Source organism: Antechinus flavipes, chromosome 3, assembly GCF_016432865.1.
Source record: "Antechinus flavipes isolate AdamAnt ecotype Samford, QLD, Australia chromosome 3, AdamAnt_v2, whole genome shotgun sequence".
Classification (NCBI taxonomy): Eukaryota; Metazoa; Chordata; class Mammalia; order Dasyuromorphia; family Dasyuridae; genus Antechinus; species Antechinus flavipes.
In genome coordinates this window covers 449501140-449573228 of record NC_067400.1, presented here as the reverse complement: position 1 = coordinate 449573228, position 72089 = coordinate 449501140, and positions in this window count along the sequence as shown.

Sequence of the window (72089 nt, the reverse complement as noted above, 5' to 3'; positions counted from 1 at the left end):
TACAATGTGGGGCAGGAGAAGGAAGGAATACTATAGTTCAAGGAGCCTACAGCACTATGCAGTACCATAGACAGGCAACTGGGACTCAGATTAATAACATACTTTTTAGATTTAGCTGAATTGCATAGGGACAGAAAGTGAAAGCCACGTGCCTGAGACATAGGATGATGTCAGTGGTGTTTATCTAGGTCAAAGTTAATAAACAGCAATAAATTACATATAGATATCCATATTATCTTTTTACTGGAAAAATATTAGAAAATTTGTTGTAATTGATGAAGGAAATCTATTTTTGCTTTATAGGATGGAAAAATGAATAAGGTACTGAACTTTAAATGCAGAACATCTATACAGAAGATTATGTTGCCTTAACAATGCATTCTTGCCCTAACAGTATTTATTTTGTGCACTTACACCAGACACTCACAGGGTAAATGTCTGAATGGCATCTAGCAGCATACAAGGTACTCTCTAAACTACAGTTAAAGAGCAAGAACTTTGAAAATCTTTGTTGTTAATACATTCACCCTTTCCTTTTATGAAAGAAAAATTGCCCAACTCATTATCAGTTAATGTTGTTAAATAACTAGTAAATGAGCCACAGCCTTCCAATGCTTAAACTTCAGCCTACTAATAATAAGAAAGACAATTGTGTTTATGTTTCAAGCAACAGACTATGACTAGACACTATGATTTAGTAATTCACTTTATCAGAATATAGTGATTGACTTAGGCTCTGGGATAACTCTAGAGGATCTCAACGTGCTGATTGTCCTCGGTCCATATTGAGTTGGTGGGTTATAGTGGTTGTAATAGTGGTAGAAAATTGTAGTGGGAACTTACTGGTGGTAACCATTTCTGAGGACAATTCCTAGCAAAATGACTTGGCCCTCCTCATTAACATACTCTTTATAGTAGCAGGAAATCTCAACTCTGTTTCTACAGCTTGTGGGACTTTTCGGTTAAATTATGTGACTATCCTGGAATTATTATTGTCCTTTTGCAACTGGAGGCTGCTATGTGGAATCAAGCTCTTCAGAGCTTCCTGCAGTCCTATAATGACGGAATAGAACTACAGTAGGCTGGTATGGAAATTCCCCAGATTTATTTCTAAAGTAAAAAATTTACACACATAATCCTTTATAAGTAGTATAGGCAGTGTTAAGTAGTATTGGAAGCATGATTGAAGTAAAAAGATCATGGTATTGTGGGAAAGGGTACTGAATTTGGCGCTAGAGGCCTCGAGTGAACCTGGAACTGCTATTTACTTCCTTTATGGCTTTAGACAAACTTACTATGGTGTTTTTTGTACCTCAGTTTCTTTAGCTATCAAATGAAGTATTCAGGCTAGATATTCTCTAAGTCTCCTTAAAATTCAAGATCCTAGGAATAGTTTCTCCATGCCTCATCATCTTACCCCACAAGCAATAGTTTTAGCTCCATATGACTTTTTTTCCTCTCTGATCTTGTCCAATTTCCATTTCAGTGGTTGAAAGGCAGAAATCAGTCATAAGTATACCCATCTTATCAGTCATAACTTTCTCAAAACAGTTCAAAGATGCTTAAGCTACAGATATTCAGAAAAAAGCAAGCATCCCACTTCTATTTTCAAAGGCAGAATAGTTTTAGTCGCTACCAGACCAGATACACAGGGAACCCAGGAGGGGAGACAGACAGTTAGACACATACACACAGAGAAAAACAGAGAAGAAGGGAGACAGAGATAGAGACAGAATCACACACACACACACACACACACACACACACACACACAACTCTCCCATAAGATGATACCTAGAGTTATAAGGAGAACACAATTAAAAGCAATGAAAATATTTAGTTTCCTGCTAGGAGCATTTTGCCCAGTTAACATACTATACTCAGATGCCTGTAGCACTCTCCTGAACACAGTAGGCTTGCTGCTGCACAGCTGGGTAACTCACTAATTGCTTTTAATAATGAAGAAAGCATCCTTTCCTCCACTGATAGATCTTGAACTTATATTTCCTGCTTAGAAGACAAAATATGAATTCTATAAGCCAAGCTATAGTCATATTTTAATATTCCTAGTGAAAAAAATAACACAGGATATAAGCATGAATATAATATAAATGAGTATGAGTATGCACACACACACACATATATATACATATATATATGTATATATATATTCAAGAGAAAAAGAGGGAGCGAGAAAGAAATATTTCAATACCAATGACTTATGCCAAATCAAAGAGATTCAGATTTACCAATTACAAACAGAATTTATATCTCCTTTCCTCCAGTACCCAAGTTTCTGTTGGTAAAATAAGTCATTAGAAAACTCACAGCTTCAGAACAAAAGGCTAGGAAAGAGCTTGTTAGGAAACACCTCACCTTTATACACTAATGTGATCCCACCACCAAGCATTGTGCATTAATTCATTTCAGTTCAACAAACATTCATAAAATAGCTGCTCTGTGCCAGACCTGGCTTTAGGTACTGGGAATACAAAGATAAAAGTAATAGTCTCTCACTTCAAGTAGCTTAAGAAATTAATGAATACTTCCCATATACCCATCATTGTCTGGGATGGTGAGGAATAGTGTTGTAAGATATTACTTCCAAGAGTTTGTAGTGATATATGCTAATAACACATATGACAAGTGGAAAATAATAACACAGAGAAAGGGGAAGAGGTAGTTTACAGACCAATAAATCATAATATGGCTGCTAAGTGTGAATTTGCATCTTCAACTAGTTATTTTTCTAAAATTCAGGATTCACATGTTACACACGCACACATTCTTTATTATTTTTAAGATCAAATCTCAGCACTTAGCACAATGTCTGGCAAATAGACTCTTAATAAGTATTTATCAACTGAGTTGTTGCCCTTTTTGGCTTTCAGCTTTGTTCCTGTTTTCTTTATGAGAACTTTCCAACTCAAATCCTCTTGTTCCTATTCTACCTATCTTTCACACTTTTTTCAACACCTCCAGATTTCATTGGTGTAAGAACTAAAAATTAGGATTTTTATCATTTAGTAAATTTTTGCTAGACTAATGTTTTGTGCCTGAAAATAGCTAATGTGCTATTTAGTAAGATGCAATGCACTCATTTTTGATAGTTATGATAAACCCTTGAGAATCAGCTGGGGCAATGGATAGAAAATAGATTTCAGAATTAAGATGATCTGAGTTAAGGTCTTGCCTCTCATGTTACTATTTGATCCTGGGTAGGCCACTTAATCTCTCAATATTCTACCCAACACTTAGACTCAAGTATTGGAGAGAATTTCCTTATTTAGGAGTTCTCTTTTTCAATGAGATCATAGGTCTAGTTCTATCCTTATGATAAAATCTAACAATGATAGTTTATGTTTATTCAACATTTTATATGCGCTATCTCATTTTGAATAAGTCTGGCTTAATGGAAAGAGCCCTGACCATAGACTCAGGAAGCCCTCTTTCACATATCATCTTACTATCTGTGTGACCCCTACCTATACAAACCCAACTCCCTAGGACTTAGTTACTGGAAAAATTCCAAGCAGATTTGTAACTTACCCAAGTCCCAAAGGTGTAAAGTGCAAAAGGCAGAATTTGAATTCAGATCCTCTGACTTTACTAAAATATGAGTTGTTTTTTTTTCCTGTTGTTGTTTCATTTTTTACTTGTTTTATCTTTTGTTTTGTTTTTGCCAACATATTTCCTTTGGTGCTTACACTCCTGGAAGACATTAGCCCCATTGTACAGATAAACAACTGAAACTGAGAAAGCTTTTGGTTTCCTGTGCAAAGTCATTGTGGGAGCTAGAATTCAAATCCAGGTTGCTACTGAGTTACAATCCAGTGCTCTCTATACTATATCACATAATCTAGCCATTCATAAATGGCAATTCTACTGAAATGACTTCTGTATATAATGAAGGATGACAGGTGAGATAGCATCATTGCCATCCATATAAGTGACTCTGAGCTAGACAGACATCAGTTCCTTTGGTGGGAAGTCAGAAACTTTGACTTTTGACATGTTGGATGTGATGTCTCACTTTGTTTCATTTATATCTAGTTGGAGGACTTCTATTATTTCCTAGTCATTATACACCTTCTATTCTGGTCACCTTGATATTTTAGAATTAAAAAACTAATAAAATTTACTTTTCATTGACTAGAATAATGATAAAATGGAGAAGATAAAGGAAAGGGTTGTCTTTTATTAGATTCAATGAGAAATTAATTTGCCAGAAGAACTGAAAAGTCAGAAGCTGTTCATCTTTTTTTCTAAGACTACTTAGCTAGGCAATTAGAGTAAGAAATATTTCAGATGGGAGGGCAAACATGTACCATTATAATAAAGTATGTATATGCATAATACTTAAATGAATAGGACATACATCTGGAGGCTCTAATGGATTATAATTTGGACTACTAGAAGAATTAACTTTCATCCCAGAGTTTAATTTCAGTAAATCAGAGGAGGTTTAATGATGAGATACCTGAAGAATAGAAAAAGAGAAATATAGAGTTTAAAAAAGAAAACAAAGGTCAATATTGGAAAATGTAGACCTTTAATTAAAAAAAAACTTTACCTTCCATAACAAGAAAAAAAATCAACCCATTCATATTATGAAAACACAATATGAAATTGGATTCAGGTTGACATAATTATGAATAAATCCTGTCCTACTGACACATTTTTGTCATACAAAAAAGTGAAGGATTTGTTTGATACAGAAAAAGTTCAAATTATATAGCTAAAAATTTTTAATGGATTTTGAGTGGTTCATCTTTCTTCTTTCCATCTGTATTTTGGCTTGTTTACACTTCTTTCCTTCTATACCTCTTGTATGTCCATCTGCCTTAATATCTATATATGATTGTCTTTCTGTATATGAAAACATCCATCTCTGCCCTAAAATGAATTCTGCTTTCCAAATAAAGGTCCTCCTGAGCATGTCCTCTCCATTATTTCCTCCCTTAAATCTAGTTTCCCACTCTCTGGTCCTATACTAAATATCCATTCTTCTACCTTGCTCCATATGCCTCTCTTCTCCCCTCATATTTCTACATGCCACTTTTCAATTCTTGATTATACTGTCAGAGAAATGAATGGATTCCTGATAACAAGCCCAACTTAGGAATAAAAAAGAGGTGGAGAATTATCAATAAATCTTGAATTAGTAATATAAGGCAAAAGATGAAGAGGTAGACCAGGTTTGAAGCAGGAGAAAAAAAGAAGGAAATGTATATCTTGGAAATTTTCAAGACAATGGCAAATGTTTTCCAGGCCTTGTTATACATTTTTGGAATAATACCATGTGATTTGTGCCATTGCATAGAAATGAATCATTAGGCATCTTTTCATTTGGACATTTATGTTCTTTATATGAGTTTTGATTCATATTTCTTCCTCCATCAGATAGAGGTCATTCATTCAAAGAAAGCCTGTGTATCCTTCATTTTTATATTGTTTGGAACATCTTAAAAATAAGAATTATCTAAGTAAGTGAAATATGTGCATGCAATGGAGAGTTATTTGAAACTAAAACAACAACAACAACCAAATCAAGATTAAGCCAAAAAAAGTGAAAAATGCATTTTAAGTCACCATGTAAATTGATGATGATCAATTAATATTTAAGAGGTGGAATTATGAAATATTCTACAATTCAATGTAGCACAACACACTGGATAAAGTCAGCTTTGAATTCAGTGAGACCTGGGTCTTCCTGAGAAGACCTTCTCTGACAAAGAATGTCTGTGTGATCCTGGGCAAGTACTTAATATCTCAGTGCTTAACAGGGACATATGTTTTTCATGATTGCACATGTATATCCTATGTCAAATTGCTTACTGTCAGGTAATGGGAAGAAGAAGGAGGAAGAAAACTTGGACCTCAAAAAAGTTAAAAAAAAACAAATGTTAAAAATTGTTTTTATGTGCAATTGGGAAAATGAAATATTATTTTTTAAAATATCTTAGTGCTCTAGGCTGTTCTCTAAGATTATAAATTACAGAGCAAGTACTAATCTGCATTTAGTAGAGGGACTTTTCTTTCAGAAGTTGGTTTTCTTATTTTTAAGATGTTTCAAATAATATAAAAATCAAGGAAACACAGCTTTCTTTGAATGAATGACCTCTATCTGATGGAGGAAGAAATATGAATTAAAACTCATATAAATAACATAAATATCCAAATGAAAAGATGCCTATGGATTCATTTCTTCACCAAATTAAATTATAAGTCCAATTTCTAGTTATATTGCTACTATTGCTTTTATATAACTAAGTAGAAGTGTTAGAAAATAAATAAAAGGAGGAGACAATGTTAGAAAATAATTGACATTAAGATTTTTCAAACCATAATTCAAGATGAGCCTTTTAACATCAATCTAAGAGAGGGAATATAAAGATTTTTCTCCTCTTATAATAGCTGAGGAAACTGAGGCTTATTAAAGTTAGTAACTTCCTCGTGGTTACAGAGTACTAGACCAAATCTAGTTTTTCTTGAGTCAAGCACTCTATTCACCCCATTATGCTTCATTTTATTTCTTGCCTAATGGTTTCTTTTACAGACCTAAAAGAATTACTAGACATTTTCACCTTCATCTATTAAGATATATTTTGTGCAATATAGAAAAGGTTCTCAGTGTCAGATATCTTAAGCAATGAGCTTATTATTTATTATATTAATAACCTTCATGCAAGTTCTTCTTTCACAAAGGAAGATTCCCTTTAAAATGAATATAAGTAGAAATACAGATTCTCAGATGAAAGACTTTAGGAGTAGAGACAGGGACATGAAGTTACGGAGTCTGCTCTTTAAAAGTAAACCACAGAGGCAACTATGTGGTGCAACAGATAGAGCATCAGCCCTGAAATCAGAAGGACCCAAGTTCAAATTTGACTTCATTCTCTTAACACTTCCTAGCTGTGTGACCCGTGGTCAAGTCATTTAATCTCAATTGCCTCAGTAAAAATAAATCAATAAATAAAGATAAAAAAATAAATAAAAGCAAAGCACAGTTTAAATTTCAAAGATATCAAAGAAAGGGAAGAATGCCCCCCCAAAAAATCTATAGTTGCTTGTTATTGTGGTGGCAAAGGCATGGAAATCACGGGGGTATTTATCAGTGGGCAAACAGCTAAACAAATTATAGTGTATAAATATTCAGTATAAATATATAATAAATAATATAAAGTGTAAAATTCTATTGTAATACTATATGTCATAATGAAGGGGAGTATTCCAGAGAAATCTGGTAAGACTTTTATGAACTGCTGGAGAGCAAAAAGAGTAGAATGAGGACAATCCATCCTGCAATAATATGACAAAATTTAACAATTTTGAAAGACTTAACTCTTAGCAATGTAGTGATCAACCATAATTCCAGAGAACAGATGAAAAATAATGTCACAACTTCTAGACAAAGAGCTAATGAATTAAATGGGCATAGTAAGATCTTTTGGGAAATACCCAATATAGGAATCTATTTTATTTGATCATGCATATCTGTTAAATGGGTTCTCTCTCTCCCTCTCCCTTCCCCTCCACCTTTCCTTCTCCTTCCCTTCCTGTCTCTGTCTCTCTGTCTCTTTGTCTGTCTGTCTGTCTCTCTCTCTCTCTCTCTCTCTCTCTCTCTCTCTCTCTCTCTCCTTCCTCTCTCATATCTGTGTTTGTGTGATGGGGTGTGAAATAGAAGAGAGATAAAATGTATATTTCTTAATTGAAAAATATTTTAATATAAAAAATAAAGCACAAGTTATTTGTTTTAAATCTTCCAGTTCTATGATTATAAGAACAAAATGCATTATATTATTTCACCATTCCCTTCATTCAAGAAATTCAAAATCTATATTGTCTTGTTTTTCTCTCTCTCCATAAGAAAATCAAGGTGACTCTGAATCTTTCAAGGTCTAGCACAGTGCCTGTTATATGGAAGCACTCAATAAATAGTTATTTATTTACTATCGCTTGCATGAAGGAAAGAAACCAAAGAGAATCATTCTCTAACACCTACATGCCATTATGTTCTGGTAAAGGCTATTATATTACATGAATGGGTTGTCCCTCATCTGTTATCAGAATAAAAACAACACCTTGAATGAGATAATTTATCAGGACCTGGAATTGCTGGATTCTAGGGGGATTTTTATGGCCAAAGATTTACTGCTTTAGAATCCAACTTGAGCAGAGAGAGGTTGGGGAGGTAGGGAAATGGAGGAAGAGAAAAAGGAGAAATATGGAGAGGGAGGAAAAGAGTAAGAAAGAAGAGAGAGGAAGGGAGAACTAGGTAGAGAATGAAAGAGATCAGTGGTCTGTATCTCTGGAGAATGTCTTTGGGTAAACATGGTCTCTAGGGCCCTGGGTCACTGGAATGTCGTTTCTGACTGTAAGTAAAGCATACACAAGAAAATAGGCCATATAATATTAATGCATATTTTGTTCAAGGAAAGAAGGAAAAAAAATGTTCAAGTATGCAGCATTCCCATGACCCCTTGACATAATAATATATGCTCTAAAATATTCACTCGGATTTACTCTTTGAATACAATCCTCAGGTCTCTCTATGCCACAGTTCACTGCATTAAAACCTTGTGGTATGACTTCCAAACAATTACACTGCAGTTGTCCTTCCCTTTCATATATTTTTATTCCCTAAATTATTAATATTGCCTTTCCCTAAGGAGATGAGGCAGCAAGAAGCAGGTATCTCACATCATCAAAGTGATGCAGGAGGGGAAGAAAAAAGAGAAAGCAGAAAGAGAAGAGGGAAGAGAGAGAAAGACAGACAGAGACACAGAGACAGAGGCACAGAGAGCACTTCCTTCAAAAATACGTTGCCTGAATATCTCATATGATTGAAGTAAAATTGTTAAAGAAAGAAAAGATTTGCATGAAATTCATTCATCCAGAGGTCATGGACAGCAATTATATAGCACTTTACCCTTTTAGCTACCCCAGTGGTTCTGCTTGTTTAATCTTGTTGAAGAACTAAAAAAAAGGAGGCTTTTCCCAAGGCTGGGGAATTGGTGGGGAGAACTATTTAAGAATTGTGACACAAGCAAAGAAATCTGGCAAATAAAGCAAATGAAATAAAGTGGAAAAAACAGACTAGAATAACAGAGTGCACAGTATGATTATATCAATGAAAGTAAGACGGTATGACTAGACAGTTCTAATGAGGATTTAAAGAGTCATTGAAATATGTTATAATATTTATGCATTGGAAGTGATTAATTTATATGTAAAAAGTTATTTTTTGTTTTTGTTTTGTATTTGATGCTCAAAGTAATAACATGAGATAGTAGAAGAGCTGGATTCAGACTCAAGAAAACCTGGGTTCAAGACACATACTGACTCTTGTGACTTTGGCCAAGTCATTCAACTTCTTAGTGTCTGCAGGCAAATCTCTAAGATTCTTACTTACAGAACAGATATCAATGATCATTGATAGAGTGAGCTCTTTACCAGGAGCTTACCAATCTAAGGAAATCACAAGTTCAGTTTTTAAAAAAAAGTTCATTGTTATATTTTTAATAAAGATAGATCAGCGTATTCAGTCATCTATATGATACAAGAACATCTGTTATCTTTCTGACAGCTAGTCAGGATAGAGTTTGAGCTCTATCAATCAATCAACAAATATTTTATTAAGTGACTATTAGGTGCCAAACTCTGTTCTAATTATTGGAAATGTAAAGACAAAATCAAAACAATTTCTGTCCTTAAGGAGCTTACATTCTACCATAAAAGATAACATCCATTGCTCTCCTAGGACAGTGCTTTTAAAGCAATCCATTTGCTAAGTGAAATGAGCAGAACCAGGAGATCATTATATACCTCAACAATGATACTGTTTGAGGATGTATTCTGATGGAAATGGATCTCTTCGATAAAGCGAGCTAATTCAGTTTCAATTGATCAAAGATGGGCAAAAGCAGCTACACCCAAAGAAAGAACACTGGGAGATGAATATAAACTGCTTGCATTTTTGTTTTTCTTCCCGGATTAGTTATACCTTCTGAATTCAATTCTCCCTGTGCAACAAGAAAACTGTTTGGTTCTGCACACGTATATTGTATCCAGGATATACTGTAATCTATTCAACATGTAAAGTATTGCTTGCCATCTGGGGGAGGGAGTGGAGGGAGGGAGGGGAAAAATTGGAACAGAAGTGAATGCAAGGGATAATGTTGTAAAAAATTACCCTGGCATGAGTTCTATCAATAAAAAAGTTATTAAAAAAAAAAAAGCAATCCATTCCACTGGGTATGTGTTTAAAGTCTGGGCCTCAAATCTGTCTACTCTGTCCACTGACAGATTTTGTGTAACTTTGTGCAAATCACTTACTTCCTTGGATTTCAATTTCCTCAACTTTAAAATAAGGATACTAGACAAGATGAACTCTGAAATATCTTATAGCCATAAAAGTTATGGAATTTTGCACATAAATGCTTCAAGATATGAAGTAAAATTGGGGCCCATTATTTTCTTCAATCTGCTAAAAAAAAAAAAAAAACCTCAGATTTCTAGCATGATATGGAAAATTGGGAAATGTACTTCTATGCAAAATTAAATATTTTTTACAATTAGAAATGTCCTTATTGACATAACTACACAAACAGCTGGATACTAAACTATGAATAATTGAAAATGAAATAGAGCATAGATGAAATCTCAACTTCCCTTGTAATACATCAAATAATAATTCTGTGTTCCAGAAGGGCCTGGTAATACAATCCAATGTGCCAGAGAAAACTGGGGAGGTACTGAATGCAAACATTTGTAAAGAGAATCATTCTCTTGAAATAGTTATCTACAGTACTCTATGCCATTTTTTTTTTCAGCCACTGTAATTTGCTTGTCATTTAGTTTCTAAGGGGGCACTGCTCAACATGTTTAACAAGCTTTTTATTCAGCTTAGGGAGAGTGATGATAAAGGTCATTTTCCCATCTCTGATTTATCCTGAATATTGTTAGGTGCTGAAGATAATGTGCTGCACAGACCACACACACACAGAAAGTGGAAGCTATTATCTATGAGGGAGAGAAACCACATGCTCAACATAGAACATGGCCAGATAGAGATGACTGCAAATTAGAGTTAATTCTACATAAATTATCTTAAAAATTAAACTAACATGCTAGATTTGGGTGTTTGGTTGCTATAATTTAGGAAACACACACACACACATACACACACACACACAAAGTGTTAGGTAATTTTCCAGTTTTCTTTGATTCAAGGTGTTGAGAATTTTTATTCTTGCAAAAGAGTCTAAAAGTTTCAGCACTTAGGACAATATTTTAATTAAACTAGCCTTTCAATAAATGCTGCTATTGATTAAAATAATAGAAGGTAATTTTAGAAAATTTTCTGTATAATATGAAAATCATTACTCCCCCTGCACAAAGAAGTAGAGGAAGTCATCTGAGAGTTTCAACTATCCTAACAAATAAATTGGTCAAAAAAAAAAAAAACAATTACTTCTGAATTTATTAATCTGTTCATTAAATAAAAGGCTACATCATCTGCTTACAATGAACAGAAAAATTCATACAATATTAAGAGATTGTTCTAGCTCTCAATATTCTTACAGTCTCCCAAAGGAATGTAGCATATGTATAAAATTTTTAATAAATATATAATTAATTTTCATTAAGCAATAGGAACTGGAACTGACATTATTGATGGTGGAAGCTATCAGTTGAGGAAACCTTCTCTACCAATTCAGCTTGGCACTTTCTGTACAACTTCTAATCTTAGTTGCTTATTGAACTAAGAAGTTAAAGTAGTTGTCCAAGGTCACACATTCAGTATATATAAGAGAAGGGGCTTGGATCTAGATCTTGCTGGGTCTATAGACAATTCTCTCTCCACTATACAATATTATGATTCTTATTTTCATTAAGAGCAATTAAAATATGATTCAATAATGAGATTTATTCAGTATTATGTTTACATCTATTTATGTAGTATATCGTTATTCATATGCATATCCAAATATAATGTCAACCACTAAATAAGTCTTTTTAAAATATATATTCAATCATATAAATTTTTATGTGCTGATATTATGTTCATTTTACAGATAAGGATGCTAAGAGCAGAAGAATTGAAGTTGTTTAGGGTTACATAACTTATAAGAGTCTGAAGAGGATTTGAATTCAGGTTTCATGACTCCAAATCTATCCCATTATCAGTTAGAGTGCCAACCTGCCCAACAAAAGGATTTGATTTTAAGAAATGTGGAGAAAAGTAAAGACAAAGAGTCATTAGGTTGCTTGAAATGAAACTATTAATAAAGTTAAGCCCAGTGAAATACAAGGAACACACACATATGTATGTTTAAGTATATATATGCATATATACACACACATACATAAATTTGCAAAGTTTAACTCATCTTGTTCCATCATTGTCTATTGTTAAGTATTCTATATTATGAAAATTATTCTTTAAAAATCAGTTTTTAAATTAGCAATTTGAAGAAAATGGGTGAATGTTACTCAAATGAAGGAAGAAAAGATATTATCAGTAGCATGGAAGAATGTATGTATGATAAAAAGAAAATGAAGGATGGATGATAAAAGGTTCATGTTTGGCTAGAAGAAACAAAGCAAAGTTTTAAAAATGATTTGATATGCCACTTAATATGCATCAGTTCCAGGAGATGGCAAAACTCTTTAACAGTCATATCAAGAATTATGCTCAAAAAACTATTAAACTGTGCATATCCTTTGACCCAGCAGTGTTACAACTGGGCTTATATCCCAAAAAGATATTAAAGAAGGGTAAGGGACCTGTATGTGAAAGAATGTTTGTGGCAGCCCTCTTTGTAGTGACCAGAAACTGGAAACTGAGTGGATACCCATCAATTGGAGAATGGCTGAATAAATTGTGGTATATGAATATTATGAAATATTATTGTTCTGTAACAAATGACTAGCAGGATGATTTCAGAGACCTGGAGAGACTTAGATGAACTGATACTGAGTGAAATGAGCAAGACCAGAAGATCATCATATACCTCAACAACAATACTATATGATGATCAATTCTGATGGATGTGGCCCTCTTCAACCAGATGAACCAAATAAATTCCAATAGTGCAGTAATGAACTGAACCATCTACACCCAGGGAAAGAACTTTGGGAGATGACTATGAACTACTACATAGAATTCCTAGTCCCTCTATTTTTGTCCACCTATATTTTTGATTTCCTTCACAGGCTAATTGTACAATATTTCAGAGTCCAACTCTTTTTATACAGCAAAATAACTGTTTGGACATGTATACATATATTGTATTTAACTTATACTTTAACATATTTAACATGTATTGGTCAACCTGCCATCTGGGAGAAGGGGGAGAAGGAGGGAAAAAGTTGAAACAAAAGTATTTGCAACTGTCAATGCTGAAAAATTACTCATGCATATATCTTGTAAATAAAAAGCTATAATAAAAAAGTCATATCAAGAGATAATTCTATAAAAGGGAAGAAAATGCTCATGTGAAGATGAGAAAGGGTTGGAAGAAAATTAAAATGAAGTTTTTAAAATATAGAGTACTATGAGAGGATTGAAATAATAATATTCCATCTTTACCATTTGAGTTACATTATCATTAGACTTCACTGACTACTCTCACTTTCAAAGATGTTATGATCTCAAGGAATCATTATCTTTAACAATTAATTAACATTAGCATTGTCAAGCTCTAGAATTTTACTCTAGCTATGGACAATCTGTCCCTCTTTTATTTCTTAAGGACAATGATTCTAAAACCTGAAGTTTCTTCCATGAAAATGCTCCACCCATACTTCATCCCACATTTACACAGTTCAATAAGACATGCAAGTGCAAATAAGCTAATTTTTTTTTCAAACAAGAATCACACAGAGTGAGAGAAAAAAAAAATTACACATAGTAATTCTCTTGATCCATGAAAATGGATCCCTTTAGCCATCTGGCCAAAATCTAGGTGAGAGAAAAATATTTTAGCCTCCTGTCACTTGGTAACTGATTGCTCTAATTCCAACAATGCTTGTTTTGTTTCCCATAATCTAAGGGCAACCATCCAAGTATATCCACTATTCCATTAGTTCATTCAGGGTATCTAGATATAAAGACTCTTCTGTTTTGTTTTTGCAACCACAGCACGTAGTATGAAGCCTGATACATAGAAATAGGGACTACACCTGTGATTTCATTGGTATAAGGAACTTCTGTGTAGAAATCCAACTTGCCTATATAAGTAAGCATCCTCTCAGTGATTCATAATATTAGAGAATTGTACAGAACACAGAGTATTCAAGTGACTTGCCCAGGGTCACATAACTACTACAATTAGAAGGAGAACTTGAATCCAGGTTTTCCAGGCATCAAAGCCTGCTCTCTATCCATAATGTCAAAATGTCTCCCATTTAACAAATTCTAATTTGTTGTTGTTTGCTTCATATTCTTGATGTTAGTAATGACATTTTCTAAAGTATAAGATTGGGATTTGGTATTTCTGGATTTGAAAGAATTGCATTGCCATTTGATCTTTGAGGAGCATATCATTTATTCCCTGATTTTTAATTTTAATAATGGTAATGGAATAAATGGACATTGAAAAAAAAAGTAGTATAGGAAGAGTAGAAATTATATTATTTGGAAGGTAATATATATGAGTTGAGCAGCATTTTATCAGTTAAACCAGTTACAAAAGAATCCAGAACTTTTCTTCTTGAGGGCAGCACTCACTGCTGAATGGCTCTTTTCCTGTCCTCTGGCACTTTATCCATCTTTGTCTTCAATAATCTTAGAATGCAATGCTGCATCTAGTTTCTTGGCCTCAATAAATTGCAGTGTTTGCTACTCACCCTCTTTAATGCAAGTTCTTATCCCTTTATAAAAATGGACATCTCCATCACAAAGGATCAGCTAAGCCCTCTGATGAGTACCCAGAACTGAAATAGGGGAAAGATTTACAAATGAAGCAATAAAAAACAAATTACATAACATTAAATCTACTAAGTAAGCAGGATAATGTAGCCTGACTGAAAATCAAATATGCTGAGTTAGCTAGTTTGGATTAGCTTGGATTTCATTCAGAGCAAGAGCTTTGAAGTTATAAGTATGCTAATCTTGGCATGTATTAAATGCATAATTGAAACGGTATTAGTTATTCAGTTTGTTGGACATTTTTATTACAAACTTTCTGTTCCCAGAAGCATGTCATTAGGTGGTAAAAAATTGCATTTTCACTCCTATGGGAAATGGGGTTCACATATGGTATGCAAAATCTCAAACATATGATCCAATTTTATTTGATTGGGGTGGGGATGGTTAGGAGCCTAGTGAACATTACAGAGGAGATTACTGACTTCACTGCTAAGATTAAGAAACTTAGTTTTGTTCTTATCTTCCTTTTTTGTTGAAGTTCATTTGTTCTAGTTACATCTGAATCCTTGTGACCTTTTTGGGGGTTTTCCTGGCAAAAATACAGGAATGTTTTGCCATTTCCTTTTCCAGTTCATTTTACAAATGAGGAAACTGAGACAAACAGAGTTAAGTGATTTGCCTATGGTTACACATGGTGAGTATCTATGGCCAATTTTGAACTCACGAGATGACTCATGCTGACTCCAGATCTGGCACTCTATCTACTCTACCACCTAGTTGGTTTTTTGTATGTTTGTTTATTTGTTTTTAGCTAAAATTTATTTCATTTTAACTATGTGCTAAGGTGTAGAGGGCTGAAACTATTGAATCGATGCACTGAAGTCAGGACTGCTGAGCACTTAAGGCTAACTTCTGATTGGATGATACTCTATGGGCATATGCTTGGAAAAATGTCCTTTCCACTATCTTGTCCTGACTCAATGATTGGCGTATAAAGGATTGTAGGAGGGAGTAAGGGGTGGAGTAAAGCAAGTCAGAGACACTCTTGGTAGTAGACAAGGGAGAAGGTGCTTGCGGAAATTCTCTTCCATGCCTTTCACTTCTACCCTTAAAGACCAAGAATAAAAATGGACTTTTGCTTATCCTGACTTCTGCTGATTCTGGGGTGTCTTGGGTGCTAGCACAGTCACTACACTAAGGACTTTACAATTATTATCTCAAATGATCCTCACAAGGTTCCTAGCCGGGAGCTGCTATTGTTCTCTCCATTTTATCTATGAAACTAAGGCAAACAGAGGTTGTGACTTGTCCAAGCCACACAGCTAATAAATATCTAAGGCTGGATTTGAATTAAGATTTTCCTCAAAGACCAGTGATCTGTCCATGGTACTACTTGACTAAAGGCTGGTCAGTTTCGCCAAGTTTGTAGACCTAAGAAAGAGGTAGAGCAGTTTCATGAGGTGCTTGGCAAGAGCTATGTAATGGGATGAGGGTGGAGGCAGTAAGGCCTTTATAAGATTCAAACTAACAACTCTGCCTTCCTGGACAGCCTATAAACTTGAATAGCTTGAAAGGAAAAATAGAGAAAACTGGGTAAGGATAGGGATTATGAGTTGGGCACATGGCCATCCTCAAGAATAGGCAGACTATATCATCTACACAGTATAATTTCAGGAGTTCTGGAAAGTTTCTTTTATTTCTCATTGGTTGGTTTATTTATGAAATCCTGAGATTAGAGATTTATTCCTTTCAACTTTTCCCAAGATATAAGAGAGGATATCCTAGCCACTTCCCAACCTCCTGAAATCCTTACATGGCTTCATTTAACCTTTTGCCTCCTGTGATGTGCAGCACCTGTGAAAGCTGATGCAGATGGCAGATGGGAGTGGGGAGGCTGATGTCAGACACAACATGGGATATGAAATTTTGAAGGTGAATAACATTCACAGAGAGAAATGATGAAAAAGAAATGTGCAAAAAAGAAGTAATGTCTCCATTTTTCCTTTGCTTAGTTTGAGTTAAGATTTTGATGATTTTCTCTTTCTTCTTCTTCTTCTGCTTTGCCCCCCACTGTGAGACCAATGGCATTTTAAGATGGAATAGCTGAGACACTACTTAACTCATGCCCTACTGAACCCAAACAGTGCACAGCAAAGTGAGGTCCCTGGAGACATCAATATCGATTTTCAATTATCTATGGAAACAGCCACAACCATGGTGGAGAAGCCTAGTTCAAAGTTCCATTTCTATTCACTACCAGAATCACTTTCCTCCTCTGCTACATAGTCATGGTGGAGGGAAAAAAAAAAGATCTATTATAAGATACTGAATTTCCAAACTGGTGAATTTCTGTCTTCTACCCCACTATTGCCCTAGAGACTGAAAAGTAAAAAACTGGATTCTAACTTGAAAGAATTTGGAGGAGAGAGTGAGTTGCTGTTGCTATTGTTGTTTTATCTTAGAGGACTGGAACTGGAATTCAGTGGCATAATATATTTTCTGACACAAATTTATGGCTTTTGAATTTTGCTATGCTTGTATTTGTTGTTTGGTAACTTTCAGTCATCTCCAGATCTTGTGACACCAATTTGGGGTTTCCTTGGTATAAATATTAGAGTGATTTGCCATTTTATTCTCCAATTAATTTTATAGGTGAGAAAACTGAGGGAAACAGGGTTAAGAGACTTGCTCAGGATCACACAACTAGTGAATGTCTGAGGCCAGGTTTTCCTGACTCTATGCTTGCACTATATACCTAAAATCTAGGTATCAAAAATGGGATAGGCACCCATGCTTCCATACACAATCTAACTAAAATGCTCATCTAAAAATTTGAATGGGGCTGAGTGATTGAAACAATAAATCATGTCTGGAAAGGAAGAGAAGCATACAGGAGGTGGGAATAGAGCTATATGAGTAGCACATCATGGTTAAGATACAATGATTGATACATACTCCTATATAAAGAGCTTCAGATTTTAGCAGTGAGAGGCAGAGGACTGAGTGATTGATAGGCACATCATACCCAAGGTCTCTGCTTGTTGACAGAACCCAGTCACAAAACTGTTACATCCATACTAAAACAAATTCCTCGGTGATATAAATAACACTTTAAGACTTATCAGTCATATCCATATGAAAGAGTTTATCAGATCATTTCCTAAGCAGGTTTCATTAGTCTAGAGGAAAAAAGGAGAGTATTGGTTCCTATAGAGAAGGGGGTGGAATAGGGACACACCAAGGCAGGCAGGGAAGAAATAGTAAAGACAGGGAAGGCTTTAAAATAGGACCTATACTAATTCTGAGCTATTCCTATTGATCTTTAGGGCTGATACTTCAACAGTCCTGTAGTCCAAAAGTTATCTGAACAGTTTTTTTCTAAAATATGTCCCAACAGTGGAAATCCAACCTCTGCATGAATGTAGTCAAGAGAAACCTTCTACTCCATTACATGCAGTAGGGAATGATTAATAGTGCTAGACTATGAACAATGAAGATCTAGGTGATAGGCCTGTGTATTTGACTATGGATTAGCATTTAATCTCCCTGATCCTCAGTTTCCTTAACTATAAAATGAGGATAATAACACCCATAGTTCCTACCTTACAGAACTGTTTTAAGATTCAAATGAGATAAAGTACTTTTGAAATGTCATATAAATGTCAGTTATTATTATTTGAGGTTTCCCCCTTATGTTGCACTAAAAATAATTTCTCCACCACATTGTTTCAAATGCTGCTCTCTAAAGCCAAGCAGAACACATCTAATACCTTTCTTACATGACTGTGTGGCAGCTGTGTATCCAGGCATTGTTCTGGGTTCTTGTTTTCCTATTGATGTGGCCTTTTGAACTGAATTAAATTAAATCTAATGCAATCCAATATAACATTCAATTCAACTTTTTTCAATGCAAAAAAAAAAAGTATTGCTCTCCAACTATGTGTCAGCACTGTTTTATTAGCCTCCTAGATACAAAGACAAAGAAAAATTCCTAAAGTTAAACAACACATAGAGAAATAACTCAGAGATATATGTACATATATTAGAGAGAAGAGTAAAAGTTGGGAGATCAAGAAACCTCTTTCTGTCACAGCATCTTCTGCTTTGAAAGAAACTAAATATTCCAAAACCCAGGAGTTTAGGTAAGACCCACTGGGATACAAATAGAGCTACCTGAGTATTTTTTTTTCTTTCTGTGGCAATTAGGGTTAAGTTATTTGCCCAGAATCACACAGCTAGGAAGTGTTAAGTGTCTGAGGTAAGATTTGAACTCAGGTCCTTCTGACTTTAGGGCTAGTGCTCTATCCACTGTTCCACCTAGCTTCCCCACTTGAATATTTCTCAAATCCAAATCATTCTGGCTCTCACTAGTTGACCAATAAAAAGTCCAAGCCTCTATTTATCACTGATGGTTTTGATGGCTCAAAATGAGTGTAATTCTGTTCTAGCCAGAATTCCAAACATTTTCCTCTCTCAAATTGACCTTTCTCTTTGGTCTAGATAAAAGAGACCTTCTTTTGCCTCATTTCTTATCTACTCTTAATCACTGGATGGGTGTAGTCTCAGACAAACTGAGACCTGAGAAAAATATTTAGACGACTAAGGTCTTTACTACATCCCAGACCCTCTCCAATAATCCTTATCCATATTTTACCATTGGACAGGGATGTCCAATGTAGCAGAGAGTGAGGCTGATGACTTTACACAGCCCTGCCCCACTTAAATCCAATTCACTTGCAAGTCAAGACATCCCTCTCCTGATGCTATTGATCCTGCTAGAGAACAAAGGACAGGCAACAACAAGATATTCCAAAAGGTGGAGACAGAGAGCATTAAAGCAACGGGGACAATCTACAACAGCATGGAGATTAGAGATGGAATGTGAAACAAGGATAAATAGGGTACAAATTCCCCAAGTGATTAGAGTTTATTCTATATACTTCTCCCCATCATGAGGTTTAAAGGCTGAGCTTACCTTGTTGGTGGTACTAACTTTCCCTTAGATAGTAAATTCCTATGTGAGTTCCCATGTCTAAGCAAGAGAGCTTAAGAGACTTAAAGAGATGAAGACACAGAAGATAGAAAAGATGAGGGTTAGACACAAACCTAAATTTAATTTCCTGGAGGTAGTCCTATGTATTCATTAGGGCCCTCCAGGAAACCATGAAATACATACAGAGAAAATCACATATCACATCCCAGAATAGAAAAAACAAGATCCAATTGAGAAGTATTTAAAAAAAGAGAGAGATTCTCACAAAATTTAAGAGTTCATGGAAAAGATAGATGAAGTCCTAGACCAAGTGGGAACCAGGAACCAAGTAACAGTACAAAGTAACAAACTTGGACTTCGATGAGACTAGACATTACATGGGTTGTGCAGATCCAGGGGAAAATGCTTAGCTCTCTAGACCCCTTTTTTCCACTTTAAGGGAAGAAATCTAGGGTTATATTCTCTCTCTCTCTCTCTCTCTCTCTCTCTCTCTCTCTCTCTCTCTCTGTCTGTCTTTCTGTCTCTGTTTCTGGGTCTCTGGGTCTCTCTCTCTGAGTCTCTCTCTCTCTCTCTCTCTCTCTCTCTCTCTCTCTATATATATATATATATATATATATGTATATATATATATATATATATATTCATTGTACTCTTCCACATCCTAGCTCTAAATCTTACTAATGCTTGACTCTGGCTGTTGTTGCTTGGTCTAGAAAGTCTCCAGTGCTCCAGTATTTTCTTTGCTCAATCTTCTTTATCTGACACCATTTTTATGTCTTCTGGGAATGCCATGCTGCTCTTTGAGGAACCACATGGATGTATGGATGCAGAAACCTTGGGTCTTTCCAGGTTACTACAAATGGGTTTGATACATCCTCTCTATTTTCTTTAACTTTAACTCTCTAGACTTTGTTTACTCAGTCTCTTTATCCATATATATATATATATATATTCATTCATTTTCATTATTTATTTATCTATACTCTTTCAGGTTTTGTTCGTAAGTCTAGTCTCATACATGTTGGAAATGTTGCAGCTACATATAAGTTATCCCCTGTTAGTAAGAGTTGATTATAGTTGCGCCAGATTTAAAGCTAGATCCCAAATGTAGCTTAGATGTATGAACTAACTTGTGAATTATCCATCAGACATTAATTGACAGGTATCATGGGAGCAATAAGCATTCAGTAGAAGGCCAATTCATACCTTATTATTACCAAAACAAAAGCCAAATTAATTAGACAGCAAGGATTTAATACAAAGAGAATGTCTACTTTATTATAGCTATATTATTAATTCCAGAAAAAGTAGCCCCATCAATGGGCCAATAGACTTTAGATAATGGTTGTCTCCATCCATGTTCTTCTATTTAAAAAAACATTCAGTCACTGGAAATTACTTTTAGGAACACTGTCTTGTTGCACCAATGCTGGACATTTCTCTAGGGGTTTGTACATAAGTATATAGATTAATAAGCAACAGTGGCATTGCCTTCTTTAGTATATATCTTCCCTAATACTTTACATTTTCTCAAATTTCTTTCAAATGTATAGAAAATCATTTCCTTTTTTTAATATTTGTAAAGTCATTTAAAAAATCTCTTGTCTACTCTATAAGAACCACTAAAACAACACCTTTTGTGGGTACTCACACTTTTCACATGCCTGGTGGTCATTTTCTGCCCCAAATTACACATATCTGTTTGAGTTCATAAAGCATTACTCAAGTCTCAGTCATTTATAGTGCTGAAAACTTAGGCTCAAAATATAAAAAATGATCCAAGACAAGCTGGGAAAATGTAAGACATATGGTAGTTTCAAAAGAACTATCCTTGACTCATGCATTATTATTATAAAAAAAAACCAGACCCAGAAAAATTAAATATTACATATGATCCTTCACCACATGTAATCCATGGCCCAGATCCAAAGTCCTAGTTGATACAGATCAGGTTCAATCTGGAGAAATTTTCAATATGTGATTTTGATTTGAACACCCATTCAGGATTTTCCCTAAGAACATAATAATTTGGCTCATTTTGCTTACACTCAAGATTTCCTCTGGTAACACTGGAATAAATAAATCTATGTTTCTACAAGAAAAGAATGACCTCATTTATAATGCAAGCATTTAGTCTTAATGAAATATCAAATATAAGGCAGATTTTGTTTAACTTGAGAATAAGCTGTAAGATAAAGTCATATACAAGTCATAAACAGTTTAAAAAAAAACACCTCTTTTTTTCTATAACCTGCCATCTTCAACAGTCCTCCCATTAAAGGCCAAGCCCAAGGGTTTGGCTCATAGATATGATTGGCTTATAGTTATGAATCACCAATCAATCACTACCAATGTGGTGCCAAAGGCAATAAATATTCAATACAAGGTGAGTTTATTCTGTAATGATACAAGAACAACTCAAATACAGTAACAAGATCTCAGAGCAAGAAGAATTTCCACTTTGTCAGGTGTACCTAACAAATTTCCAGAATAAAGAGTAATCTCCGGAAGCAATAGAGCTATTACATGGGCATTCTTGTTAACTGAACAATAATATAGTCTTCCAATTAAATTAATGGTTATCTATGGCCAGTAGGAAACAATACAATGCAAATAGCATTGGATTTGGAGTAAAAGGAACTGAGTATGAAATCCATTTTTCTATTTGTATGCATCTGGAAAAGCTACTTTGCCTCTATGGGGCTCTGTCTCCTGAACTATAAAATGAATTGAACTTTCAGCCTATGTCTATGATTTTTGAGCTTTGGTTCTTTTAACTAATCTTCATATGGCATAAGCTGAAGAATTTTTATTCTCCGAATTGTTCTCTACTGGTCATTTGTCATCCTACCAGTATCCTTAAAATGCCACGTCTAGAACTGATCATAAAACTAAGCCCCCATGTTTCTGGCCATTCTGCAGCTTTAATGGTTTCTAAGGTTAAAATATTTTTGGCATCCACGTTTGGTTATTCCATCCAAAAAAACCCAGCTTTCCAGGAAATTGATGTTTAGTCACATCTTGTACTTGTGAAGTTGATTTTTTTTAACTTTAGGATAATAAGTTATATTCATTCCCATTAAATATCATCTTAATTAGACAAACTAAAATTCTAACCTGATAGGACTCTTTTTAATTCTAATTTAGTCTTTGTATGTTCATTTTGTCTCCTTGCTTTGTGTCATCTGTAATTTTTATAAGATGTCATCTATTTCTTTATCCAGGTCATTGATATAAATGTTAAATAGCCCCAAAATGAGCACAAATTCCTGGAATACTTCTCTGAAGACCTTCTTCTAAACTGGCATCCAACTATTAATAATTGTTCTTTGGGTCCAGTCAAAACTGCTATGATAATTACTCTTTATGTACAACAAATTGAAATTCACCTATATATACAACCCAAACAGTTACATAATTTTTGTAATGATAGCATTAAAAAAAATTAAAATTTGGTAAAATCCAGTTACCTAAGTAACTGAACATAAAGCTGTCTATTTGATGGTAACATTCTTGTCACTGTGTTAAAAAAATTCAGTCTAGTACATACTACTTATTTTTGAAGCCATACTGACTTTTAATCACTGTTTCTGTTCTAGGCATTCACCAAATATCTCTTAAATTTCAGAATTTTGTAAAATTTTAAATCATAGAATCCTACTTTCTTTCTTTTGAAATTTTATAAAACTCTTCTTCCTTTATATATGTATATAAGATTCACATCAACAATAGGGTAGCTCAAAAGAAAGATTGGCAGAGCTAAGATAAAAATAACAATCATATTATACAAATGAGGTACAGGTGAAGAATAGATACAGAGGCAATAAATGGGGGAGGAAAGCTCGTAGTTCTGAAAACCTTACTCACATCAGGAATGGGTTCAATAGGTAAAAGTACATATATACTATAAATGGTATAGCACCCTCCAAAATCTATAAAGAAATAAGGGGGAAATGGGTTAATAAGGAAGCAAAGGGTAAAGGAAAAAGATGAGGTAGGGATCCTTGGGTGGGGGGTAGATTAAGTAATGGCAAGGCAAATTATTGAGCAGAATTTAATTAAAGAGGCAGCTAGGAAAGGAAAGACGTGTATACGGGCTATGTGGAGTGTGTTTATATATCTATATATTTATATATGTATACATTAATATATTTTTTTCTTAAAGGAATAATATATCTTTTTGGGGGAATGGGGGCTAAAAGGGGAAAAAGGATAAAGTAAATAAGGTGAAAAGCAGAAAATCAAAGAACATTTTATAAGGAAGTAAAGAAAAAATAGTCATTTGTGAATATAATTTCTTCTAATCTATATTTTCTTGATATTTCTTGATTTTCAAATCTATATACTTTCATGATCTGCTAATTTGTGCTTATATATTTGAATCCTCCCTAATGTTCTGCAGGGCACATGACAATGTTCTCTTTTGTACTGTATTTTATTTCTGCTTTCTTTTTTTTTTTCTTACTCTGTTTTTTCAAATAAAAAATAAAAAAAATCTCTTATTCCAAAATTTAGGATGAACATCAGACTATATTTGGATTTCTATCAAAAATTCTAAAAAGAAGGATTTGCATCTGTCCATGCTACATTATTTCTGCAGCAACAACTAATTTCTACTTGATGTGAATCAGGCCCCAAATTTCCATTCTCTTTATTTGTTCCTCTACCTTTTGAAGTACGAAATAGTGATTAAGTCAAGGCAAAATATTGTTGGCTTCTTTGCTTTTGGAAGAAAGAGAGAGGTCTAGCAGATGTCCAGATAATTGAAGTTCTCCAGTACTACTTTATCATGTTTCCATGCCAGCCTTGTGATCCATTTCCTGAAATCTATAACATCATAGGTTCACTCAAGAATTTGTCTTTTTCCTAAGGCAGCTACATTTTAAAGTGTCCAGAATGATAATGGAAGAATTCAGGGATCTTTGCACTCTGCCAAAATAACTATAGTAATTCTAGACTTTTTCTTAAAGTAATCCAAAGGTGCTAGATTTTTCCCCTCAGAAATGAATTCTGTGACTAGATTCTCAGATTGAGAAGGTTTATTCTTTTTATAGACTTAGCTAAGACTGGAAGAAAAAAATAATCATCTTCTACACATTTCAACCATTCATTGTAAGAAAATTTATATAACTCCCAAGTACTTCAGTATTTTTTTTTCATCAAGACTTTTAAAAAAATCATTCACGAATTTTTTCTTCGATCTTTTTTTCCCAGAACTTTTATTTATAATCCTCCAGGTTCTCTTCAAATTATCTTTACCTCTCAAGTTATTTTTTTTCCTAACAATAATATATACTCTTAGAAAAATGGCCATTTTCTATCCTATGGTCCAATTAACACTAATATTCATTTCTGAAATGAAAAGAAATGAAATATTCCTACATGTTCTGATTATGAACTAAAATGAAACTTGGATCTTTGTTTAATTATTCTCTAAATTTAAGATATCCTTTTCTCCTAGCAAGATCAGTGAATGATGGCTAACATCCTCTATGATTCTTTCAGTAAAATATCGCAAAACATAGTTCTTTTAAAAAAATATATATGTATATATTTGTATTTCTTTTCTTTTTTTTAATTAAAACTTTTGACTTTCACAACATGCATGGATAATTTTCAACATTAATTCTTGCCAAATCTTGTATTCCAAATTTTCCTTCCCTGACCCCCACGCCTCTCCTAGATGTCAAGTAGTTTAATATATGTTTAAAAATGTGCCAATTCTTCTATACATATTTCCACAATTATCATGCTATACCAAAAAATATCAGATCAAAAAGGGGAAAAAACAAAAAAGAAAAATGCAAGCAAAAAACACCAAAAAGTAAAAATACTATGTTATGGTCCACACTCAATCCTCACAGTGCTTTCTCTGGATGCAAATGGCTCTCTTCAACACAAGATCATTGTTACTGGTCTGAACATTTCATTGTTGAGAAGAGCCACATCCATCAGAATTGATCATTGTATAGTCTTCTTGTTGCCGTATATAATGATATCTTGGTTCTGCTCATTTCACTTAGCATCGGCTCATGTAAGTCTTTCAAGGCCTCTCTGAAATCATCCTGCTGATCGTTTCTTACAGAACACTAATATTCCATAACATTCATTTACCGTAACTTATTTACCCATTCTCCAACTGATGGGCATCCACTCAGTTTCCAATTTCTTGCTACTACAAAAGGGTTGCCACAAGCATTTTTGCACATGTGGGTCTTTTCCCATCCTTTAAGATCTCTTTGGGATATAAACCCGGTAGAAACACTGCTGGATCAAAAGGTATGCACAGTTTTATAATCTTTTGGGCATAGTTCCAAATTGCTCTACAGAATGGTTATATCAGTTCACACTCCATTAACAATGTATTAGTGTCCCAGTTTTCCTGCATCCCCTACAACATTTGTCATTACCTTTTCCTGTCATTTTAGCCAATCTGAGAGGTATGCAGCAGTATCTGCATATTTTTTTTGTCTTAATTTATATTTTTCCGATCACTAGTGATTTAGAGCACTTTTTTTCAAATGACTAGAAATAGTTTCAATTCTTCATCTGAAAACTGTTCATCTCCTTTGACGATTTATTATTTGGAGACTGGGTCAATTCTCCTAGAAGTTCTTAAGTCAGTGAAAATGAATTTTTATATACACATACATATATATATATATATATATATATATATATATATATAATATATATATATATACACATATGTTCTCTATAGTGCAATGTTACTGGCCTCCTTGTTGTTCCTCAAATAGAACATTGAGCATTTTCGCTGGCTATCTTCCATATCTAGAGTGCTATCCCTTCTCATCTATATACCCTAATTTCCCTAGTTTCCTTCAAATCTCATCTAAAGTGCCATTTTCTATAAGAAATCTTTTCAAGTTCTCCTTAATTTTAGTGCCTTCCCTCTGAGATAAGCCCCAATTTATCCAAAATATATCTTATTTGTACATAGTTCTGTTTGTTTGTTTTTTACTTTATTTCTTTAATTATACTGCAAGCTCCTTGAGAATGGAATTTATGGTTATTTTCATTTAACTTTTCTTTGTATCCTCAGTGCTTAACATCAGACTTGGCTCCTTGTAAATACTAATTAATGCTAGTTGACTTACTGGCACACTCTTTTGAAGGGCCTCTAGTTCAAGCCTCTAGTTGGATCAGCTGAAGAAACTGGGGAAATTTAGACCAGAAAAGAGAAAACTGAGGAAACATGATAATTCTCTTCAAAAATTTGAAGAGGTATCATCTAGAAAAATTGTATTCATACTATTTAAGAATATAGAACTAAGGCAGAACAATAGAACTTTTAAAGAACAGAAATGAAACTTGATGTAAAGAAAAACTCTTTCAATTAGATCTCCCCAAAGTAGGGTTAGACAGTAGTGGACTCCCAATTGAAAAGCTTTTAGCAAAAGCCAGAAGATGGCCTATTAGTATATCATAGAGCATATTCTTCATCAGGTATGACCTGAACCAGAAAGCCTGCAGTCCCTTCTAACTCAGAGCTTCTAAAATGAAACTGATCATAGGTATTCATGTTGACATTTCAGTTAGCTTATATTTAAGGTACATATTTAAGTAAGAAATTAAATTCTCTTTCCAATATAAAATTTATTCCTCCTCAATTTCCCTTGACCCCATATCTTGCCTCTGACCCCAGTAGATTGATTTGGGGGTGGGGGGAAAGGTTATTTTCCTTAGCTTGCTTTTGTTTGATTTTGAAAATTATGCTTTTGGGTGGAAGTTTCAAATTAACTTTGCAGTCCATTTAACTATCCAATGAATAAATACTATTTGGGGATGAATGATTAATAATACAAATTCTACATGTAGTACAAAATAAATCTTCATAGCAAAGTATGTGGAACATACAAATTTCTATGCATATTTAAATGTGGTTTTGAATTACCAGTCTGTCCTTCAAGAATAATGAAGAACTATAACTATAGGAAATCAATTCCATATAATTTATAAAATAAAGTTTGGATGAATGTGTATTCTTTTTCAGGTTTTGATTAGTGTGAAAAGGCCTGTAATTTTCCCCACAGTTTGACTTCTAGACCATAAGCATTTAAGTGTAAAACTATCGATGAACAACTTACCTTTCAACATCTAAAAGCTTAAGGCTATCTATCTATGTGTCTGCTGTCTATTTCCACATTATCTAGGCATTTAAAAAGCTAATGTTAGTCAATCTTCAGGCCTGAAATGTCTATCTAGTTAGATAATTTTGTTAATCTTCTCAAGTACATTCATTAAAAGGACGACAAACACAAGTGTTTTAGTGATAGTTAAGACACAAGCATTGTAATCACATTTCTCAAATGCTTACTCTGTGCCCAGTGCTATCCTTACCCAATTTTAGTAGTCTTCATCTGTCATATCCAACTATCTGATGGCACGTTGATTGACAGAACAACCTGTTTAAAAGGCTAGCATGTCCTTGGAGAGGCTCAAAGACAAAGTGTGAGACTAATAAAACAATTAGTTCCTAAATGAAGGCCTGCAGAATCATGCTTTTTATATGACTTTTAAGTCTTAGACTTTGGGCAGAACATTACAGTCATATCTGGCTTTATCAGGATCACCTAAGAATCACACTCTCAATAGTCAATGATAAGACAAGGTCACCAGCCATACTGGGATAGAATGGTGAATGTCCACTGGCCTTGAAACATGGGCTAATCACAATACAACTTTGTTGGGATGAGGCTAAAATATGGACAAGGAAACAGATTTCTGCAAAATCCCCTGGTACATAGGTCATCTTGGGTCACACCTAATTTCTGCAATCCCACATCTTAGTGCTGGATTTTAGTATTAAAATGATGAACATGAACTTTATCTTTGGTGCCTATTTTTCCCTATAAACTCTTTGTTCCATATCACTACCATTTCTGGATAATCTGGAGGAATATTTTCACATACTTGATATCATGTGCTGGACAGGATGGAAAGAAGAGAGGGAGGGAAAGAGATAAGCATTTATATAGCACCTACTGTGTGCCAGGCACTGTGTTAAATACTTTACAAATATGTCATTTAATTTTCCCCAAAACCTTGTAAGGTAGGTACTTTAATTATCTTCATTTTATAATTGAAGAAACTGAGTAAAAAAAAAAAAAGAGTTAAGTGACTTGCTGGGTCACATAGTTGAGACATCACCAAGGTACAGTCTTAAACTATATTTCTATATATTTATATACAGATACAGATACCTATTTTGAAGGGAGTGCCTTCGCACAATTGGTAGATAGCTGATGCTGGAATTAAGAAAGCTCAAGAGTCTGAACAGATATATTAGTTTTATGACCCTGGACAAATTACTTGATCTTCCATTGCTCTAGTCAATTCCATAACTATAAATTGTAAATAACAATAGTTGGTGTTGGCTTTTTTCAAAGAAATCAAGCCTATTCTTAAGGCAGTGTTTGTGAGAAGAAAGAATGGTGTAATATTTGGAGAGCCATATGAACAGAGAAACCTGGCTTTAAATCCATCCTCTGATACACAATGACTTCATTATGTGAATAAATAATTTTAACTCTTTTAAAATTATTTATTTATTTTATTTTTAATTTATGGAACAAAACAAACATTTCCATAACACAGTATAATAATAATAAAAAAGGTGATAGCACATGAAACTGCAAATTTATTATATGAACATCAATATTCTTTTTAGTTATATAATAAAGTTATCTTTTTTCTTTTTTTATTAAAGCTTTTTATTTACAAAACATATGCATGGGTAATTTTTCAACATTGACCTTTGCAAAATCTTGTTTTCCAGTTTTCTCCTCTTTCCCTGTCCCTAGATGGCAAATAATCCAATATATGTTAAATATGTTAAAATATATGTTAAATCCAACATATGGATTCATATTTATACAGTTATGTTGCTACATAAGAAAAATCAGATCAAGAAGGAAAAAACCTGATAAAGAAAGCAAACTGCAAGCAAACAACAAAAAAGTGAAAATACCATGTTGTCCACACTCAGTCCTCTCTCTGGATATAAATGTCTCTCTTCATCACAAGATCATTGGAATTGGCCTGAATCATGTCATTGTTGAGAAGAGCCATATCCATCAGAATTGATCATCATGTAATCTTGCTGTCTCTGTGTATAATGATCTCCTGGTTCTGCTCATTTTACTCAGCATCAGTTCACATAAGTCTTTTCAGACCTTTCTAAAATCATCCTGCTGATTGTTTCTTACAGAACAATAATATTCTATAACATTCATATACCATCATTTACTCAGCCATTCTCCAACTGATGAGCATCCATTCAATTTCCAGTTTCTTGCCACTACAAAGCACTATCACAAACATTTGCACATGTGGGTCCTTTTCCCTCCTTTAAGATCTCTCTAGGATATAAGCCCAATAGAAATACTGTTGAATCAAAATGTGAACAGTTTATAAGTTTTTGAGCATAGTTCCAAATTGTTTTCCAGAATGGTTGGGTCTATTCACAATTCCACCAACAATGTATAATAAAGTTATGATGTAAATTTCTTCTTTTCCTTTATTTCTTCTCCTTCCCCACCACCCTAGAAATGGCTACCAGTAGACACAGATATGTGTGTGTGTGTGTGTGTGTGTGTGTGTGTGTATGTGTGTGTGTGTATCTATAAAATCATTCTATATCTATTTCTATTTATCAATTTTTTTCTCTGGATTTAAATAGCCTTTTCCTTCATATGTCCTTTGTAATTAATTGGTGGGTTATGTATTATTACATGGATAAGTAATTTTACTTTCTAAAGCTCCCATCTGAATTGGGAGAGGGAATTTCCTTACCTTCCATTATAGCAACAGTCATAAGTCTGGCCTCACCAAAAAAAGAAAAGGAGAAAAATGTAATACTTGTTTTATAAGAGTGATTTGTGGACTTTGTTCTTGGCAATCTTTCAAAAACAAGATTTGACAACCTTGGATAGTACTAGCTTTTTTTTTTTTTTTTTTTTACTACAGTAGAATTGAAATGCACTCATTGCATGACTGAGCCAGTTTAAAAATCAGCCAATTTAAGCTTTTAGCTGTTTGAAGGCAGAAAGGTAGACCAAATGACCTCCTGAAATTCCATCCACTACTTATATTCTGAGATTCAATGAGATCCTAGCCTTATTATTAGGATGAAGTTGCCTGAAACTGCTTCTTTTTATGAAAAGTATAGTCTGATTCTGGCAAGCTGTTCATAGAGCTCACAGTTGGCAAAGGGTGGATACTCTATTTTGGGGAGTTTCCCAATGTGACTGATTAAAATGAAACTACCTCTGAAATCAGGGTTGTCTGTAGGGTCCCTAGTGCTCAAGAAGAACTTCTCCTAGTACAGACAGCCAAACTGTGACATAGTTTGGAAGAAGTTTAGGGAGAACTGCCAAGCAAAAATGAAATTTGAATGACTATATGGCCAAGTTAGTAATTAAAGAAAGTGGACACTGGGGATTCACCACGTAACCCCTTTGACCTCTAGATAGCTCAAGTCATTGAGATAAATGAGCACATAGCTCAGCTCTCCATTGCAGAAAAGATGCTTACTTAATAATTGGATCCAAGAATCTATGGTGCCAGGATATTTACCCAACACTGCTGAGGAGAACCAGGAAATGTTAGCTATTTGAGAATTTCCTCTGGGTCTGCTCAGTCTTAAATATTTCAGGCAAGGGAAGCATTGTCCCTAATTGTTTCTCAGGCAAAGCACATTATATTATATGATCATAACTCCCTCCAAACCCAAGATCACCAGGCTCTACATCTCTCTCTGTCTCAGTCTCTGTATGTCTGTATCTGTGTGTCTGTGTGTCTGTATCTGTGTCTATTTGTCTGTCTTATGTCTCTGTCTTTATGATTCTGTCTCTGTCTGTCTCTGTCTCTGTCTCTGTCTCTCTCTCTCTCTCTCTCTCTCTCTCTATTTCTGTCTCTCTCTCTCCCCAGCTCACTGATGAAAGGAAGCAATGGTTCCAGACCACTAACTATAGGTAATGCATTAAGTAAACTGGTCTTTCCTTCTGGAGAAAATAATGATGATCTACAGCCTACAATCATCCTCCATGGCCTGTTTTAATTGAAACTGATAGAGCTATAGAGCCAAAGGAGTTTTGCATAAATCACCATGGGTAATACCCTTTCAAGGGTAATCACAACATTAATATACCAGGCAGGAAGTGGAATAATTAAAATTTAGCACATTCCAATAATAAGGTTTCCAAAATTGATCTAAAGCACCTTTTGCTGGCATAGATGAGCAATTACTTTAATCCATAGAAATGAACATTTTAAAAAGTACTATATTGCACAGACTATCAACATTCTCCACCAGCCACTTCCATCCTTGATATTCTTTCCAATGGCAATTTATCTCTTGACAATTACCATCATCTCTCCTCCCTATGGCAGCTTACTATTTTGCATGTTATGTTCCACTGTCATTAGATACCTTTCCCTATTTCTGTCTACATACCACACTCAGAAAATATAAGAAAGAAAGGCAGGAAGGTAGGGGGGAGGAGAGGATGTTTCAGAGACAAATAGTTCCCATATGTCCCTCAGAAAAACAAATTCAGCCAAGAGAGAAAGGGAATATGAATGCATACACTGGGAAGAAGCCTGTGGTGATGAGCATCTTGGCTCAATATATCTATATTTAAAGCTTAATGAAATATCCATGCTGGATGCTAGGGTGAACCACAGGGAGTAATATAATTTCTGGCACCAAACTGCTCACTCACTCTGATGAAGTAAAGAACTTTAATGTTTGGTCCCTGGCAAGAAGTAATAAGTAAAACAGTTTCCTGAAACTCCTAATATGTAATCTTGCATTCAAATCACTTCCTGAGAATTTTCCTCAAGGGTTAGGTGTATAATTCGCAAATTTAGATTCTATTCAACACAATTGATAGTGTACTCCCCTTCATTGGGGGCTTTCTGAGAAAATGATATCCTAAATACCAGCATATCTTTGCTGCCAGTGGGTGAGGCCTCAGGCTTCAGACTAGCTCAGAGAACAATTTAAGGGGAATAAGGTTAACTCGTGGTGCTTCCATTTTCTCTTTTTATGTTTTTTTTTCCTATTTCAGGCACTCCTCATCTTCCCCAAACTTAAAGTCTTTCCTTTTGCCTTGTGGTAGTTAAGATAAAAGACAATCCTAGAAGACACCAAGATTTAATGTCATATATTATCTTTCTATGTCATTTTCTGTGTGTTGTTCACCAAGAGAGAAACCCAAAAGGATTTCTAAAGTATAAATGGCTCACTTATCAAATATTCAAATAGCTGGGAAAATCAATGGTTAATGCACCATATGACAGAGTCAGGAACCAAGAAGATATTGACAGAGTAGAGCATTAGACTGAATTTAGAAAGGTAAAATTCATTAGGAATATATGTAAACTCATACACGAGTTAGAAAAAAATTCACCCACAAGTATAATTTGAAAAAGGCTAGGGTATACTTTCGCCTGAAAATATATCTGGGAATTTCAGTAAACTGCAAGTTGAAAGTGAGTCAATAGTAAGATGTCAGAATCAAAATGGCAAAAGCAATAAATACAAAGAAAGAGTTGAAAATTGGGCAGAGATGAGAGGGGAATGATGGTTAACCAAACTGCACCTCTCCACTGCACCTCCAAGGAGGAAGTTATCCTAAGAGCACTTAATTCCAAACTATATTAGAAAGTGGCAATCATGAGAACAATCTGGTACTGGTTAAGAAACAGAGTGGTAGATCGGCATAATAGATGGGATACACAATACAAAGTAATAAATGACTACAGTAATCTAGTGCTTGATAAACCCAAAGATCTAAGCTTTGGAGAGGAGTACTCATCTTCTATCAAAAATTGCTGAGAAAACCAGAAAACAGTTTGGAAGAAACTTAGAGTAAACCAACATTTCACACTATAGGCCAAGATAACATCAAAATGGATACCAGAAGTTCCCTTGAAAACCACATGAAACCAAGCCTTTGAACAGAGTCTGATAGAACAAAACCATCTCCAGCTCAAGATAAACTGAAAATAATTTCAAAAAAGGCAGTCTCCCTGAGGTGAAAAGGGTATTTAGCCCAGCTCAGATAGATTGTGGGAAAGCTAAGGAGAGGGTCTTAATCACAGCAAATCAGCAACTAAGACCCTCAGTCCTGGCTCAGTAGAGAAGCAGATCAGTGGAGTGGCTTCTAGTCCTAGCTCAGAAGGCAAACTCTGAGAAACCAAGCTATTTCCTGAAAAGAGCAAACACAAGGGGCTCCTGTGCTCAAAGCTACAGCTCAGAGCTGCACAGAAAGCTTAAAACAACACCCTTTTTTACCCTAGGATCAGAGTACCACCCAAAAAATAAAATAAGAAATACCAAAATAAATGGAAAGAAAATGAGCAAAAAACAGAAAATAACTTTGATCATAGAAACTTACTATGGTGACGGGGCAGACCAAAACACAAACTCAGACAAGGACAGAATGTCCATAGAGGAAATCTCAAAGAGTGATATTAATTGGTCTAAAGAGCTTCTAGGAAGTGCTCATAAAAGTCTTTAAAACACCAAATAAGAGAGACAGAAGAAAAAAATGAGAAAGGAAATGAAAGAGTCAACAACTTAGAAAAGGAAAGAAAAAAATGCCTAAAGAAAACACCTCCTAAAATAGTGTAATTAAACATTTGGAAAAAGATACAAAAACTAACTAAAGAAAATCATACATTAAAAACTAGAACAGAGCAAATGGAAGCTAATTACTTTGTGAGACAGCAAGAATCAGTCAAACAAACTAAAAATAATGAAAAAAGGAAGAAAATGTGAAAAACCTCATTGGAAAAATGTCCAACTTGGAAAATAGATCCAGAAGAAATAATTTAAAATTTATTGGCCTACCTGAAGGCCATGACCAAAAAAGAGTCTGGATAGAATTCTATAAGAGATCATTAAGGAAATTTGCTTCAATACTCTAGAAACAGTAGGGGAAATACTGATTGAAAGAATCCATTGATCACTTTTGGAAAGATCCCACAAGAAAACCACCAGGAATATTGTTGCAAAACTCCAAAACTCTAATCTTGAGGAAAAAATACTGCAAGCTGCCAGACAAAAATGATTCTTATATCAAGGAGAATGGTCAGGATTACCCGGGATCTAGCAGCTTCTACAATTAAGGATTGGAGGGCCTGGAATACTATATTCTGGAAGATAAAAGACCTAGGATTACAAGCAAGACTTAACTACCCAGCAAGATTCAGCATCATCTTTCAGGGGAGAAGATGGAGCTTCAAAGAAGTAAAGGCTTTCAATCATTTCTATTGAAAAACCAGAACTAAAAAGAAAATCTACAATCTACTAGACTCAAGAAAAGCATAGAAAGAGGAAAATGTATATTATTTTAAAATTAAATTATGTACATCCCTAGATGGGAAAATGATATCTGTAACTTTTGAGAACTGTATCTGTTACTAGGGCAGATGGGGTGGGGGGGATATCACATAGACTGAGGGTATAGTTGTGAATGGACTCTTATGTGATGACATCAAAGAAAAAGACTTTAAAGGATGGGGAAAGGTCTGTATTGGGAAAAAGAAGAAATAAAAGATATAATGGGAAAATTAGTTAACATGAAGAGACAGATGGAAAAGACCTATTAAAAATTAAGAGAAAGAAGGGAGAAGAGTGAGCATTCATCTTTAATGATGAATTCAAGTTTGAAGCTTGATCTCATCAGTTTTGGCTCTAAGAAGGAATAACTTAAGTGTTCAGTTGAGTATAGAAATTTTTCTAACCCTATAAAGAAGTAGGAGAAGAAAGAAGAAAATAAAAAGGAGAGACAAATAGAAGAGAGGGTAGAAAAACTTGGGGAAAAGGTAAGAAAAGGGACAAAGGATTAATAGAAAATAAGATAGAGGGTGGGATGGGCAAAAAAAAAAAACACATGATTGAGGACAGGGTAGGAAGAGAGAACAGAAGTATTTAAGGGGAGAAAATATGTTGGAGGTAAATATAGAACTGGTAATCATAACTGTGAATGTGAATTCCCACAAATTCCCATAAAATGGAAGCTAATAGCAGAGTGGATTGAAAAAAAAAAAAAACAGAATCCTAAAATAAATGGATGTCTGATTTAGACATAAAGAGTAATGTGATAAGCAAATTAAGGGAGTATGGAAACATTTTCCTGTCATATCTATGGATAAGGGAAGAGTTTACGATCAAAGATAGAGAATGTTACAGAAAGTAAAATTGATAATTTTAATTGCATGAACTTAAAACATTTTTGTACAAAAAACCCCAAATGAAGCCAAAATTAGAAGGGAAGCAAGAAATGGAGGGAGAGGGGAAATGTGATACGGTATTATGATGACAGGAATTTATAGAAAGTTTCTCTGATAAAGACCTCAATTCTCAATGATATAGATACTGAACCAGATTTATAAAAATAAGAATAATTTCCCTATTGATAAAGAATCATAAAATATGAACAGCCAGTTTTTAGAAGAAATTAAAACTATCAGTTGACATAAAAATGTTCTAAATCACTATTGGTTAGAGAAATACAAGTTAAAATGACTCAGTTAGTATCTCATACCTATCAGATTACCTAAATGGACAGAAAAGGAAAATGACAAAAGCTAGAGGGGATGTGAGGAAATAGGTAGGTACATTAATGGATTATAGGTAGAGTTGCAAACTGGTCCAACCCTTCTGGAGGACAATTTGGAAGTACACTCAAATCACTCTAAAATTGTGTATACACTCTGACCTTGTAAATAATACTACCAGGGTTATATCCCAAAGAAATCAAAGAAAAGGAAAAAGGATCTCTATGTACAAAAATATTTATGCCAGCTTTTTTGAGGAGGCAAAGAAGTAGAAATTTGAAGTTTTCTCATCAATTGAGGAATGACTGACAAAGTTGTGACATATGAGTGTAATGGAATACTTCTGTGCGATAAAAAATGATTTTAGAAAATCTGGGAAAACTTATAAAAACAAATGCAAAGTAAATTGAGCAGAACAAGGAAAACATTATACACAGTCGCTGCAATATTATAATGATTATCAACTATGAAAGACTTTACTACTCGAATCAATATAATAATCTAAGATAATTCCAAAAGATCTAAGATAAAAAATGCTACACACCTCCAGAGAGAGAACTAATGAACTCTGAATGTAGATTGAGGCATACTTTTTCACTTTCTTTGTTTTTCTTGGCTTTTTGTTTATGTTTTTGTAACATGGCTAATATGGAAATAGATTTTGCATGACTTTACATGTCTTCTTAATGGTTGGGGGAGGGGGCTGAAAGGAGAGACAATTTGGAAGTCAAAAACTTTATTTAACTGAATGTTTAAATAAATATAGTAATAAAAAATAAAAAGAAATATAAACTCCTTGATAGTAGGGACAATATATATATATATATATATATATTTGTATTTACTTCCCTTTATATTCTCCTCTACCCTTACTCCGATACTTAGTATGATGTTTGTCACATATTAAGATTAATAAATAATAAATAAAAATAAGTTGATTTATTGATTCATTGTAGAGGGGATTCTTGATCATTTATGGATTGGTCCAGAGTAGAGGAATCTAACATGAGGCTTACACCAGTAGTGGTGTATATAAATGGCATATATTTCACAAAATAAAAAAAAATGATGAAATATATGAAATATTACATTTTTAAACTAAGCAATATATAGCTTGAAAGGATCCTAAAATATGGATTAGCTGCCCCTGTTTCTATTTGATTTTGATACCCTTGAGGACCTTTGAAGTTCTTTATATTCTTTAGATTTAACAATTCTATTTTTGTAGATTTCTAAGATGACTGCAACCTGTATTTATTTTCCACCTCCACAGTCTGCATGTATTTCAGAAAGGAATAAAATATTACTAATAATAAACATCTATCTTTTATTTAGTACTTTTAACTTCTTTGGACTCATCAAATACTCATAAAAACCTTGTGAAATAGGTACTATTATTACTCCTATTTTATAGAAGCCAATTGAAAATGAGAAAAGTTAAATGACCCATATAGGGGCAGCTAGGTGGTAAAATGGATAGAGTACCTGGCCTGGAGGCAGGCAGATGCATCTTCCTGAGTTTAAATCCAGCCTCAGACATTTTTTAGCTGTGTGGCCCTGGGCAGGTCACTTAACTCCGTTTGCCTCAGTTTCCTAATCTAGAAAATGAACTGGAAAAGTAGTGAACTACTGCAGTATCTTTGCCAAGGAAACTCCAAATGGGATCATGAAGAGTTAAACATGACTGAAATAACAACAAGAAAGAATCAATAAGTTAGTAAGTGTTTAAGACAAGTTGCAACATTCAACCTCCAAGTCCAGGAAGGGTGTCTAAATGATCAATGTTGCCTCTACTCAACTCTGACTGGGAACTTCACCACAGGTACTTCTCCTATTCCCAATTTGATATTATCACTGTCAGTCTTTAATCTCCCACTGCAGTGATCCCAGGTTTCTCAAATATGAAAAGTAATTCCTCACAAAACTACTGAACAGATTTGTCTTTCTTTTTTCCTCCAGTACTTGGCATAATGCCATTACATAGTAAGTGATTAATAAATGCTTATTGATAAAGATGATGATGATGGCAGAGGAGGTGATGACAATAACCATATCACATACAAAGCTATGAAAATATTATGCTATAATATTCCACAAATTTTTCAAAATTACTATATAATAGTTATTTTTCAGAGAGCCTCTATAAAGAGTAGGCACAATATAGTGACTCAAATAAGGCTTTGATCTCTCCTAAAAATCTCAGGTAATGGGTATTATCTGTAGACCACTGGAACAGGGAAGCCACTCTGCACAATGTTTGACACTTACTGAGCACTTAATAAATGCTTACACACTGCCTGCTGCCATAGACAAACATTTGGTTCCATTTTTTAACTTTGTCATCAAGATAATTAAGAAAATAATGTAATTATGCAGTACATTTCACAGGTGAAATGTTATTGGAATTTACAGGAAATGATTACTCATGAGTGGAAGTGGTAACTCAAAAAAAAAAAAAAGCAGAAGAGAAGTAGGCATCAGCTAGTTCCAATTCAGCACCATGCCATCTGGACTAGGGAGGATCTAGGCAAGCAACCAGTCACAAAGCTAAATACAAGGGCAGCAGGAATGTAGCCCAGAACTGAACATCTGGTCCCTTGAGTTGCCAAGTTTCTTCCATAAGTGGTCAAAGTAACCTGGTCCACTACTCACAAAAAATTTTTAAAAATGAAGGCAAACTAATTTTTTTCTTCCAGGTATCTCCCCTTTCCTTGGCACTTTCTACAAAGAGAATGGAGCCTGACATAGAGGACAAATTATAGGTATGACTAAACAATTAATATCATTCTGTGCCATCCCTGCATCCAAGTCATGCATGTCCCATGGAAGCACTGGGGGAAATATTCCAAACTAAAGCAGCTCTAAGAGGCCTGGGATATCTATGAATCATGCTGATGTCATAGTCAGAAACCAAAAATACATGGCTTGATTTTACAAATTTCTCATTTTTTCTTCTATCTCTCTTATTTTCCTTTTAAAGTCTTTTATGAACACTTCCAAGAAGCCTCTTTGAGCTTGAGACCAATTCATAACACTTTTAGATTGCCTCTATGGACATTCTGTCTCTGCCTGTGTTTTGTTTTGGTCTGCCCTGTCTCTGTAGTAGCTTTCTAAGGTCAAGGTTATTTTCTGTTTCTTGCTCATTTTCTTTCCATTTCTTTTGGAATTTCCTCTTTTTTTTAACTTTTATGGTTGAACTCTTCTCCAGGGGCATATGGGGTGCTGCCCCAAGCTTCTAGTGCAGCCCTGAGCCTTGGCTTTGAGCACAGGGGTCCCTTGTGTTTGCAGGGAATAGCTTTGCCTGCTCTTTTCAGGAAACAGCCTGGTTTCTCAGAGCTTGCTTTCTGAGATGGGATTGGGGGCTTCACCACTGATCTGCTTCTCTACTGAGCCAGGACTGAGAGTTTTAGTTGCTGTTTGCTATGATTAAGACCTTCTCATTGGCTTTTCAGAGTCTGTCTGAGCTGAGTTGAACACCCTTTTCTCCCCAGTGAGACTGCTCTTTCTTGAATTTTTTTTCAGTTTATTTTGAGCTGTAGAATGGTTTCATTCAGTCAGACTCTGTTCAGAGGCTTGGTTTTATATGGTTTTCCAGGAAACTGGGAGAGCTGGAGCATTTCCCTGCCTTTACTTGCCATCTTGGCTCCATCCCCCCCACCTCACTCCTCATCCCTCTCAGCTTCAGAAGCTTGCTAGCTATCTGGCCGTAGGCAAGTTTTTTTTGCCTCATTTCACCTCAGTTTCCTCATCCTAAGGAGATAATTATAGCATCTACTTCCCAGAATTGTTATGAGGATCAAATGAGGTAATAATAATTGTAAAGTGCTCAACATGGTATCTGGCATATAGTAAGTACTATATAAATATAGTTTATATTCTATAATTTATATTTTATAATTAAGTTTATAGTTTATTTATAGTGCTATAAATAAATGTTAACTTCCTATCATTATCATCATCACCATCGTCAATCCACTGAAATTTGTGAGTATTTTCAATGGGTCCTTTGTTATATGTGGTACAAATAATCCTCAGTTTATATAAATAACAAAATTACAAAAGAAGAAAATTAAGAAAAAAATAATATCAGACATTTTTGAAGCATTTGTTGAACTCCCTGTATTTATTAGGTAAGTAATATTTTCCCTCTAGATTTAGTTTATAATTTCACCTAGAAAGGAAGATATCTTTTTATTTGGCTTGTTTGCATTTGCTTACTCTCTAAATATTTAAAAATATTTAAAACAGGCTATAATGAGACTCAATCCTTCTCGCAGTAGAAAATAATTAATAATACTTGGCACTTAATAGCACTTTTCATCATTAAAGCTCTTTGTAGACATTAATTAAGGGAGAGATACTTCATCTTTTTAAGGTTGTATTTAAGCTGCTGTCATTTTATTTCATGATTATCAGTTACTCATGATGATAAGTGAATTATGCAACATCCCCAAAGTGATATTTAAGATTTGTTTTATGGATTAAATTTTCTTTTTAAGTGTTTCTCTATCATATATTTCTATTACATTTAAACTTTTGGATTAGCTTTGTGACCCTCCCATTTTTGGCTCTACCCTGGAGTTTTTTCTTAGCTAATTTATAACTACCGCCTCATTTTATTTGTAACAATGCAAATATCCTTTAATTTATTTCCAATTCTTTATATACAATATATATTTACATAAAGGAAAAGGAAACTTTCCAAATTTAAAAAATAAAGCAAAAGTACATATTTTACACCTTTAAGTAAAAGTATTCTTTGGCATGCCTCACTTTGTGGAATAGATTCTAGAAATGTTGCAAATGGGTATTTCTGTGAATTGAATCATTTCTTTTTACTCTGCTATGATAAAATTGGAGACGTGTTCCTATGAAGTAACATTTTTGCCCCAAAATACATTAAAAATAATATTTGAGAAGCCATCAAGTTTCTTCAATCACATATTTAAAGGAAAAAATGATGCTTTTCAGATGATAAATAATATATGCTACATTAAAGCCAAAAATGCTGTATGGGAAACTGAGTTATCTTAAGGATATTTTCTTTTTTTTTAATTATAGCTTTTTATTTACAAAGATATATACATGGGTAAATTTTCAGCATTGATGATTGCAAAACCTTTTGTTACAATTTTTCCTCTCCTTCCCCTTAGGGATATTTTCAAAGTATTTTCTTCCTTATGAAATAGAGGCAAAGGTTATGTACCCTATGGAGACTTAAACCTTTAGATGTAATATTTTCTTAGAAGACAGTTTGTAGGAAAACAAAATCATTCTGCTTCATTTTTAAAAATGTAATTCTACCAATGAAAAATTCCTTCCTAAAAACCCAAGTATATATGTTCACAGACTATATATGCATAATCAGTTTACCATGTCCTAAACTTTTCCTTACCAGTGTTCCTTAATTTCTTACTTTTATTTCATCAAGTGATTTTGTACTACTGATGTGTGTGTGTGTGTGTGTGTGTGTGTGTGTGTGTGTGTGTGTGTATTGGATATCTTTCCCAAGTTCTCTATACTAAAAAAAAAAAAAATGACAATAACTTTCCCATACAGCAAGACACCAAATGCTTTAAAAGAATATATCCCAAACTTATTATTTTCATTAGATTTTTTTCCCTCCTGTTGTCTCAATGTTCCTAAATACCTTTGTCCTCAATTTCTTTCCCAGTCCTTCCTGGGCTACTATTTATTATCTCTCTGTTTTTTTCCTTAAGAGTCTTGGCCCTGTAGTTAACCAGTTTAATATGGTACCATACTCCACATATGGTATCACATAAACTTTTATTTTTCTATTTCTCCCATGCTATTAATCCTCAATTCTGATTGGCCATCCCTATTTGTCTTCTCTTTTGCTAATCATAGATAATACAATATCACAAGAGAAATTTGCAAAACCATGAAAATTAAATTCTTTTTGAATTCATATTGCATAATTTCAAACTGTCTTCTCAGGATTATATGGCCTCTTTTAACTTGTCCTTCAATGACTTCAGACCACAACATCCATAATGATTTTTCAAATCTATTATCTTCTTTAACCTCCAAATCTCCCCACCAATATCCATTCTGTTTCAACACTCACTTTATGCAGAAGTTTGAGAACCACTTTATACCATCAATCATGCTCCCTTATCCTGCCCCAGGATGCTCCATTTGTGCTCAGGATCTCATCTGCTGCTGGTATTCATTGGAAGTTTCTTTATCTATTATTCTCTCTCTCTCTCTCTCTCTCTCTCTCTCTCTCTCTCTCTCTCTCTCTCTCTCTTTCTCTCTTTCTCAATCTCTCCTTCTATACTGCTTCTTTCCCCACTGCATACAAAATAAAATGCTTATATTTCCCTTATCTTTTTATAAATCTTATCATGACCCTGTTCACCAAGCTACCATCCTATATTTCTGCTCTATTTGCCTGACCAGTTCCTTAAAAAGTAGCCCATACTCCCTGTTTCCACTTCCACATCACTGATTCACTTATCAGATTTTTACAATGTGACTTTGAGTTGTTGTTCAGTCATTTCAATCATGTCAGACTCTCTGCGATCCTGTTTTGGCAAAGATATTAGAGAAGTTTGTCATTTCTTTCCCCAGATCATTTTGCAGATGAGAAATCCAAGGTCAAATGACTTGTTAAATGACTTTATCTATCTAAATGACTATCTAGGGTCACACATCTAATAAGTGTCTGAGGTCAAATTTGAACTCAGGTCTTCTTAACTCCAAGTACAGCATTCTGTACACTGCTCCATCTAGCTGCCTAAAACTACTAATAGAAGTCACTTCTAATACAATGAAAGCTCCTAAAGGATATCTAGGACTATTTCAGTTTTGCTTTGCATCCCAAGCTCCTACCAAAATGCCTACTACATTTTCTGTGCTTAATAAACCCTTGCTGATTGATTGGTTCCATGAATCTAAAGAAATTATGTTCTCAAAGATTACAAGCAACTTCTCAATTGAAATCCAAATCCTTTACTTATTCTTGATTTCTCTGAAAGATTCTTCACCATTGACCCCTCTCTCCCTTTAGATACTTTTCCTTTCCTTCTTTGGCTTTGGTGACATTTTTATGACCTTGTTCTTCTATCAGTATGATAGTTCTTAGTCTCCTTAACTGCTTTACAATCTACAATTCCCTATTATGAATGCCACACAAGGAAGCTGTCCTGGTCCCTTTTCTTTATCATAAATTCTCTCCCTTGATGATTTCTTCAATTCCTATAAATTAGCTTATCACTTCTATTGTAAGGCTTCCCAAATCCATGTAATACATAATCTCTCAAAGGATACTAGTCAAATTTGGTCTCATACACCTTGGAGACCCTGGGTAAGTCATTTAACCCTGTTTATCTGTTTCTCCATCTGTAAAATGATCTTTAGAAATAAATGGCAGACTATTTTAATATCTTTGCTAAAAAAAAAAATTCCAAATAGCATCACAAATAATTGGATGCAACTGAAAAACATCTGAACTATCTCTCAAATGCACCTTAGTCCTGTATCACTACATTTTGATGTCCAGCTATAACCCAAAATTCAATATATTTAAGGCTGCCCTCATCTTTTCCTCTTAAATTACCTCTTCTTAAAACCCTCTTAAGTACATTGATGGTCATACTACCATTCTAGTCATCTGAGTTTATAGCCTAAGAACAAAATTTGACATTCCCCCATAAATTACTCTCATATCCAGTTAGTTGACAGGTACTATCAATAAGTCTCCATCACTACAATATTCCTCAAATTTCTCCCCTACTTACATTCCAAGAAGCAACCTTTTGTCCCTACCTGCCAATTTGCCTTCTGATCTGGGACTGTAGGCTGCCTCACTGGTCTGCTCCACTACTGGGCCAAGACTGAGTGCCTCAGTTGCTGTTGTGCTGCGATTAAGACCCTCTCACTGTCCTTTCTGCCACTATCTGAGCTGAGCTGAGTACCCCTTTCACCCTAGTGAGATGGACCTTTCTTGAAGTTCATCCAATCTGTCTTGAGCTGGAGAGTGGTTTTATTCTGTCACTATTTGTTGGGGTTTTTGAGGAAAGCTGGGAAAGCTCAAATGGTTTCTTGGATTCACTCTATAACCTTGGCTCTGCCCCTGGAACATACCTGTGACATTTTATTAAAGAGGTAACTCAAACTTTTTCATCCTCAGTTTCCTTGTCTATTATATGAGGATAATAACAACAATACCTATCGCACGAGTTTGCTATTGAAAATCATATGAAATCATTTGAAAGTCACTTTGTAAGGCTGATTATTATGATTACTCTTATTACTACTACTACTACTTCTACTCCTACTATTACAACAATAGGTACATGCCAAATGAAAGTGCCTTCTTCATCAAATTTCACTTGAACATTTCATCTGGATCTCTCCATTGTTTTCATCCACCTTTTTTTTTTTTTTTTTTTTTTTTGGCATTTTATTTACCTGTGCTTCAATGCAATACTTTGCATATATATTGCAGTTCAATGTGAACAACTCTAAGGTACTTGAGGTGAAAGGTATTTGAAATGCCAATTTCAAATAATGGCAAAGAACTGTGTCATTCTTTCCATCTTTTTATCCCATCCTGAAGCATAGTATCCTGCAGCAGACAGAGTATAGAGTAGCTAAATCAAATTGAAGGTCAAACTTATATATAATAAACTTACTTTTAAAAGAATACCTGTATAAATGAGACTTCTATATAAAAATAATATTTTTTTCTTTTTTTTTATTAAAGCTTTATATTTTCAAAACATGTATATGGATAATTTTCAATATTCACCCTGGCAAAACCTTTTGTTCCAAATTTTTTCTCTCTCTTCCTCATCTCCTCCTCTAGATGGCAAGTAATCCAATTTAAGTTAAATATATGTATTCTTCTATACATATTTCTACAATTATTATGCTATATAAGAAAAATCAAATCAAAAAGGAAAAAAATTGGGAAATAAAACAAAATGCAAACAAACAACAACAAAAAGAGTGAAAATACTATGCTGTGATCCACACTCAGTCTCTATAGTCCTCTCTCTGGATGTACGTGGCTCTCTTCATCACAAGATCATTGGAACTGGTCTAAATCATCTCATTGTTGAGAAGAGCTTTGTCCATCCAAATTGATCATTGTATAATCTTGCCTTTGCCATGTACAATGAAATCCTGGTTATGCTAATTTCACTTAGCATTAGTTCATGTAACTAATTTTTAATTTTTCCTCTTGTTTTTGTCAAATACTAGATTACTACAATGAAATCCTGGTTATGCTAATTTCACTTAGCATTAGTTCATGTAACTAATTTTTAATTTTTCCTCTTGTTTTTGTCAAATACTAGATTACTATAACCAATGACTATTTGTCTCATGAACCTAATCTATTCCACTGATTGACTACTCTATTTCTTAGCCAGTATCAAATGGTTTTGATGCTGTTGCTTTATAATGTAGTTTTAGATCTGGTACAGCTAGGCCATTTTCACTAAATTTTTATACTTTGAAGAACTCAGTCACTTGATAATTGGCAAGTGAAACAGACTAAAATCCTGGCATCTCAAATACCCTACACTTTCTACTTCTATAAGGCAGTAATTCTGAAAAATCATGTGCTTCAAGAGAACACATATGCTAACAATAACAATAGCAAAGTGAAAAAGAATTATTGAGCAGTTACTATGTGCCAGTCACTGTGCTAATCATTAAGAATACAAATATAAGCAAACAAAAGAAATCATTGCTTTCAAGAAACTTACATTCTGAAAAAGAAGACAGTACATAAAATGAAGCTGAAAGAGAAATAAAATACGAAGGGAAAGTACCCAGTTGGGATTATAATGGGGAAGGAAAAAAGAATGCAGCCAAGTGAAAACTAAAGGAATAGCAGAGCTGTCTTCTCCTCTTATATGGAGATATTGAGAGAATCTCTTGACTTTCCACCTTCCCATCAGAGGGAGAGACCTTAAGGGCAGATGATACTAACAAGACATGAGTTCCAGGGTGGAAGAGATCTGACAGGATGAAGAGGCTGCTGAGCATGATAGAAAATTTCAAAGGAATTTCAGAAGGAATTTGAAAATGAAGAAATAGTTTGCTTGTCTATCTTCCTTAAGTGGAGGTCTTGGGAGGAGCTCTTTATCCTCCAATCAGAGGGTGGGGCCCCATGATTAGAGGGTACAGAAACTTCTTAATAAGTTGAAATAACAGGAAGGATAGGAGCAACATTACAAGATGTTAATAAAAGAAGTCACAATATAAACATATCTTTAAAAGCTAAAGAAGAAAACAACAATAATCTATCCAGAAATGAGAATAAAATCTTGCTCTTTAGTTTGAATCAATTTCAGGCAGACATTGTGGGCCAAGGAGAACTTGTCTAGAGTTGACTTAACTGAGAGATTTAGTGGGCTTCTAACTCAGTATGAGCAATGCGATATAGCTAAAAAGAAAACTAATAGTCTTAAACTGAAAGGCATAACTTCCATTAAAAAAGGAAATGACAATCCCATTATATACTAAATGGTCAGACTAGATATGAAGTAATATGTTCAACTCTGGTACCCACGTTTTAATTAAGAAACTGACACATTAGAGAACATCCAGTGGTGATAGAACCATAATGGTAAAGAGCATTGACTGAGTTATTATATTTGAGCATAGATTGTAGGAAATGGTGATGCTTAGTCTAGAAAGGACATAAGGCATCTTGAACCTTAAAGTTACCTTAAAGTATATGAAAGGCTATTATCAGCAAAAAAAAAAAAAAAAAAAAAAAAATTGGCTTTATTTTGTTTAGTCCCAGAAGGCAAAACCAAACAATGAAAGGAAGTAGCAAAAAAGTAGAATAAAATTTCAAAAATATCATTCAAAGTGCTTCATATATACATACATACATACATATATATATATATATAGATAGATAGATAGATAGATAGATAGATATATAGATATATATATAGTTTTATTTTGAATTTAACTCCCCAATGGAGCATTTCAGTGTACAGAGCACAACACAGAAAGATGATTGTATATGGAGCTGTGAAGCTCTTTGTGTTGTTTTTTGTTTTTATTTTTAAAGTTTCTAAACATACATTATTTTCAAAACTGTTTTGCTGTCTATGCTTCCTTTGGAATTTCCTACTGTTCTCTATTGTGCATTTAAAAAAATGTTTCAATTGTAATGAGGCAGTGCCTGGCATTTAGTAGGTACTCAAAATGCACCTATTGATTTCAGCAGTAATTTTGTAGTAGCAAAGAACTGGAAATAAAGTTTATCCATTAGAGAATCAATAAACACACAATATTATGTTTTGTGTTAGATCAGGGTAATGGAATATTACTGGACCATAAGAAAAATAAATATGAATTCAGAAAAACAGAAAACCAGAGGAAAACATAAATGAATCAATGTAGAGTGAAAGAAGCAGAACCAAGAAAAGAGAATGAACAATGTTTACTACAATATAAATAGAGTAATAGAATGAAGCAGAATGCTGTATAATTACCACAATCAAGATTGGCTAGAAACTTTTCATGAAAATCCATATTCCTTTATAACTGTGATAGGGGATTCTGGAGGTGGAAGATAGATAACCTATTTTGTCAGAAGCAGTTGTTTGGTTTTACTTACCTGTCTATTTTTCCTTAATTTTTTTTCAATACATTGAAAGACTCAATGCTTTGAGAAAAAGAAAGTGATAGATTCATAAAAATGATTTGATATAAAAACAAAAAGCATCCAAAAAAGAGAAAAGAGATAGTTCTTGTGACCTGCAAATTCAAAATGAATGCTAACTTGTACCTCCTTGAAAAAGACATCAAGTCCCAAACAAAAGACGTTAAGCCAAATCAATAAGCATTTATTAAGAACTATTCTGGGCCAAGCACTGTGATAAAGCATGAACTTACAAAGAAAAAAAAAGAACTCACGGTCTAATGAGGGAGACAATATGTAAGAAATGGTACACAAACAAGAAATACATTACATAGGACAGATTAGAAATAATCTCAGAGGGAAGATGTACAAATTAAGGAGGACTTGAAAGACTTCTTGCAAAAGACTTCTCTTCAGCTGAGAGTTGAAGGAAGTCATGGAAAGTGATAGGAGCCCTTTGTATGCTTCTTGGGCTGAACCCTATCTAGAATATCATATTATATTCTTGGAACTAAATTTTAGGAAAATCATTGATAGACAAGACATTGTCCAGAGGAGGTGAACCAAGGTGGTGTGGGATTTTGTGATCATTTGAACTTGATGGTGTACAGTTTAATGAAAGATATTACTGTTCAAAAGTGATATGGGTTAGGGTTAGGGTTAGGCTTGTAGAGGTCCCTTCCAACTCTCACATGCTGTGCAATTCTGTAAACTTGATTCTACCTCACAACTAGTTAGTGGTATTGCCTATGAGACTCATTAAAAAAGCAAATCATTGGGACAAAGAATCTTACTTAGGTTGTGAAGTGACAGAGAATGTAGTATGATTATTTAGCATTTACCCATTTACATGAGTTTGTCAGTTTCCTAAAATTAAAAAAAAAAGGGAATTAATTACATGTGACAGTCTTTACTCTGGTCCTACACTGCCTGAAGGGCAAGTATGTAATATTTTGATCCTTCCCTAAGGATTTTATAGTGCCTTTAGGGTATTAGGTGAGGAGGGCTGTCTCTGGCTTTGACTAATCAATCTGAATTTTAATGAATGCAATCAATACAATAAAATGGAGGTCTCTAATCATGGAAAATAAGTTATAGCTCAGGATGCCATATAGCATGTGCTAGGGTACCCAAGGAGAGTGCTGGGAATATGGTTTATATAAGACTCAGCTTTTTAAATTGTTTTACAACTCAATATGGGGTCTAGTAACTGAATATGGGGATCTCAAAATTATAATTTATTATCAGTAAATATTGGATTTGTATACCTAATTTTTATATCTACAAATCCTGGAATCTTGTAAAAAAAAAAATCTTGGGTAAAAAGAGATCTTGAGTGAAAAAAAGTTTAAGAAGCCCTTATATGGGGTACTAAAGTAGGGGAAATGGCCAGGAGGGATTAGGTATCTCACAGTTTTACTAAGCGAGTTATTTAACATAACAAGCAAAAGTACATAAAGAAAACTTGAGAATCTCTGGAGAGTGGAGTTTGGGAAAGCTTCAAAATAATCAGAGGCTGAATTGACAAAGTCTGGTTTAGTCCCAGACAATTCATTGGACTGGCAATAGAGAACTAGGCAGCTTCTAGCAATTCTCAGTCAACTGTGTTTATAAGGCTTAAGACTCCACTGAATGTACTCCTCCAATTACAGAGGTCTAAGAAGCCCAGTTCTACTTAGCATCTTAACATTCAAACTCATTTTCACAAAGAAATTTTTAATTCAAAATTATAATAAGAATAAACATACCAACATTCCATCCAATACGTCAGAGAAACATTCCCTTTACACTCCCTGAATCTCTGAAGAGGGGAGGGAGATTAAATTCAACTTAATTCAGTTCCTAGATAGATTAGTCCAGGTTCTAAACTCAAAGTCCCCCTAGGTTAGCTTCCTGGGTCACTAGCTTCTCAAGGTTTTTCTGCTAGACTAACTATAAGATTTGGAGAGTGATTCTGGATTCTAAGGTTGAGATGACTCAAACTCAGGTCAGGACCTCAGTCCTTAGACCTAGAACTAATAAAGGACAAGTGAAACAACACCAAAACGCCAATCCTGCTTCTCAAGTCCACAGGTCCTAAGGTGTAGAGAACTGAAAGGATTGAACAGGGCTGGAACTCTGAAAAGGTGTACTTGAATGTAAGAGAGCCAAGTATTTAAAACTAAGTACATATTCAATGTGAGATAATGATTCTATAAACATATACTTAGATGATATGGGGATGTGATGGCTCTCCTCAAGATTGGCTGAATGTGATGTGGTGAGGTAATCATAGGCAACGACTGGAGGGTTGAGGGAGGGAGACAGTCTCTCCGCCACAACATGCTTAACAGGAAAGACTTCAGGCTTCAGACTCCAGAATCCAGGATTCATCTTTGATGAGCCCCCGGCAGCTTGCCTGCCTCTTTAACTGCTTCTTCTAAAGACCAAGGACTTTGACTGATCCTGACTCTGACTGATCCTGAGGCCCTTCAGAGAGCTAGGCCAGGCATTGCACTAAGGGAAGGAGGTTTCCTCATGTTGTTTAATATTTAGTCATGTCCAACTTTTTGAGACCCATGGGCCATAGCATGCCAGTGATGTTTATGAGGTTTTCTTGGCAAAAATATTAAAATAGTTTGCCATTTCCTTCTCCAGTGGATTAAGGTGAACAGATTAAGTGACTTGCTCAGGGTCACATGGCTTTTAAATATCTAAGGGTAGCTTTGAACTCAGGTCTTCCTCAGGAGCAATGCTCTATCCATTGAATTACCTAGCTGTGTCCTGATGGCAATGGTGGGATGCAGTCATACTCTTTCTCAGTCACTACCATTTAGTGAATGAATGAGTCCTTCACCTCTGGACATTGCTGTAAGAGAACATAATTACGCTGCAATTAGGTAGATATAAAGATACAGCCAATGCAGACTGCACAGCCACTCATACAGAAAACTAACACAGGATATATTTTCTCAGAAGCAGGTCTCTGGCATCTCCCACATGGGAGTCTCTGTCTTTGGGAATCTGAGCATGCAACAAAGCCTCATTATAGATATAATACATCCACTGGCCTCTTCCAGGTGTGGACTTTGCCAACATGACTTTTCACTGTGGAACTTACCTGAGACATAAGACTTTCTCTAGAACATCCCTCCACAATGTCATCCCCTTTCTCCACTGGAGAGTTCCTTGTTGGAATGGATACAAATCAGTCCTGCTTTGCTCACATTTCAGCTATTCTTTTATCCAAACTGCTACCTTACTTCCTCATGGGTACCTCCCTCACATCTTTTCAGTTCCTTCTTATATGCTGTCTTCTTCCATGAGAATATAAGCACTTTGATGTCAGGGACTTTTTGCCTGTATTTGTACCCAGCATTTAGCATGGTACCTGTTACATAGAAAATACTTGTTAAATAACTGATTGTTGTCCACTTTGATGTGCATATTTGACTCTTTTGAGTGGTCTCCTTTACACAGAAAGTAAAGAAAAATAGTTTGAAAGGTTGATAAGTCAATCAACTACAAGCTTTTGTATTACAAGATTCCTACAAAAGTGTGTGTTTATTCTGGCCTAGTCTTCTCAAAATCGGTATATACAAAGGTTTGATTAATACCCTGGATTAGGGTATTTGTAAAGGGATAGCTCCCTTTTTAAAACTTCATTGTAAATCTCCAGACTCCTGATTCAGGAGTATGCTAGTAAGTGTGTAAATACTAAGTGAGGAGGAGAGTAGGAGAAGGGAGTACATATGATACACTTCAAAATTTACTTTGCATTATTAACATTTTTCTCCAACAAAGCAATAAATTAAGCTCTGATTTGTATTTATTTCTGAGGTATAGATGCTCCCATTAGTAATTTTAACAATAGTTTCTTTCCCCAGCCACTACTGTTTTTAGCACATTTTTATTTCTTAAGTAAGTAAGAATTTAGCCAGAAAAGTTCTGAGAAGAGTTATTTAATGAGGCTATTGTGTTTGCTTCTTCATCTCTCAGAATTAGAACTAACATGGAGATCCAAAGTGGTAATGAAGTAGTCATAGTACATGTATCCTTAATATCTACTATGTACTAGATTGGCTTGCCTCCTTTCAACATTCCATTAGCCTCAACTTAGAGAGAGTCTTCATATCTAGAAATACAGAACTGATAACATTTGCACTGCCTATTTCATAACATAATTATGGGAAAAATTCTTTGGAAAGAGGAAATATTACATAAATGTGAATTATTAGTAGCATTACATCATAAATTAAAGGAACTATTCCTTTTTTCTCAGTGACATATTATTTAGTATCCTAAGGTTCTTTTGGAACTTTACCTTTGCCCATCAAAGAAAAATTAATTTAGTCAGATTTCCTAAGTTTAATTGAATGAAGTTATTCAGGTACACTTGATATTCCAGATCTGCCTTTATGAATATATCACTTAAAACACAAGTAATCTGATTTGAATATTTTAGACTCTTTTTTATAATCACCATTAAGTAAATGAAGGATTAAAGACATCTATTCAAGGTTCCATGATCCCACTAAGATCCTATGATTACTTCCTACCCAACTGACATTTGCAAAATGTGCAAGTGACTATTGAGCAAGTGACCCTGTAGGATTTTATCTGGTTTTCAAAATCAAAACCTCTAAAAATATCTGGGAGGGAGATTTCCTAAAATTGGTATAAAATCATCTTCTATTTCCATATACAGGGACCTAAAGCCCACCGTCAAGACCAAAGCCTTTTTCCCCAGGATGCATGGAATTTTTTTCCCAAATTTTCATTACTCTTCTGATGTCCCAACAGAAGTAGACTGCAAATTAAAATGATAGATTGTGATGGCCTAAATCCTGATCCAGGGAATGTACTATGGGATCATAAATGACAATGCTGTAAATAACCATTTATTTACTATCCAAATTCTAGCCATAGAAATTTGAATGAGGTCTATGCTGTTATTTATTTTGAAAAATTACTCTGCATGAATGAAATCATTTTTCGTGAAGAAAAAAGGAGGGAGAAAAAAGACAGAAATAAAAAGAGAAACAGAGAGACAAAGAGTGACAAAGAGAAGGGGGAAAAAGAAGAAACAGGAAAGAGAGAGAGGGAAGGAAAGAAAGAGAAGTGAGACGAAAGGGGAGAGAGAGAGAGGGAGGGGAAGAGAGGAATAAAGGGAGGAAGGGAGAAAGGAAGGGAGAAGGAGAAGAGAGGAAGGGAGACAAGGATAAAAAGAGGGAGGAAGGGAAGGAGGGGGAGAGAAAGATGCTTTTGGAGGGATTGCAAAAGGAATTTTCAACTTATGCATTGCACTAGTTTTTGGTATTTTCTGGGTAAATTGCTGAGTATAGGGTATAGAAGGCTGACCATTTTCTAAAATAAAAACAACTAAGGATTCTTAGACAAGATTAAGATTAAAATTACAAATAAGTAGAGAGTTATTTTGATCCTTAGATACAAAATGAAATTCTCAGCGGAGACACTGTTCTCTCAGAATGTGGCAGCTAATCATAGTGTCTCTAGCAATGTCATCACTAGTGATAATAGAAGAAGTCAAAGATAAAGCAGGATATCCTTATACAAATAGGTTCCCTCCTTTGTAAATTCTAGATGAGCAAGTTTTCTTAAAAATTTGATAGCAGCTGCTTTTATTTCAGCATGAGTCAAATTACAATGACTGATTTTAGAGGACAGGAGGTTTTGAAAATCTCACTCTCAGCAACTGACATAGGGAGAACTCCAAAAATTGCAGACAGATGTATGTTAAAAGGAGCATTGCTGATCAGTTTTGAAATTTCCTGGAAGTCTGTCAAGGAATTTTCCAACTAAAATTAAGCTTATAATATCTGGGACTGAACATATGTTGTGCTAAAATTCTTATTTTGTTTCTAAAGTGAATGTACATGGTGTTAAAGGAGAAGTCCTTCATCTACCTGTCTCTTCATAGTAAGGCTGTGTGATATAACTAGAAAGAGGACAGAAATTAGGAGCTGGAAGACTCAGTCTCAAATACTAGCTCTGCCTAAACTAGATTAACTTTTATTTTTTCATCTATAAAATGGAAATTATGATAATTATAATACTTTTATAGCATATTTCTTGCATTGATCAGATGAACTATGGAAAGTGCTAGATACATGAGGTTATTATTATTATTATGGGACACACCCCTTCAGGGAAGGAAGGAACCAAGTATATTTACTATATGTCAGGCATTGTACTAAAAGCTTTACAAATATTATCTTCAGCTAAGTTTGCTATAAATAATGAAATCTGTTACCCTGGGCAAATCATTTGAGCTCTCATTTAAATAACCTCTCATAGAATATAACTACTAGCATTGCTAGAGGTCACCCAGAGGTAACTTTCCTATATAAATGAAATCACAAGTCTAATCCTTATCTATGTTCATATTCTAATGCAGTCTTATTTTTGAACAATAACAACAACAGCAACAACAATAATAAATATGGTTTTGAGTTGCTTCTAAGTGTCCAAAATTGGGGAAAAAATTGATAGATAATACAGGAAGACAAATGATGATTTGATAATCAGGAGATCTGGCTTCCTTTTATGGCATTCTCACTAAGTAATCCCATAATTTAAGTAAATAATTTAATTTTAGTCGAGAAAGATATAAAAGGAATTAGAGTAGGCAATGAGGAAACCAAACTATCACTCTTTGCAGATGATATGATGGTATACCTAGAGAACCCCAGAGATTCTACCAAAAAGCTATTGGAAATAATTCATAATTTTAGCAAAGTAGCTGGCTACAAAATAAATCCCCATAAATCCTCAGCATTTTTATACATCACCAACAAAACCCAACAGCAAGAGATACAAAGAGAAATTCCATTCAGAATAACTGTTGATACCATAAAATATTTGGGAATCTATCTACCAAAGGAAAGTCAGGAATTATATGAGCAAAATTATAAAAAAGTCTCCACACAAATAAAGTCAGACTTAAATAATTGGAAAAATATTAAGTGCTCTTGGATCGGCCGAGCGAACATAATAAAGATGACAATACTCCCTAAACTAATCTATTTATTTAGTGCTATACCAATCAGACTTCCAAGAAAATATTTTATTGATCTAGAAAAAATAACAACAAAATTCATATGGAACAATAAAAAGTCGAGAATCTCAAGGGAATTAATGAAAAAAAAATCAAATGAAGGTGGCCTAGCTGTACCTGATCTAAAATTATATTATAAAGCAGCAGTCACCAAAACCATTTGGTATTGGCTAAGAAATAGATTAGTGGATCAGTGGAAAAGGCTAGGCTCACAAGACAGAATAGTCAACTATAGCAATCTAGTGTTTGACAAACCCAAAGCCCCTAACTTCTGGGAAAAGAATTCAATATTTGATAAAAACTGCTGGGATAATTGGAAATTAGTATGGCAGAAATTAGGCATGGACCCACACTTAACACCATATACCAAGATAAGATCAAAATGGGTCTATGACCTAGGCATAAAGAACGAGACTATAAATAAATTAGAGGAACATAGAATAGTTTATCTCTCAGACTTGTGGAGGAGAAAGAAATTTGTGACCAAAGATGAACTAGAGACCATTACTGACCACAGAATAGAAAATTTCGATTACATCAAATTAAAAAGCCTTTGTACAAATAAAACTAATGCAAACAAGATTAGAAGGGAAGCAACAAACTGGGAAAACATTTTCAAAGTTAAAGGTTCTGATAAAGGCCTCATTTCCAAAATATATAGAGAACTGACTCAAATTTATAAGAAATCAAGCCATTCTCCAATTGATAAATGGTCAAAGGATATGAACAGACAATTTTCAGAGGATGAGATTGAAACTATTACCACTCATATGAAAGAGTGTTCCAAATCATTATTGATCAGAGAAATGCAAATTAAGACAACTCTGAGATACCACTACACACCTGTCAGATTGGCTAAGATGACAGGAAAAAATAATGATGAATGTTGGAGGGGATGCGGGAAAACTGGGACACTAATGCATTGTTGGTGGAGTTGTGAACGAATCCAACCATTCTGGAGAGCAATCTGGAATTATGCCCAAAAAATTATCAAAATGTGCATATCCTTTGATCCAGCAGTGTTTCTATTGGGCTTATATCCCAAAGAAATACTAAAGAAGGGAAAGGGACCTGTATGTGCCAAAATGTTTGTAGCAGCCCTGTTTGTAGTGGCTAGAAACTGGAAAATGAATGGATGCCCATCAATTGGAGAATGGCTGGGTAAATTGTGGTATATGAATGTTATGGAATATTATTGTTCTGTAAGAAATGACCAGCAGGATGAATACAGAGAGGCTTGGAGAGACCTACATGAACTGATGCTAAGTGAAATGAGCAGAACCAGGAGATCATTATACACTTCGACAACGATATTGTATGAGGACATATTTTGATGGAAGTGGATTTCTTTGACAAAGAGACCTGAGTTTCAATTGATAAATGACGGACAAAAGCAGCTACACCCAAAGAAAGAACACTGGGAAACGAATGTGAACTATCTGCATTTTTGTTTCTCTTCCCGGATTATTTATACCTTCTGAATCCAATTCTCCCTACGCAACAAGAGAACTGTTCGGTTCTGCAAACATATATTGTATCTAGGATATACTGCAACATATCCAACATATAAAGGACTGCTTGCCATCTAGGGGAGGGGGTGGAGGGAGGGAGGGGAAAAAAAAATCGGAACAGAAATGAGTGTAAATATAATGTAATTATTAAATAAAAAAATTAAAAAAAAAAAAAAAAGTTTCTTTAAGGCATTAAAACCATAATTATCTGAGATATAATAAATTTATAATTTAAGGTTTAAAAAAAAAATAATAATAATTTAATTTTTCCTATATTGCTTCCATTTATCCAAAGTAAAAAGTAATAGATCATAGTATCTAGAGGTAAAAAGTTTCTTAGAACTTATCTAGTTCATCAGTATCAAATATACCAGGCTGAGTAAGGCAATACTCTCCAGAACCCAGATCAAAATGTAATAGGGAAATATTTAGTTAAATAAGTAAAAATAGCCAACAAAACCATTAAGAGGATATAGAAAGAGAAATTCCATTTAAATAACTTCAGACAATATAAAATACTTGGAAGTCTACCCGCCAAGAAAAACACAGGGATTATATAAAAATTATAAAATGCTTTTTACACAAATAAAGATAGGAAAATAATTGGATAAATATTAGATGTTCATGGGTAGGCTGAGCCAATATGATAAAAATGTCTATCTTATTTATGTTAACCTATTTTTTCAGTGCCATACCAACCAAACTACCAGAGAATTCTTTTATAGAGCTAAAAATAATAAGAAAATTCATCTGGAAAAACAAAAGTTCAAAGGAATCAATGGGGAGAGGAATGTGAAGAAAGGTGACCTAGCCATACAAAACTTTGAATTATATTACATGGTAATCATTAAAACAATCTGGTACAGGCTAAAAAATAGAATGGTGGAGTAGGGCAATAGATTAGGTAAACAATATAAAATAATAGTTAATGACCATAGTAATCTACTCTTTGATAAACCCAAAGATCCAAGATTTTAGAGTTAAAACTCATCATTTGATAAAAATTTCTAGGAAAATTAGAAAACAATTTGGTAAAAAGTAGGCACAATAATCTCACACAATATACCAAATGAGGGCAAAATGAGTACAGGATTTAGACATAGTGATATCGTAAGCAAATTATGAGAGTATGAAAAAATTTACCTCTCAAATAAAAGGAAGCTTTGTGACCAAAAAAGAGATGGAGGATCATGGGAAATAAATGGATAAATTTCATTATATGAAATTTTAAAATTTTTGCACAAACAAAACCAATGCATCAAAAATAAGAAGGAAAGCAGAAAACTGGGAAGTAGAGCCATTTACAGTAAGTTTCTTTGATAAAGGCATCCTTTCTCAAATATACAGTGAACTGAGACAAATCTCTAAAAATTTTAGCCATTCTCCAATTGATACACAGCAAAAGGATATAAACAAGCAGTTTAGAGAAGATTTCAAAGATATCAATAGTCGCTTGAAAAAACATTCTAATACACTATTGATGAGAGAAAATAAAAATAAAACAATTCTGAGACACTAGCTCACACTTATCAAATTGATTACCATAATAGAAAAGGAGAATGACAAACATTGGAGAGAATATGGAAAAAAATGGAATATCAATGCAGTATTGCTGAAGTTGAGAACTGGTCCAACATTACTAGAAAAGAATTTGAAACTACGTCTAAAGGGTTATAAAATCATTCATACCTTTTGATCTAGCAATACCATTACTAGGCCAATATCCCAAGAATGTGAAAGAAGAGGGAAAAGGATCTACATGTACAAAAATATTTAAAACTGCTCTTTTTGTAGAGCCAAAGAATTAGAAATTGAGGGGATGCTAAAAAATTGGAAAATAACTACACAAATTGTGATATGAGATTGTGATGGAATATTATTGAGCTTGAAATAGCCCAGGCAATAAAATTTAAGACGGACATAGTAATTCATAATTTAGAAATAATTTATTTGTAACTGGCCTAGATGGTGTGCATAGCCAGGACAGACCTCCAATAGGATTCTGGCATGGTTCTGTGCCCAAGTGAAGTAGGGACAGCCTTATAAGCATTCCATCGTTGTTAGCACCTTTGACATTAAATAAGGACTCGATTTTACAGGACAAAAGATACAAAGGCAGATGTTTTAACATAGATAGGGATCAGGGTTAGGTGACCACCCTCATGGAACAGATATCCTTAAAAGCATTGTTGATCTGGCACTTTGAAGTGCAAAAGAAGTCCCCTAATCTAGCTGAGCAGACCCTTCTCTGGGCTGCAGTCCCTAAGACTGAGGGAGGGGAGGGGGGGCCAGTCCTTTGTCCATTTCAAGATATAAGAAATGATGATTAAAATGGTTTCAGAAAAGCCTGGAGAACTTATATGAATTGATACAAAGGGATGACTTCCGGGGGCAGAACCAAGATGGCGGAGAAGGCACACATGATTCTCTAGCTCATCTCATTCCCCTCATAACTATTTAATTCAGCCTCAAAAATAGCTCTTCACTGCTTAAATTCATGAAGATTATAAGCACTACAATTTACCAGCCAAAGTCAATCTGGAAGCTCGCCAGGAAAGGTTTGTCCTGAGGGGTCAGGAACAGACTAGCACAGGCAGCGAGAGACTAGCATCCTGAGCAGACCAGGGGTGGGGGTGATCTCTGTGGCTAGAGAAGTTATAGAGACGCCTCTGCTACAGGCTAACTGCTCTGCCTTGACTACAAAACAGTAAACTGGCAGAGAATTAAAGCCTAAAACAGAGGGAACTCTAAAAAACCTAACAAGATCTGGCTGTAACCACTCAAACCCGGAAGTGACTCAGGCAGACTTTACCACAGCCCTGCAGCCACATCCTGCAGTTTGGGGCTTTTGTGGGGACAGTTACAAATCTGCACAGCAGGGGGCATAGCCTGGGCAGCCTCTAATCAGCAGAGTGGGGGGCTTGGCTTGGGGCAATAGAACTTCCCCAGCAGATTGTGTTTCCAGGGCAGACACTTCCAGTTCCTGCAAATCCATTCACTGCTCTACTGCTAAATACCCACAACCCCAGGGCGGGATTTGGCTTGGGATAGTGAAACTCTCACTGCTCAGCGTCTAGCCCCAGGGCAGTCATTATCTTACACAGCAGGGGTTTTTTGCAGGGCACTTTCCCAGCTCTGCCCTGTAGGCCTGAGTCACTCCTGGGTGGGGAACTCTTTCCCAGAGCACTCCCAGTACCTTGCTGCTTTTTGTAGCCAGCTGGCAGGCTTTCACTGCTCTGCAGAGGAAGCTGGTAACCCCCTCTGAAGGCAGACCTTACAGGCTTTAACAAGATGAGTAAAAAAATCAAAAGAACGATTGATAGTTTCTATACAGAAAGGGGACAGCTTTTCAACCCTGAAGAGACTAATAGCAGACAGTCTCCAGACAATTGTTGGCTCCCCAATACAAAAGGCTCTCCTAGAAGAGACTATTAAAAACCTTAAACGAGAACTAGAAGAAAAATGGGGAAAGGAAAGAGAAACTATGCAAGAGAGTACAGAAAAGGCATATAACTCACTAAAAGAAAAATTTGATAAAAAAAAAAGAAAACAACTTCCTGAAATGTGAACTGGAAAAGGTAAGAAACTCTCAAGAAGTGCAGGGAAACAGAATTTGCAAATTGGAAAAAGAAAATAACTCACTAAAAAAAAAAAAAAAAAAAAAAAATTAGTGAAATGGAAAAAAATTCCACAGAGCAAAACAACTCAATTGGACATATACAAAAAGAAGTAAAAAAAAGCTAATGAAGAAAACAACTCTCTAAAAATCAGAACTGAACAAATAGAAATGACTGATTCATTGAGACATCAAGAATCAGTCAAGCAAAACTAAAAAAAATGAAAGATTGGAAAAAATGTCAACTATTTACTTGGAAAAACAACAGACCTGGAAAATGGTGGAAAATGCATCTAGGGGAGATAACCTGAGGATCATTAGACTACCCGAAAATAATGATGAAAAAAAGAGCCTAGATACTATTTTACAGGAAATCATCAAAGAGAACTGCCCAGAAGTAATAGAACCAGAAGGGAATATAGGCATTGAAAGAATTCACCGAACACCTTCTGAAAAAGATCCTAAAATAAAGACTCCGAGGAATATTGTGGCCAAACTTCAGAATTTTCAGACTAAAGAAAAAAATTTACAAGTAGCCAGGAAAAAACAGTCCAAATACCAAGGTGACACAATAAGAGTCACACAAGATCTGGCTGCCTCAAAATTAAAGGATGGAAGGGCCTGGAACCAGATATTCCTAAAGGCAAAAGAACTTGGAATGCAGACAAGAATAAACTACTCAACTAAGCTGAGTATTTTTTTTTCCATGGAAAAAGATGGACATTTAATGAAACATAGGAATTCCATTTATTTCTAAGGAAAAAACCAGACTTAAACAAAAAATTTGATCTCCAACAATAGGACTCAGGAGAAGTAGAAAAAGGTAAAAGGAACTCTTGAGAACTGTATTTCTGTTGTGGATATACATAAAAATCATATATATATATAATCTGATTTTACTGATATAACATAAAAAAGGGAAGTAGAAATGGAAAGGGAATAGTGTCAGAAAAAGGGAAAAGGGAAGATAAAAAGAGGGAAACTACCTGCAATGATGAGGCAAAGGAAACTTATCAAATCTGAGGGAACTTAGAGAGGGGGAGGAACATTGAATGAATCCTACTCTCATCAGAGTTGGCTCAAAGAGGAAATAATTGACATATTTGTTTTACAGAGAATCTTCTCTCACTTCATTAAAAAGTGGGAGAGGAAAAGGAAAAAGGAAAAAGCATAATAAGGGAAGGGTACAAGAAAGAGGAAGGGATTCAAAGGGAGGAGGGAGGAATACTAAAGAGGGAGAACTGTGTGATGCAAGTGGGACCAATAAGTTTAATACTAGGGAAGGAGGGCAAGAAAAAGAAAAGCATAATCTGGAAATATTAGGTTGGCAGGAAATACAGAATTAGTAATTTTAACCATAAATGTAAATGGGATGAACTCTCCCATAAAGAGGATGTGGATACCAGACTTGATCAAAAGTTGAATCCTACAATATGTTGTTTATGGGAAACACATTTAAAACAGGGAGATACATACAGAGTAAAGGTAAAAGGCTGGAGCAGAATCTATTATGCTTCAGGTGAAGTCAAAAAAGCAGGGGTAGCCATTCTTATCTCAGATCAAGCAAAAGCAAAAATTGATCTAATTAAAAGAGATAAGGAAGGAAACTATATCTTGCTAAAGGGTACTACAGACAATGAAGCAATATTGGTATTAAACATATATGCACCAAGTGGCATAGCATCTAACTTCCTAAAGGAGAAGGAGTTGCAAGAAGAAATAGACAGCAAAACTATAATAGTGGGAGATCTCAATCTTACACTCTCAGATTTAGATAAATCAAATCACAAAACAAATAAGAAAGAAATTAAAAAGGTAAATAGAATATTAGAAAAAATAGGTATGATAGATCTCTGGAGAAAACTGAATGGTGATAGAAAGGAGTATACTTTCTTCTCAGCAGTTCATGGAACTTACACAAAAATTGACCATATATTAGGACATAAAGACTTCAAAATTACATGCAGGAAGGCAGAAATAGTAAATGCTTTTTTTTCATATCATGATGCAATAAAAACTACATTTAACAAAAAGTTAGGTGTAAATAGACCAAAAAGTAATTGGAAACTAAATAATCTCATCTTAAAGAATTATTGGGTGAAACAGCAAATTATAGACACAATTAATAATTTCACTCAAGATAATGACAACAGTGAGACATCATACCAAAATTTATGGGATGCATCCAAAGCGGTAATAAGGGGAAATTGTATATCCTTAGAGGCTTACTTGAATAGAATAGAGAAAGAGAAGATCAATGAATTGGGCCTGCAACTTAAAAAGCTAGAAAAAGAACAAATTAAAAACCCCCAATCAATTACTAAAGTTGAAATTCTAAAATTAAAAGGAGAAATTAATAATATAGAAAATAATAAAAAAACTATAGAATTAATAAATAAAACTGAGTTGGTTTTATGAAAAAAATAATAAAATTGATAAACCTTTGGTAAATCTGATTAGAAAAAAGGAGAAAGGAAAATCAAATTAGTAGTCTTAAAAATTAAAGGGGAGAACTTTCCACCAATGAAGAGGAAATTAAAGAAATAATAAGGGGTTACTTTGCCCAACTTTATGCCAATAAATAACCTAAGTGAAATGGATGACTACCTCCAAAAATATAGGCTTCCCAGATTATCAGAGGAGGAAGTAAATTGCTTAAATAGTCCCAGTTCAGAAAAAGAAATAGAACAAGCTATTAATCAACTCCCTAAAAAAAAAAAAAAATCCCTGGGACCAGATGGATTTACATGTGAATTCTACCAAACATTCAAAGAACAATTAACCCTAATGCTTTATAAAATATTTGTAAAAATAGGGAATGAAGGAGTCCTACCAAATCCCTTTTATGACACAGACATGGTACTGATACCTAAACCAAGTAGGTTGAAAACAGAGAAAGAAAATTATAGACCAATCTCCCTAATGAATATTGATGCTAAAATCTTAAATAAGATATTAGCAAAAAGACTACAGAAAATCATTCCCAAGATAATACACCATGATCAAGTAGGATTTATACCAGGAATGCAGAACTGGTTCAATATTAGGAAAACTATCAGTATAATTGGCCATGTTAATTACCAAATTAACAAAAAACATATGATCATCTCAATAGATGCAGAAAAAGCATTTGATAAAATCCAACCTCCATTCCTATTAAAAACTCTTGAGAGTATAGGAATAAATGGACTTTTCCTTAAAATAATCAGTAGCATCTATTTAAAACTATCAGTAAGCATCATATGTAACAGGGACAAACTGCAACCATTCCCAATAAGATCAGGAGTGAAACAAGGTTGCCCACTAACACCTTTACTATTTAATATTGTATTAGAAATTTTAGCTTTGGCAAGAAGAGTTGAGGATTAAAGGAATAAGAATAGTCAATGAGGAAATCAAATTATCACTCTTTGCTGATGATATGATGGTATACTTAGAGAACCCCAGAGATTCTACGAAAAAGTTATTAGAAACAATCCATACCTTTAGCAAAGTTACAGGATACAAAATAAACCCACATAAGTCATCAGCATTCTTATATCTCACTAACAAAACTCAACAGTTAGAGTTACAAAGAGAAATTCCATTTAAAGTAACAACTGATTGTATAAAATATTTAGGAATCTATCTGCCAAGGGAAAATCAGAAACTTTATGAGCAAAACTACAAAACTCTTTCCACACAAATTAAGTCTGATCTAAACAACTGGGAAAATATTAAATGGTCTTGGATAGGGTGAGCAAATATAACAAAAATGACAATACTACCTAAACTATTCTATTTATTTAGTGCTATACCAATCAGACTCCCAAAAAACTATTTTGATGACCTAGAAAAAATAACAACAAAGTTCATATGGAAAAACAAAAGGTCCAGAATTTCAAGGGAATTAATGGAAAAAAAATCAAATGAAGGTGGTCTAGCTGTACCAGATTTAAAATTATATTATAAAGCAGCAGTTACTAAAACTATCTGGTATTGGCTAGGAAATAGACTAGTTGATCAATGGAATAGGTTAGGTTCAAAGGACAAAACAGCAGATAACTTTAATAATCTAGTGTTTGACAAACCCAAAGACCATAGTTTTGGGGATAAGAACACATTATTTGACAAAAATTGCTGGGAAAATTAGAAATTAGTATGGCAGAAACTAGGCATTGACCCACACTTAACACCATACACCAAGATAAGGTCAAAATGGGTTCATGACCTAGGCATAAAGAATGAGATTATAAATAAATTGGAAGAGCATAGGATAGTTTATCTCTCAGACCTCTGGAAAAGGAAGGAATTTATGACCAAAGAAGAACTAGAGATCACTATTGACTACAAAATAGAAAATTTTGATTACATCAAATTGAAAAATTTTTATGCAAATAAAAGTAATGCAGACAAGATTAGAAGGGAAACAATAAATTGGGAAAACATTTTTACAGTCAAAGGTTCTGATAAAGGCCTCATTTCCAAAATATATAGAGAATTGATTCTAATTTATAAGAAATCAAGCCATTCTCCAATTGATAAATGGTCAAAGGATATGAACAGACAATTCTCAGATGAAGAAATTGAAACTATTTATAGTCATATGAAAATATGCTCCAAATCATTATTAACCAGAGAAATGCAAATTAAGACAACTCTGAGATACCACTACACACCTGTCAAATTGGCTAGAATGACAGGGAAAGATAATGCAAAATGTTGGAAGGGATGTGGGAAAGCAGGGACACTGATACATTGTTGTTGGAATTGTGAACACATCCAGCCATTCTGGAGAGCAATTTGGAACTATGCTCAAAAGTTATCAAACTGTGCATACCCTTTGATCCAGCAGTGTTTCTACTGGGCTTATATCCCAAAGAAATACTAAAGAAGGGAAAGGGATCTGTATGTGCCAAAATGTTTGTAGCAGCCCTGTTTGTAGTGGCTAGAAGCTGTAAAATGAAAGGATGCCCATCAATTGGAGAATGGTTGAGTAAATTGTGGTATATGAACGTTATGGAATATTATTGTTCTGTAGGAAATGACCAGCAGGATGAATACAGAGAGGATTGGCGAGACTTACATGAACTGATGCTAAGTGAAATGAGCAGAATGAGGAGATCATTATATACCTCAACAATGATACTGTTTGAGGATGTATTCTGATGGAAGTGGATTTCTTAGACAAAGAGATCTAACTCAGTTCCAATTGATCAAAGATGGACAGAAGCAGCTACACCCAAAGAAAGGACACTGGGAAATGAATATAAACTGCTTGCATTTTGTTTTTCTTCCTGGGTTATTTATACCTTCTGAATCCATTTCTCCCTATGCAACAAGAAAACTGTTCGATTCTGCACACATATATTGTATTTAAGATATACTGTAACCTATTTAACATGTATAGGACTGCTTGCCATCTGGGGGAGGGGGTGGAGGGAGGTAGGAGAAAAATCGGAACAGAAGAGAGTGCAAGGGATAATGTTGTAAAAAATTACCCTGGCATGGGTTCTGTCAATAAAAAGTTATTTTAAAAAAATGAATTGATACAAAGTAAAGTGAGCACAACCAGGAGAATATTAGACATAATAACCATAGTTTTGGAATGATGATTGTGAAAGCCTTAGCTACTCCACTCAATACAATGATCCAAGGACATCTGTAGGATAGGGTGAAGAGAGGGAAAAATGGGGTGGAGGAAATTACATAACTTTATTATGTATTTAAAAAGAATAGCAACTTGTATATAATAGATTTGCAGGTTCATATGTAATCACTTCTTTTATTCTGTTATAAAAATGTCTTATTTCATAAATTAAAAATTGTAAAAATTCCAAGGGGCATGGGATGAAAAATGATATCCACCACTAGAGAGAAAATTGATGAGCTTTACATGAAGATTCTAGTATACTTTTTTTCATTTTCATTATTTTTCTTGCCTTTTTGTTGTTTACAACATGGCTAATATGAAAAAAATGCTTTTCATGGCTTAGCATATGTTATTAGTAGTATGTCATTTGTCTTCTCAGTGAGTGAGGAAGGGGATTTGGGAGATAAAGAATTTGGAATTCAACATTTTTTAAAAAAATGTTTTAAAAAATAGCTATAAAGTAAATAAAGGAACGAAATACCATAAAACATAGTCAATATTAATATGTGGCTTTATAATGGGAGTAGGGTGGAGAGGGTGTTGAGACAATATGAGGGAGTAAATCTAGGAAACTGATTCAGTTTTGCCAGTTTCCCTTGAAAACCTCGTGAAAGTAAGCATCTGAACAGAGTCTGATGGAATGAAACTACTCTCCAGCTCAAGAGAGCCTGGAAAAACTTCAAGAAAAGTCAGTATCACTGAGGTGAAAGAGTGTTCATCCCAGCTCAGATAGATTGTGGGAAAGCTAAGAAGAGGGTCTTAATCACTGCAAATCTACTAAGACTCTCAGTCCTAGCTTAAGGAGAGGACTAAATCAGTGGAGCAGCTTTCAGTCCCAGTTCAGAAAACAAACAAACAAACAAAAACAGGAAAAGCTACACCCTGCAAATACAAGATGCCCCTGTGCTCAAAGCCAAGGCTCAGAGCTGCACAGGAAACTTGAGACAGCACCACCTTTACTCTAGGAACAGAGCTCAACCATAAAAGTAAAAAGAAAAGAGGAAATACAAAAAAAAAGAAAAAGAAAATGAGCATGAAACAGAAAAAAATTTGACCATAGAAAGATATTATAGTGATAGGGCAGACCAAAATACAAACTCAGAGAAGGACAGAATATCCATAGAAGAAATCTCAAAGAGTGAGTTGAATTGGTCTCAAGCCCAAATAAGCTTCTTGAAAGTGCTCATAAAAGACTTTAAAAGGCAAATAAGAGAGATAGAATAAAAAATGAGAAAGGAAATGAGAGGTATGCATGAGAGAGTCAACAGGTTGGAAAAGGATAGAAAAAAATTGTCTGAAGAAAACAACTCCTTAAACAATAGAATTAACCAAATAGAAAAAGAGATACAAAATCTAATTGAAGAAAACTACACATTAAAAATTAGAACAAAGCAAATGGAAGCTAATGACTTTGTGAGACAGCAAGAACCAGTCAAACAAACTAAAAAGAATGAAAAAAATGAAATAAAATGTGAAATACCTCATTAGAAAGACAGCCAACCTGGAAAAATAGATCCAGAAGAGACAATTTAAAAATTATTGGTCTACTTGAAAGCCATGACTAAAAAGAGTCTGGATAGCATTCTACAAAAAGTCATTGTAAGCTACCAGACAAAAACAATTCAGATATCAAGGACCAATAATCAGGATTACCCAGGATCTGGTAGCTTCTACAAGAAAAGATTAGAAAACCTGGCATACCATATTCTGGAAAGCAAAAGACTAAGGATTTCAACCAAGAATTAACTGTCCAGTGAAGTTCAGCATCATCTTTCAGGGGAGGAGATGGAGCTTCAATTAATTAAGAAACTTTCAGTCATTCCTATTGAAAAAACGGAACTAAACAGAAGGTTTAATCTACAAACACAGGACTCAAGAGAAACAAAAATATATAAACAGGGGGAAATATATATATTATTTAATGGTTAAATTGTTTCAGTCCCTAGATGGGAAAACAACATCTGTAACTCTTGGGAATAGTATCAGTCCCTGGGGCATCACATGGACTGAAGGTGTGGTTGTGAAGGGACTCTGATGTGATTACATCAAAGAAAAAGACATTAAGGGGTAGAAAAAGCTCTATTCTGAAAAAAAGAGGAAAGGGGAGGTATAATGAGGAATTTAGTTCAAATGAAGAGGTGCAAAAGACTTATTACAATCAAAGGAACGAAGGGAGGGGCATGAGCATAATCTGAAGCTTGATTTCATCAGTTTTGTCTCCAAGAAGGAAAAACTTAATCATTCTGTTGAATAGAGAAATTTAGTTAACCCTATAAAGAAAGAGGAGGAGAAAAAGAAGAAGAAAAGGGAAGGACAGGATGGAAGGGAGGGCAGAAATCCTAGGGGAAAAGGTAAAAGAAAGGAGAAGGGTTGATAATAGACAAGATAATGAGTAGAGTGGTTTAAAAACAATACTTCTAAAAAAAAAGGAGAGAAGAGTGGTAGGAGATAAGGTAGTTGGTGAGGTGAGAAAAAAAAAACAAAACAAAACACAGGACTAAGGACAGGATGGAAAGAGGCAAAAGGGAGAAAAAAAAGATGGAGGGAAATACAGAACTAGTAATCATAAGTGTAAATGTGAATGGGATGAACCCTCCCATAAAATAGGAGTGATTAGCAAAGTGCCTTAAAAAACAGAATCCTACAATATGTTGTTTATGAAAAACACATTTGACCCAGAGAGACATTCAGAGTAAAAGAAAGAGCCTGTAACAGAATTTATTATGCTTCAGCTGAAGTAAAAAAAAAAAAAAAAAAAAAAAAAAAGCACGTATAGTAATTCTAATCTCAGATAAAACAAATGTAAAAATAGATCTTAGTAAAAGAGATAAGGAAAAAAGTACATCTCAATCAAGTGTACTATGAATAATGAAGTAGTAACAATACTAAATGTGTATGCATCAAGAGCACACAAATTCCTAGAAATAATCTTAAGTCAGTTACAGGAAGAAATAGAGAGCAAAAGTATCCTAATGGGGAACCTCAAGTTTTCCTTCTCACAGTCAGACAAATCTGACCACAAAATAAACAAGAAAGAAATTTGGGAAGTTTATAGGATCATAGAAAACCTAGATATGATAGCTCTCTGGAGAAAATCAAATAAGGCAGAAAGGAATACACCTTTTTTTTCTCAGCAGTATATGGCATTTAAACAAAAATTAACCATGTATTAGGGCATAAAAACCTTACAATCAAATGCAGAAAGGCTGAAATAGTAAATGCTTCCTTTCCAGACCACAATGCAATAAAAATTATATTCAATAAAAGGACAGGGAAAGATAGACTAAAAGCCAATTGGAAATTAAATAATCTATTTCTAAAGAATGAGTGGATCAATCCATAATTTCATTCAAGAGAATGACAATAATGGAACAACATACCAAAACCTATGGGACGTAGCCAAAGAAGTTTTTAGGGGAAATTTTATATCTCTAAATAGCTACATGAGTAAAATATAGAAAGAGGACATCAGTGAATTAGGCATGCAACTGGAAAAGTTAGAAAAAGAACAAATTTTAAAACTCCAATTACATACAAATTAGAAATTCTGAAATTCAAAGGAAAGATTAATAAAATAGAAATTAAGAAAATTGTTGAACTAATAAATAAAACTAAGACTTGGTTTTCTGAATAAAAAACAATAAAATAGATAGTTCTTTGTTTAATTTGGTCAGAAAAAAAGACAAAACCAAATCTCTAGCATCAAAAATGAAGAGTGAACTTACCACCAATGACAAAGAAAGTAAAGCAAAATTAGGAGCTATTTTGCCCAAATGACTGGCAGAAAATCTTGTAATCTAATCTAACTGAAATAGATATATATTTACAAAAATATAAATTGCCCATTAACTGAAATAAATGTATATTTACAAAAATATAAATTGCCCATGTTAACAGAAGAGGAAATAAATTACTTTTAATTTACTTAATTACTTTAATAAATTAAGTCTCATTTTAGAATAAAAAAATTGAACAAGTCATTAATGAACTCCCTAAGGGGGGAAAAAAAAAACCTTGAAAACCAGATGGATTCACAAGTGAATTCTACCAAACATTTAAGAAATTCCAATACTATTGTAATTAATTTTAGTATTATATAAACTATGTAAGAAAAAAGATAAAGAAGGAGTCCTGCTAAATTTCATCTGTGACATAAATACAGCACTGATACTTAAACCAGGAAGAGACAAAACAGAGAAAGAAAATTAGAGGCCAATCTCCCTAATGAATATTGATGAAAAAAAATTAAATAAAATATTAGCAAATGCTCAAAAAGTTATCAAACTGTGCATACCCTTGGATCCAGCAATGTTTCTGCTGGGATTATATCCCAAAGAGATATTCAAGGAAGGAAAGGAATGCACATGTGCAAAAATGTTTGTGGCAGCCCTGTTTGTAGGGGCAAGAAAGTGGAAACTGAGTGGATGCCCATCAATTGGAAAACAGCTGAATAAATTATGATATATGAATGTTATAGAATATTATTGTTCTATAAGGAGCGACCAGCAGAATGATTTCAGGGAGGCTTGGAGAGACCTACATGAACTGATGCTAAATGAAATGAGCAGAACCAGGAGATAATTATACATAGCAACAAAAAGACTATATGATGATCAATTCTGATAGACATGGCTCTTGTCAACAACGAGATGACTCAACCAATTCCAATTGTTCACTGATGAAGAGAGCCATCTACACCCAGAGAGAGAACTGTGAGAAAAGAGTGTAGATCACAACAGAGCATTCTCACTCTCTCTGTTGTTACTTGATTGCATTTTGTTTTCTTTCTCAGTTTTTCTTTTTCTTCCTTCTTGATCTGATTTTTCTTGTGCAGCAAGATAACAGTATAAATATGTGTGTGTGTGTGTATTGGATTTGACATGTATTTTGACATATTTCACATGTATTGGACTACACACCAGCTAGAAGAGAGGGTGGGGAGAAGGGGGGGAAATTTGGAACAAAAGGTTTTGCAAGGGTCAATGTTGAAAAAATTATCCATGCATATGTTTTGTAAATGAAAAGCTTTAATAAAAATAAAATAAATTATTAGCAAATAGATTACAGCAACTTGTCAATAGGATAATACACTATGACCAAGTGAGATTTATGAAAGGAATGCACAACTGGTTCAATATCAGGTAAACTATTACCATAATCAACCATATCAATAACAAAACCAACAGAAATCATATGATAATCTCAATAGATGCAGAAAAAACTTCTGACAAAATACAGCACCTATTTCTATTAAAAACATTAGGAAGCATAGGGATAAAGAGTGCTTTCCTTAAAATAGTAAGCAGTTTCTTTCTCAAAGCTTCAGCAAGCATTATTTTTAATGGAGAGAAGCTGGATGCATTTCCAATAAGATAAGGGGTGAAACAAGGATGTCAATTATGACCACTATTATTCAACACTGTACTAGAAATATTGGCTTTACAGTAAGAAAAGAAAAAGAAATGAAAAGAATTAGAATAGGCAATGAGAAAATAAAATTATCACTTTTTGCAGATGATATGCTCATATATTTAGAAAAATCCTAGAAAACCATCCAAAAACCTACTGGAAACAATTCACAACTTTAGCAAAGTTGCAAGATATGAAATAAAGCCATACAAATCATCAGCATTTCTATATATTACTGACAAAACCCATCAGCAAGAGATAGAAAGAGAAGTTCTATTTAAAATTACTGTAAACAAAATAAAATATTTGCGGGTATGCCTGCCAAGATAAACCCAATATGAATACAATTGCAAAACACTTCTCACACAAAGAAAGTCAGATCTAAACAATTGGAAAAATATCAATTGTTCTTGGCTAGGCTAAGCTAATATAATAAAAATGATAATTATGCCTAAATTGGTCTACTTGTTCAGTGCCATACCAATCAAACTACCAAAACATTATTGTATAGAACTAGAAAAATAATAACAAAATTCATCTAGAAGAACAAAAGATCAAGCATTTTAAGGGAATTTATGAAAAAAAAATATAATGGATGGTGGCTTAGCCTCACCAAACTTAAAAATATATTATAAAGCAGCAGTCATTAAAACCATTTGGTACTGATTAAGAAATAGAGCAATGTATCAGTGGAATCGATTAGATTTACACAGGACACAATAATCAAAGCCTCTACCAATCTAATATTTGATAAACTTCCAG